The sequence below is a fragment of the Giraffa tippelskirchi genome, chromosome X (assembly GCF_054371585.1).
Source record: "Giraffa tippelskirchi isolate mGirTip1 chromosome X, T2T-mGirTip1v1.2.pri, whole genome shotgun sequence".
NCBI classification, from domain to species: Eukaryota; Metazoa; Chordata; class Mammalia; order Artiodactyla; family Giraffidae; genus Giraffa; species Giraffa tippelskirchi.
Genome location: NC_137289.1, coordinates 127049591 through 127121679, shown reverse-complemented (window position 1 = coordinate 127121679; position 72089 = coordinate 127049591). Strand labels below are relative to the sequence as shown.

Genomic DNA, 72089 nt, shown 5'->3' with positions numbered 1-72089 from the left:
CCTGTACCAGTTAACATCTCAAAAGTAATTTGAATTTGGGGAGCGCCAGCTCGAGCATTTCTGTTAGCGTGATCTCTGGCTATGTCATGAAACCACATTGTCCATTGAAGATATTCTCCTGGTTTAAGGAGAGCTTTTATTAAAGTACGCCAATCATGGGGAACAAAATTTTCCAGAGTGGATGTAATAGAATTTAGAAGTACTTTAGTAAAAGGTGAATGTGGGCCGTACATAGTTATAGCCTTTTTTATTTGTTGCATATGATTAAAGTTAATAGCCTCATATTGAGGTATTACGTGCCCTTGAGCATCAGGATTTCTTAAAACTGTAAAAGCGGAAAAACCTTCGGCTTCAGAGACCTGTGATTGTAAAGTCAGCAATTTAGAAAGCGTCTGTTGCGAAGGAGAGTGGGCAGGTAGCAAATTTTTACAATTAAGAGTATGTGGTAAAAACTCATCATTGTTATTTAGAAAGGTGTTAATTTTAATGTCAAAAGGTGTACTAGATGAGTCGTTGCTAGAATCATTAGGTTTTAAGAGGAGCTGCTTTTAAATTTGCGTCTGCTGACAGACGGGGAGAGCTTGGAACAACCGAGGGAGGGTTTGTAAATATATTATGTTGTTCCAATTGGGCCTTTTGTAAGGTTTTATCATTTAGTTTATGTAATAAGTGTTCTGCCTGTTGTTGAATATCAGGAGGGCCAGGATTACCTTTAAGTGGCAGAATTATAGTTTCAATAGGAGCCCATAAAGGCCAGAAATCTGTAGGAATGTTTTTTCCCTTTTTGGTGGCTCATTTAATATTCTTTTTTGACCTGGTGCCAAATTTCTAAATTAATATCGCTTTCCTCAGGGAACCAAGGGTTACATTCAACCACTGTTTGAAGGACAGTCTCTATTTTCTGGCGTAAAAATAAAAATCCCTGAGCTTTAAATAAGTGATAAAGTAAAGTAAAAAAGTGATTGGGATTTCCTGTCGTTATATTTACATCTTTAATATTTACCAGCCTCAATTGGCTCGCCGTTATACCCATGTCTTTAGTACTTACCAGCTTCAATAAGCTCTCCGGGGTCACTCTGCCTGACCTTCCGTATCCCAAGTCCCTGTTCTGGCGCGCCAATTGTTGTGGTCCTTTAATGGACCGGAACTTGGGGGTACAGAGTCGACCGATAAGAAAAGAAGGAAGAAAAGAGGCTGGTATTCCCTGGTTTACACAGTATGCCAATATAACTCTAGGACAAAGAGCTAGCACCGTCTACGTAGCCTCAGGGCGCCCTCTGGAAGAGGTCTTGAAAGCCCGGGCAAATAAGTAGACATGGTGGACACCTGTGCTCCGTGGAAGCAGCCTGAAACGGAGAGAGCGAGAGAGAGAGAGAGAGAGCGAGAGAGAGAGAGAGAGAGAGAGAGAGAGAGAAAATGAGGAAAGACACGGGAACCAGTGTTCGGTGGAACAAAGGCCTTTATTCAACATATTGTGGGCATATATATATATACTCTCTTACCAGATAGCCCTTTTTAGCAGAGATAGGAATCAAAAGTCTAACAAGTCATCTAGAAAGCAGGAGGTTAGAATTATTCTCTAGAGAGGGGATTGTAACAGTTACTTTACATATCAGAAAGGAGGAGACTTGTAAATGGCTGCTGTTCACCATATGGAATTTCCATATGAATGAGATACATGAATTTCTATTATCCCCGGCCGGCTTGCCAGCTCTCTGGCACCTGTATTCAGGTGCTATTAAGGAACTTAGAATTCATGCAAGACTGAAAACAGCACACATGAAGCCTCCTATTAAATGTGCCCTGACACTCCGGTAGCTCATACTTTAGAGAAGAGATGTGTTTCTGTTTACATGAGGTGAGTGACAAGAGCAGGTGTCTCTTCGGTTCAACATCCCCACCAGTGAGAACCTCACTGCGTGTGGGTGCTCAGCCATTCTGTCATGTCCAACTCTTTTGCGACCCCATGGAGTTTAGCCCAAAAGGATCCTCTGTCCATGAAATTTCCCAGCAAGAATACTGGAGTGGGTTCCTGTTTCCTTCTTCAAGGGATCTTCCCGACCCAGGAATCCAACCCGTGTCTCCTGCATTGCAGGCAGATCCTTTACCACTGTGTCACCTGGCTACTTACCTTAGAGGAAAACTTATCTCACTAAAGAAGTGCTAACCTTTTTGCCCTCTGAAGACAAGACAAGTGTCTTAAAAGGAAAGCATTTTCTTCCCGTTACTATGACTCTGTTCCTAACAGAAAAATAATAGTGATAAAATAGTACTTACTAGCATTTGATCCTTCTGGAACTTGATTTATATAATAGGATCCACATCTCCTGTCTCCTGCTGTCTCACGTTAGTTGTGAATGGCTCCATCACACTTATCCTGAATGGGTGGGTCAGCCTCAAATGAATTATTTCAGATTCCACCTCTCTAGATTGATTGAGCCTGGTGGTCTGCACTCCATGGGGTTGCAAAGATTTGGGCACGACTGAGCGACTAAGTCAGCACAGCACAGGTTGGTTGAGAAAGGAGTGTGGAGGGAGATGGGAGGGGTGCAGGCTGAGAGGTCGTTCAGTTCATTGTGCATGTGAGGAAGTGAGACATAGTTGTGATTTTCTAACATCGGATAGATTTCTAAATGACCTTTGCCCAGAATATCTATAAATTCCTAACAGTAGAGTCTCTGTCTCTCATGTTCTGCACTGTTATCCCTGGCACCCAGAACAATACGTGGTATGTAGGAAATGATAAAGACTGGTTAAATGAATCAGTAAATTAATGAGTAAAAATGATTATAATTCTGTTGGATTAACAGTATAGAAATATAGCCAAATGTATAGGTATAATGAGTTGTGTTGTGTTGTGATCATGTGAATTCCTCCTCAAAGGCTCAATGACTCAGTGGAGGTAACTTAGAGAAAATTTTAAACTATACCCATTAATACCTATAGTCCTTTTTATGTCAAAGAATTTCTTCTTCTTAGGAAACAGAAAATAAAGTGCTACCAACATAATAGCCATATATTTTTTTCTTTTACAGTTTTCACATTTTATGTTACCATATTTTTGTTAATTTCTTCATCGTGTGCACTTATTTTAATAGCATTTATCAATTATGTAAACATCATGATATAAAATAAATACAAATTTCCACAATGAATGTTTTCATTTCTGTACTAGAACAGAGACCAAAACAGCATTACAGAATATGTTTTATCAAGAACATCCTAGAAAGGATCCATCCTTCTGTTTTTTTTTGTTTAAAGCAGGTACTATATCCAAATTAAATAACTGTAGATTGTTTCCATTTGTGTAAAAATAGATTTTAGATATGTGAAAACTATTCATACTTAACTACAAATGGATAAATTATTAAGAATTTCTTTATGTTCATAATTTTCAAGTTTATTTATCCATTAATCCCCTTGTTGAAATAAAATCTTATAAGAGAACCCAATATATAAGACTAGTAGAAGGCATGTCACTCTGGTTGAAATAGGGGTGCAGCCCTGACAACTGCTCGTTACCTCTACCACTGAGGCAGTTGAGCTTGGAGGTGAATTCCAAATTCCCTAGGACTTCACTCAAAGCAGTTAAACCACATTTCTCATGGTTTCTTTTTCTGTACTCTTCCAGGGGGCTGACAAAGCAGTCAAATTGTTGAAAAGTAACTGCACTACTTCGTGACTGATCATTCAGTAGCAAGTCATTTCTTGAGGAAACAATCTATAGAATTTAATCTTAGCAACAGAATCTAAGTCATATGATTTCTAAACACTAGTATCATTTCAACCCTTTTTATGAGGATAATTCTTACTGTTTAACAAACGTATTCATCTATCCTATACTATTGTGATAATGAGATTTCTTGAAAAGGAAAAAAAAATTCTAAGTGCCTTAAGCCTGCAAAGAATACATGTTATTCAGGTTCAGGAATTTATTCTGTCTGCCACAGACCCTCACTGTCTCTTGCCATATAGTTAGACTAAATTATCAACTTTTATCCCTGCCTTCAAACTCTTTCTTCTACCAAACCATCCTATACTCATTACTTGAACACTCTTGAAAAACCCTTCTAATTGTATCATTTTCCTGCTGTAAACACCTGTAATGGCTAATTTTTTCCCACCAGAGTTTTAAAATTCTCAGAAATAAGTGGAAAATTAAGTTACCAACAAATGCTGATACATGACCAAACACGTCACACAAGAATGTCAAAGATGCCTGATCTCTATGTCTCTGAATCTGTTTCTATTTTGTAAATAAGCTCATTTGTATCACTTTTTTAGATTCCACATGAGTTATATCATATGATATTTGTCTTTCTCTGTCTGACTTATTCCACTTAGTATTAATATGATAATCTCTATGTTCATCCATGTTGTTGCAAATGGCATTATTTTGTTCTTTTATTAAGACTGCATAATATTCCATTGTGTATATGTACCACATTTTCTTTATCTATTCATCTGTTGATGGGCATTTAGGTTGTTTCCATGTCTTGGCTATTATAAATAGTGCTGCAGTGAATATTGGGGTGCTTGTATCTTTTTGAATTAGCGTTTTCTCCAGGTATATATGCTCACGAGTGGGATTGCTGGATCATATGGTAGTTCTATGGGCTTCTCTGGTGGCTTAGCTGTAAAGAATCTACCTACAATGCAGAAGACACAGTTTTGATCTGGATTAGGAAGATTCCCTGGAGAAGGAAATGGCAACCCTCTCCAGTATTCTTGCCTGGGAAATCCCATGCACAGAGGAACCTGGTGGGCTACAGCCCACAGGGTCACAAAAGAATTGAAGGTGACTTAGTGACTAAACAACAATGGTAGTTCCATTTTTATTTTTTAAGGAACCTTCATACAAAGCTGCACTTTGCTGGAGTAGCTATGAAGAGATACTCCACATCCAAGGTAAGAGAAAACCAAGTAAGATGGTAGGCACTGAGAGAGGGCATCAGAGGGCAGACAGACTGAAACCACAATCACAGACAACTAGCCAATCTGATTACATGGACCACAGCCTTGTCTAACTCAATGAAACTAAGCCATGCCGTGTGGGGCCACCCAAGACGGAAGGGTCATGGTGGAGAGGTCTGACAGAATGTGGTCCACTGGAGAAGGGAATGGCAAACCACTTCAGTATTCTTGCCTTGAGAACCCCATGAACAGTATGAAAAGGCAAAAAGATAGGACATTGAAAGATGAACTCCCCATGTAGGTGGGTGCCCAATATGCTACTGGAGATCAGTGGAGAAATAACTCCAGAAAGAATGAAGGGATGGAGCCAAAACAAAAACAACAACCAGTTGTGGATGGGACTGGTGATAGAAGCAAGGTACGATGCTGTAAAGAGCAATATTGCGTAGGAACCTGGAATGTTAGGTCCGTGAATCAGGGCAAATTGGAAGTGGTCCAACAGGAGATGACAAGAGTGAACATCGACATTCTAGGAATCAGTGAGCTAAGATGGACTGGAATGGGTGAATTTAACTCAGATGACCACTATATCTACTACTGTGGGCAGGAATCCCTTAGAAGAAATGGAGTAGCCATCATGGTCAACAAAAGAGTCCAAAATGCAGTACTTGGATGCGATCTCAAAAATGACAGAATGATCTCTGTTCGTTTCCAAGGCAAACCATTCAATATCATGATAATCCAAGTCTATGCCCTGACCAGTAATGCTGAAGAAGCTGAAGTTGAACAGTTCTGTGAAGACCTACAAGACCTTTTAGAACTAACACCCCTAGTAGTGGGTAAGTACTAGTAAGAGGTACTAGTACTAGGGGTACTAGTGCAGTAGCAGAGAGGAAGACAGTATGGAAGACAGACTGTGTTCATGGAATGAAAGGCTCAATTATATTAAGGATGTTAATTCTCTCTAAACTGTTCAATATTTTAAAAACAATACTAATAAAAATTCCAGCGGTATTTTTGGTAAATATAGGCAAACTGATTCTAAAGTTTCTATGGGAGTGAAAATAAACTAGAATAGATAAAATATTTTGAAGAGGAAGAATAAAATGGGAGGAAGCATTTTAATAGATAGTACAAGTTACTGTATAACCAGGATAATCAGAAAAGGAGAGATACACACATAGAACAATAGAATATAGAGTCCAGAAAAAGACAAATGTAGCTATTTAGTTTTTATAAAGGTGTAAAAGAATCCAGTGGAGAAAGGATAGTCTTCTCAGCAAATGTTTTTAGAATAACTGATCATTCAAATGCAAAAACAGACCAACACAACTTTTAACCTACCTCACACTCTATACAAGGCATACTTCAAAAATGGATCATAGATTTAAATATATACATAAAATTATAAAACTTTTAAAAGGAAACATAGGAGAACATCTTCATGACATGAATTTAGGTGAATAGTTCTTAGATTGATACCAAAGATACAATCTATTACAAAAAATTGATAAATCAAAGTTTATCAAAATTAAAATTTTATGCTCTGTGAAAGATACTTTTAAGAGGGAAAGAAAGTTACCGACTGTGAGAACACATTTTCGAATCATGTATCTAGGATATATGTATACAAGGATATGTATCTAGAACACATAAAGAACTTGCATAACTCAGCAATAAGAAAATGGAACATTTTATTAAAAGTGGGAGAGAACTCGAGCAGACAATTCACCAAAGAGGATGTAAGGATGGCTAATAAGTATATAATAGGTTATAAGTATATAGTAAGATGTTCAATGTCATTAGGGAAGTATAAGTTACAACCACCATGAGATACCACTCATGGTATCTCACCACAACCCTTAGAGTGGCCAACATAAAGAATAGTGACGTCATCAAGTGCTGATGAGGATGCAAAGTAATGAGAATTCTCACATAATTCTGATGGGAATACAAAAAGGTATAGCTGCTCTGAAAAGGTGACTTGATACTTTTTTAAAAAGTTTGTTGTTGTTCAGTTCCTCGTGTCTGACTCTTTGCGACCCCATGGACTGCAGCACGCCAGGCTTCCCTGTCCATCACCATTTCTCAGAGCTTCCTCAAACTCGTGCCCATTGAGTCGGTGATGCCACCCAACCATCTCATCCTCTGTCATCCCCTTCTCCTCCTGCCTTCAATCTTTCCCAGCATCAGGGTCTTTTCCAATGAGTCAGCTCTTTGCATCAGGGTGCCAAAGTATTGGAGCTTCAGCTTCAGCATCAGTCCTTCTAATGAATATTCAGGACTGATTTCCTTTAGTGTGGACTGGTTTGATCTCCTTGCTGTCCATTATGTTTTTTAAAAATGAGTACAAATATGTTCCAATGAAATCTAACCAAAACAGGTGGTAGAACAGATGTGATATGAATGTTCTATGTAGTTTGCTGACCCCTACCCTAAAGAAATGAAAACTTACGTTCACACAAAAACCTGTACACTACTGTTTAATGCAGCTTTATTCATAATTGCCAAACATTCAAAGAACTTAAATGTCTTTCAGTATGTGAATGGGTAAGCAAACTGTATTGTAGTCGTTCAGTGGCTTACTCCTCAGTGATAAAATAACTATCAATAAACGCAAGTTGGATGGATCTCAAGGGAATTACGCTGAATATAAAAAGTCAGTTTCAAGGTTACATACTTCATGATTCCATTTATATGACATTCCAAAACACAAAACTATAGTGATGGAGAACAGGTCAGTTATTGACAAGGGGTTTTGGGGGCCAATGGAACTATAAAGGCATAGCACAGGGAGTTTATTAAGGTGTTCTCTATACTGCTTGCAATGCTGTTAACACAAATTTATGTGTATATTTAAGTTCAGAGAACTATTCTCATGTTAAAATTTTTAGAAAAAAAGTCAATTTTACTTTGTGGTAATTTTAAAAATTGCAGAGAAAATTAATAGTGTACCCTTCCTCTCTTAATGGGATCCTAGTTCCCCAACCAGGGATTAAGCTCATGCCCCCTGCATTGGAAGGACAGAGTCTTAACCACTGGACCACCAAGGAAGTCCCCATTCTCTCTTAAGTCATCCCATCTTGGACGATAAATTATTTGGTCAACCTACTTATCGACTCTTTCACAACAGTAATATCTACCCCTAATTTTATTCCTCATTTACAGATGAGAAAACTGAGGCCCATAGTTATTTAGTTATTGGTGGTTGTGCTAAGCGCTGAACCTATGAGTTCTGAATGCAAAGCTTGAGCTTTATGTATAAGGTTACACAGCCTTCATCAGATGGCTGCTCACCAGGTGAACTGCCTCTATGCAGTCGGTCTGATTATATCAGGTCATCCTTTTTGCTGAAAGTTATCAACAAGTTCCAAGATAGGGTGGGCAGAGAGGACCTTTCTGGGGAGTTAATATTTCAGGCCTGAATGAAAGGAGGAAGTGAACCATGTAAATTTCAATGGTAATGTCCATTACAAGTATAGGAAACATCAAGTGCAACCTTTGAAACAAGATCAGATCCATGTGTTCAACTAGTAGTAAGAAGGTCATTGTGACTTGGGTAGAGAGAGTGAAAGGGGGACTAGTAGGATAAACACTCAGAGAAGTAGACATTGCCCAAATCATGTAGAGTTTTGCAAGTCATAGTGGAGACTGGATTTTAATGTAGGTATTGGGTTGGCCAAAAAGGTCAGTCGAGTTTCTCTGTAACAGAGGTCAGTAAAACCTGAACAAACCTTTTGGCCAACCCAATATACTGGAAAACCAATGAAGAGTTCTAAATAAGGAAGTGATTCATCTGATTTATGTTTTTGAAATATTACTCTGCACTCTAGGGGAGCAAGCATGAAAGTGGAATAGAGGAGGATCAGTCAGGAGATTGTAGCTGTATTCCAGGGTAGAAATGAGGATGACTTCAGCTAGAGTGGTAACAGAGAGTTCATGGCAAGCAGTGAGATTCAGGATATACTGCCAGATAGGTGTCTAAGAGAGAGAGATGTTATTCAGGTTCTGGGGTAAGCACTGTAGAAGTTTTATCTCAATGCAGTGGAATCAATGAGAAGTGGTCAGATGGAGGATGTGTTTTTGAGGAAAGACACACAGGGCGTGATAATTGACTGGAGGAAGGGTCGAAGGAAAAGGGAAGAATGCAAGTTGACTCCTAAGTTTTAAAACTGAGAAAATGGCTAGAATGAGTTACTTATATAATAAGATAGGAAATACCAAGGAAGCAATAGCTTTGGGAGGGAACTGAAAATCATGCTTCTTAATCCAAGTGAAAATGGCAAGCAATGGCAAAAGGTTCCATGTATGAATCTGGTGTTTGGGAACGAAATCAGAGCAGGAGATGTAAATTTTGGAGTTATCACCGCCTGGGTATTATGTAAAAGTCACAGGACTGGATGAGATCATGTAGGGATAGATTGTACACACAAAAAAAAAGAGGGACAAAGACTGTACCCTAGGTCACTGTATTATTTAGACATTGAGAAAGGAAGGGCGCATTAGCAGATGAAATTGAGAAGGAGCAAGCTGACGAGGGAGGAGGAAAATCTGGAAACCCAAGTGAAGGAAAGATTTCAAGGAGGAGAGTATCATCAACTTGTGTAAAGTGTTGCTGAGAGGTCAAGGAAGGTGGGGACAGAAAACTGACCATGGGGCTTGGTGTTAAGTAGGTTGGTTATTGGTGACCTTGATAAGAACCTTTTCAGAGTAGAGGGAATAAAAGTCTGAGAGTGGGAGGGTAAGAATGTGGAGACTATCTCTTGCATGCTAGTTCTCTCTTTTAAGGAGTGGAGTAAGAGGGGCATGACTTCAAGTGGATGATTTTTAAGTGGGTCCAAATGTAATCTAGTTCACGGTTGATAAGAGTGTCTGGGTAATTACCATGTTTCAAGGACACATTGTTAGGGAGCTCTGTTGTAATTAGAGTTTTTTAAAATCAATAAAAGTTATTTTCTATCTTAAAATATAAGTGTCATATATTTAATGATGGAGCAGAACCAAGTTAATATTTAATTCAATGTGAGGATAATCTTTGAGGTCAATTCCATACATTTAAATGAAGCAAAGACTTACTCTGAAGATAGCTTAATAACTTTACATCTTTGAGAGGCATCTCTAAAATCACCATAGCTGATAAAGCTATCTTCGGAGCTAGTCATTTAATACATGGCATTGACCTACTTTGCTCTTTAATTATTTAAGAGTTAGCTGTTCAGTCGAATCTTGTCCTTGCAATGTGAAGAAAAGGACTATAATTTGTTGTACATTTTTTAGTCAAAATTACAGAGTTCATATAACAAAAGGCTCTGTTGCAAGTAAATGTAAAATAAATTATAGGAGGCTTTTCAGTATAAGGAATTTATATTAGCATTCGATTACCATTTATTCCCATTTCTTTTTGACGTTAGACAAATTGACTCCCAAATTATTTACTTGAGTAGTAATTTACATCTTGTAAATGCGTAGGCAGTTTTGAAGATAGAGATGTTTCTTTTTTCACTTTCCCTCAGTAAATAAAAAGTGGTTTTATGGGGGTGAACAGCAAGGCTGTGTTACCTGTCCAAATATGGTAAATCTCCTGTATGATTTTAGGTGTTATGATTTCCATTTTTAAAAGCCTGATTACTTTCCTCTTCTACTCAGGATTATACACCTCTTAATTCACTGGCGGGTTATGACAAAAGCATTGTCCACACTGCAAAATTGGGTCTAGAGCAAGAGTCCCACTAGAACCACAAGCCTCCTCTTTCTCTCTGCCCAACACTGACTCTGACTCATAAATTAGCATTAATGAGTGATGGATGTTATTCGCAGTGAGAAACAGTTTTGCTAGAACCCAGGAATAAAGGAACTGATTCAAACTTTTGCAAACCATCAGGAACACTGATGACAGAAACCACATAACAAACTTTAAAAAGTTGTTTACAGTTTGGCTCTGAAGACAAAGCTAAGTAGAGATGTGTTGTTTTTTTTAAAAAAAGAGCCATTAAAAAGCAAACAAACTCACACTTCTCTGGAGATCTAGTGGTTAAGACTTTTAAAATGGTCCACATCAAAAAAAAATGAATCTTTAAAACTCAACCCAGGACAGGTGAACAATTGTTAATTTATGATCACCATGTCACAGACTCACAGATGTTGTGAATATTCATATTTTAAACCACTCTTGTACATTTTCCTAGGTGGTTCCTTTTCTAAAACAAACACCCACAGTCTCACCCCTGCAGGGCATAATTTCTTGGTAAAACTCAAGGTCTTTATAAGCATACATTTATATGAAAGTTTTATAATATCAAAGTTTCTTAGTAACATAGCAAGTATAATATTGAAATGAATAAATTAAAATCTAACAAATTGTGTTTAATATTATCCTCTTTTTATTCTCATGTTCATCTCTAGGTTTTTTATTTTTATTTTTATTGGGGTATGATTACAATGTTGTGTTAGTTTCTGCTGTACAGCAAAGTGAATCAGCCAAATGCGTACGTATATCCACTCTTTTTTAAATTTCCTTCCCATTTTGGACACCACAGAGCATCAAGTAGAGTTCCCTGTGCTATCCTTGAGTGTCATAGGATCCATAAGAGATCAACAATTGATATGAAATATATAGAATTTGGAAATAATTTAGAGAAAGGCAAAAATAATGATAAGATGTGGTCTTGGGAAGTCAACAGTCTGAACAGAGAGTGAATGTGTTTTTCAAAAAAAGAAGACAAGGTTTTAATTAATTTTTGTTCTGCTTGCTTGTAGAAAAGAAACAAGATTATAGTACCAACAGTTAGTGTTTAAAATAAGCAAGAAAATCAGCAAAGAGGGTATAAGAATAGAAAAAATAAGATAAAGAGATTAAAAGTAAAGTGAGCACACAGGACACAGCCCAAGACGCTCTATATTGTATGTGCTTGCAAGAGATGGACCACCTATTTGATTCCATGCTTCCCCTGAAGCAAATGTAAAAATGTTAACAGAGTAAATTACATCATCCGGAGAAAATTTTTAGAATAACCACACCTTTTCCTAGTACTAAGACCAGACAAAAAAGCTATTATGTTACACAGTTATCAGCACCCTCAACAACTGTCTTTCAATGATAAAGCAGTGTATTTCATAGGACTGCTTTTTGAAGATTTCCTTAATGAATGACTAGCGTAATATCAAAGAACATTCAAAAGAAGCATTTCTAGGAGATAGTAAGACAGTATGCCCAGGGGTGTCACATCGTCAGTCTGACATCATGTAGAATAAGACTTTAATGCTGAGCTGTTGAATACAGTGGCCACTAGCTACATGAGGCTACTTAGATTTCAATTTAAATTAACTAACATTAAATACAGTTAATAACTTCATTCCTCAGTCACATTAACCCCCTTTCACGTCCTCAGTGGCCATTTGTGGCTGGTCCCACGGTGTTGGACAATGCAGATAAAAAATATTTCCATTTTTGTAGAAAGTTCTATTGGACAGTGCTGGTTTAGGCCTATAAAAAAGAATGTACCCAATATTTTTCAGACAAGCTACTCGTTTTTCTTTTTAATAATTTTTCACTGAAGTGTAACCTTTTTTACAGTGTTGTGTTAGTTTCTACTGTACAGCAAAGTGAATTAGTTATATGTATACATATATCCCCTCTTTTTTGAATTTCCTTCCCATTTAGGTCACCACAGAGCACTGAGTAGAGGTCCCTGAGCTATACAGTAGGTTCTCCTCAGTTATCTATTTTAGACATCATATCAGTAGTGCATCTATGTCAGTCCCAATCTCCCAATTCATCTTCCCTTCTTGGCCTCCATACGTTTGTTCTCTATGTCCATGTCTCTATTTCTGCTTTGCAAATAAGATCATCTGTAACATTTTTCTAGATTCCACATATATGTGTTAATATGTGATATTTGTTTTTACAGACAAGCTACTTGTGATAGTCTCTGAGCAATTGTGAGTTCACGGTTGTAGTATCACAGCCACCAGTACGACACCAATATCACATTGTTAAACCCAGAACAATAGCTTTAATAGGCAATGCAGAGGTCTTACTAATTTCTTCCCAGAACAGAAGGAGTGGTAGTAGGCTTAATGCTTAATTGAACCAGGCTGGAGAAAGGCAGTGTATAGTAATAAAAAGATGAAGGTGGGACAGTAGGAAACACTTTAAAGAGTTGGGGAGGATGCTTTATAGTTATTCAGAGATATGAGAATGCAATGAACAATTATTTTTCAGGTATGAATAAGTGGCCTCCTGCCCCTTGAAATGCTATGAGCTTGAAGATTTGACTATATACCTAATAATAGTTTTGAACAGTGATCATTATCTTCACTTATGAAAGTTTTATTATCACCCTCAGCAAAATATCTTGGGAATATAGAAAATGATGATCTTTGGCAACTGATTTTGTTAACAAGCTCAGAATTCATAAACCTAGATAATATTTGAAATTATCCACTTCTTCCCACACACTGCCTGCAAAACACTGTTGCAATCCTTTTGGTATTAGCTTCATAGGCATTTTACAAAATACGTAAGGAAAAAGGGCATGGTCTCACTGCTTCTACCTTTGTTCCCCTATAAATATTCTTAACATAGGTGGTCCTCTGTAAATGTAAGAACACAGCACTCCTCCATTCACAGTTTCACAATGGCTGCCATCTCACTTGGAATAAGTACTGAAGTACTGAAGTAGTACCCTGTTACCTCTCTCACCTCCTCTCCTACCACTTGCTAGGCTCAGCAGCACCAGCCATACTGGCGTCTCTGCTCTTTGTCAAACAAAACGTGTATGATCCTTCCTCGGGGCCTCTGCTTTAGCTGGGCTGTGTGTCTAACCCGTTCTCACACAAGACAATGTTTAGTTGACTCCTTCATCTTCTCCTTTAGGTTTTTGTATAATCCTCACCTTTTAAATGAGATGGTCTCCAACTACTCTATTTAATACTGCCACCTGCCCACCCCTTCCCAGCCCCCTAACCACTGCATGCCCCATATTCCATACCTCACTCTACTTGTATTTTTCTCATTGCACTTATCCTATAGTATATTGTAGTGCTGTATAATTGATTGATTTCTTACCTTCATTGTCCGTTATCTGTCTCATCTGTCTAGAATTCAAGTGCCACAAAGACAGAGCTCCTTGTTTTGTTAATTGTATCTCTAACGTTAAGGAGAATGCCTGGCACACAGGAATTACTCGAAAAATATTTGTTGAATGAATAAATGACTTCATGAGCATATCTCTTTCTAAATACATAAAACGATAGCTCTCCAGTTTCAACACTGATTTCTGGCTGTTTCCAAATATCAAGTTACTAAATTGGGTAATTTTATAGTTGGAAAGGCCATTGACAGTAATGTAGCACAATCATGCCTGTATGTATATAAGTAAACCATGAGCCAGAGAGATTAAGTGAAAGTACAAGGTCAAGCAACTAATTTACAGCAGAGCTAGAGGACTAGGAAGTCTCAATCCAACTATGAAACATGATTTTTCAACACTCTTAATCTCTCAGTCATGTCCGACTCTTTGCAACCCTATGGAGTATAGCCCACCAGGCTTCTCTGTCCATGGGATTCTCCAGGCAAGACTACTGGAGTGAGTAGCCATTCCCTTCTTCAAGGAATCTTCCTGATCCAGGGATCAAACCCAGGTCTCTTGCATTGCAGACGAACGCTTTACCATCTGAGCCACCAGGGAAGCCCTACACCACTGTCTCTCAGAGTTATACCAGAAAAGAGATGCTCACGTATTTTCAGCTACAGCCTCATCATTGAAATAAGGGTATATCCTAATGAACAGCATGAACTTGAATGAGTACATTAGAAGGATTGCAGATAACCCCCCTCACCAAACTACAGTTTTTAAATATAGTGCTTTACTTGGAGTAACAATTAAGTGTTTCTAGAAAAAGAATTAGGATCTCATCATAAATACATAAATTAAACCTTGATCATTTTCCACTTCCTTTATATTTTCTGTCGCCTGGGCACTACTTTATTCCCTTGCTGACAGCTGCAGTCTTAATGTGCATCTTTGAGAAAATAGGTGCTTTTTGGTCCAAACCACTTTTATCTTTGGCTTATTAGAAGCATCCATATATCATAGCCTGAGGAAAGAAGATAAAATAGGGCATCTTTCTTGCATATAAATCATGGCTTGTGGATCATCGCTGTTAATTAAAAATCCTTGCAAGGCTAAATTCAACATGATGGAAGCTTAGGACATCCTTGCTAAAGGACAAACCTGGAAGGAAAAGTATCTTCAAATTTCTATGAGAAAGAAAATATGATCGGGTCTGTGTCAGCCCCTCTTTGGGATTTAGGGTTAAAATTTCTTACACATATTATACGGTATCATAATTTGTTGCTGATTGGATGTGAACACACTATTCTTTGATGTAATTTGATTACTTTTTTGTCTCGGTGACGTTTGCTTGTTTCACTAGTATCTGGCAACAGAATAATCTTGGTATTAACTGGAGATAGGAAATACACTGCCTTGATCATGTAATGTGTAAATTTCACAAGGTCAGAACAAAATAAGCAGAATTTTCACCATCCCATTTTAGTGACATATTCAAAAAAGAGGCCCATTAACCTTGAGTCTGGTTTGCATGGTTATTTGATACCCTTAATGCCTAAAGGAGAACGGTTAGTGTAGGTGCCTTTTCAGGGTATGAACGGATGTTTATTTTAGGGTTGTGCCTGGTCGGTGCCAGTCAGGTCAATAGCATTATATTCCAGAAATTGATTTTTCCCCCAATGAGTAAATAATGAAGTAATTTAACCTCATCTGCTTCCTAATCTAAAACCTTTCACTTGTACCGTGAGGAAAGGCGGCTGTTTTCGCTCGCAATATGCTCGTGCACAAGGCCAGTAAACACCTTTGGGTTTTATATGAAGGTCATGCTGCACTGATCATTCGGGAAGTGTGTACAGTTGAAGTGCAGCTTCTGCTCCTTGCTGCCATCAATCCTGGCTTTCCGAGATGTCTTCACCTATGTTAAAGGGTGAACCCAAGACCGCATTAATCATGCCCAGGGGATTTCTCTCATTTATTTTAATTTAAGTGTTTATTCGGATATGAGCCAGGAAAGAAAACAGCACTTAGCTGGAAGTAAAAATAAAAAGACAAGTAGAAAGTAGTGATTGTTGAGATTATGAATTATCTGGGCTTGCTGTATACAGTGCCTGTTATTTTATTACTGTACAGTCCGTGGCTTCTTGAAGGAGCCTAACACACCCAGAAATTACAGTTAGATGAAAGATTTGACCCTAGTGTTATAGATGGAATCACCTAGTGGTCAAAGGAGTCCCATTATGTCTTTCTTCACGATTCATGAAGCTAATGATAATGATGGTATCTAACATTAGCATACACTCACTGCATGCCGGTAATAAATGTACACGAATACTGTACTTGTGTTCTTTCATTTCATCCTTTTAGGATCAGAAATCTAGCTAGCAGTGGGTCAGGGTCAGAGTCAGGCCATTTGATCCCAAAATCTAGGTGTTTGGGCACTGATTTCACAGCTTCCAGTGCCTGTTGTTGTTGAGTCAGTAAGTCACATCTGACTCTGCAAACCCATGGACTGTAGCCTGCCAAGCTCCTCTGTCCATGGGATTTTCTAGGCAAGAATACTGGAATGGGTTGCTATTTCCTCCTCTAGCGGATCTTTCCAACCCAGGGATCAAACCCACGGCTCCTACATTGGCAGGAGGATTCTTTACCACTGTGCCACCTGGGAAGCCCCTCCTGTGTCCATAGTTATTGGTAAGCTACAAAAATCATTATCGTCCGAGTCATTTGTTAGCTGGTCATGCCTCCTATGTAGATATAGGATTATACTAGAGAGGACCTTTGGGGAGCTTCCCATTCATTTGAGGAAATAAAAGATAAAAGGGCTGAAAAACAGTATGAAAAGTGATAATTGAAAATTATTTTCATTTCCTTTCCTTCCCTGATGCTTTAGAAATTCACACTGTCTTTCCTATTTGATAAACCTTAGAACTTTGATGCAATTTTGATCGCTCCTTTATTTTTCACTGTGATTGTTAATGAAAAAGATGTTCATGATATCAAAAATCAAAAAAATAGATAAATTGTGCCTTTTCTTGCAGACAGCATTTCAATATATGGCACTGAGGTCAAGTAACTAACATGGGGAAACTATATAATCTGAGAGGAGAAATATATAGGTAATCTTAGGAAATATTTTTTCTCTCATCTGTTCACCACACATGTGCTGGGCACCCACTGTATATCAGGTAATGTGCTAAGCACCAAGACCTGCCAGTTCTAGGTTAATTGCCCCTCTTATCTACTCCCCCAAAACATCAGACTTTCCTCAAAGTGTTAGTTGCTCAGTTATGTCTGACTCTTTGAGACCCCATGGATTGTAGCCCTCCAGGCTCCTCTGTCTGTAGGATTTCCCAGGCAAGAATACTGGAGTGGGTTGCCATTCCCTTCTCCAGGGTATCTTCCCGACCCAGGGATCCAACCCAGGTCTCCTGCATTGCAGTCAGATTCTTCTACCATCTGAGCCACCAGGGAAGGTATTTTAATTTTCTGATAGTTTGTCTTATTTCCTACCAGACACAGTGACTGCAGGAAGAACATCTACTCTGTGTGATATACAATCACAAGTACCTAATGAGTTGGTGATGGACAGGGAAGCCTGGCGTGCTGCAGTCCATGGGGTTGCAAAGAGTCGGACACAGGTGAGCTTCTGAACTGAACTGAATAGAATATTCGGTATACACTGGCTGACGGAGAGAGAGGTAAAGCTCACCGTGTCTGCATTCTTCCTGGACACACAGCTAGACTCGTTTTTCCAACCTCCCTTGAATACGTGTCTGAGTAATGGCCAATGGAGTGTAAGCAGACAGGATAAGTAACTCTTCCAGGACTGGCCCATGGAAACCTTCCACTGTCTCCTCCCCAGTCCGTAAGTTGAATCCAGAGGACTCCAGTGACCTCAAGGAAAGCAGGCCTATAAGATGGGAAGAGTTTTAGTCCCTGAATGGAACATAGCCACCTGTCCTTCTGGTCAACCCTCATTGGCATGCAAAATGGGAGACAAATCATGTTTCATTGTGTTAAGCAGAATTTTCTGGTTCATAGGTTGCAGAAGCTAGGTTTATTTATCTTAACTAGTATAGAGAAACAAATAAAAGAATGAAGGAGCACTCTTGTCATCAAGGGGTTCTCGGTCTGTATCTTTGTCTTTCCTATTTGAAGAGCCTTTTAGAAAATCATTGGGTAGTTGGAAAACACAAAAGATTTTTCTGACAGTTGCGTAAAGTGCACTCAGAGGAGGCACTTGGGAGAGACAGCGTGGAACTCTGAAAATCATTTGCCTCCACGTATGTCAGTTAGGCCAGCTCCCAAAGGATAAAAAGAGAAAAGGCAAAATTCCTGCCCTCAGGGAGCTTGCATTCTGGTGGCGAGAAGAGGAGAGTAGGTAGAAACTTATACCTCATGCCTCGTGCTCATGCGATCCTTTCTCTTTCCTCTTGCTTGTACCCCCTCCCGACCATCTTCCGGTGGCGTCATCATCTGTATGCTGACAGCTTTCAGTGTACCTCCCTCCCCCACAAACACTTCCTCTGAGATTCAGCTGCTTACCTGCCATCTCAGTTGGATGCCTCACAAACATCTTGAAGTCAGTACATAAAAACTGGAACTCATAACGGACCCTCCCCAAACCTGGTTCTCAACACAAAAAAATGGCACCACCATTCCCCCTACACAGTTGTGCAGGAAAGGGAGCAAGTTTGCAAATCATTCTTGACACCTTCCTTTTCCTCAGTTTTTTATCTCCTCTCAACCACAGAGTCCTGTCAATGTTGCCTTCTATTTCCCTAATCCTTCTACTCTTCTCCATCTTTGCCTTCATTCTTGTCTAAGCCCGGGTGGTAACAGATGCCACTAAACTAGCTGCCCCATGTATATTTGCAATATATCTTTTATCTGTTACCTAAATTACATTCAGAATGACATTTAAAAAGCAGAAATACGACTGTGTATCCTCTTAATTGAATACCTTTCAATGACATCCCATTTTAAATTGGTGAAAATAAAATCCTTAACAATTCCAGAACCCTTGAATTTTCTGGCCCCTGTCTACCTCACCACTCCCATGTCACACTAGTCTCTCTCCATGGCTTCATCACGCTGGCCTGTTTCTTGAATGTGTTCCATGCTCCTTGCAATATCAGGGCCGTTCACGCCCTGGAAATGGCTCTCCCAGTTTTGTCTCAGCAGAAACATCATACCCAAAGGAAGCCTCCCCTGCCCTCCTCTATATTATCAGGTTCCTTTCCCTCTTCTCACACAGTCACTTATAATTGCAATTAAATATATAAATTATAATTAGCTATTTAACTATGACCTCCCCTGTTTGGCCTTACATTCTGTAAGAACAGGGAGAAAGTCTATTGAGTTCACTGCTATATTCCTCCTGCCTGATACAGGGTCTGACATAAGATACTCAATAATTCAACACATGATGCAATACAGACGTATCAGAGAGATCACTAACCACATTAGGGGCACTGGGATGCCTTCTCTGAGAACATACCTGAGCTTCTTTAGCAAGGATTGGTAAAAATTGGCCAATAAAAGGTGGTGATTGAGATCTCCCTGGAAGGGACTTCCTTGTTGGTCTAGTGGTTAAGACTCTGTGCTTCCAATTCAAGGGGCACAAGTTTGATCCCTGATCAGTGAACTAAGACTCCCACATGCTGCATAGGGCAGCCCCCAATTTTTTTTTTTAAATCTTCTTGGAAAATATACCTGAAGCACTTGCTGTAAGTCAGGCGTAGTGGTAAGCACTTCCTGTTCCCTACCTCATATGACATTTGAAGAAGCTGGAACACAGGGAAACTGAAGAATTCGCCAACATGACAGTCAGGATTTGTATCCAGATGTTTTGACTGGAGAGGCCCCAAGACATTATAACTGTAGACCTTTCTCTGTGAAAGAACCTCAGAATTAAAAAAAAAACAAAACAGTAGTAGCCTATTAAAAATCTCCAGGGACTTCCCTGGACTCCAGGCTTCCGCTGCAGGGGGCAGGGGTTTGATCCCTGGCCAGGGAACTAAGATCCCACATCCTGTGTGGCATGGCCAAAAAAAATTTTTTAATGTTTTTAAAAAATCAGCAGAACTGTGTCTCTGGTTTTGGACCATGTTATACAAGACCCCAGGAGCAGATTTATAATCAGTGGAACTACAGAGAGACTGAGGGTTGTCGGTATTTGTCTTTGCATTTGATGGTGATCTGGGCTAATTGACAGGGCTGGGACCGGATAGATCTGGTTGTCTGAAATGAACCGCTGTATGACTGGCTGACTGGCAAGAGGGACTCCACTCATGAGGCAAGCAGCTGGGTGAGTGAGTGACTGCTCTTGACTCCTGGATTGAGTGCAATTGTCGATGACAGTCTGCCTCAGCTTGTAAGTTCTTGTCAAGGAAATGATCTTAAGCAAAATCACACTGGAAAACATTTACCAATTGGGCAGTCTGTCTGAAAGGGACAGTGTTCTGTACTAGAAAAGGAGACAGTGTGAGGCAGAGTAAGCATCCTTGGGGGTAAGAAAGCAATATAAGAAGCTACAATGCTTGCAGCTCTGCTTCATGTTTAGTTTTTCCATGTAGTTTATTTTCTTGGCAAAAATTTTTGGAATATTACATTATCCAGAGAGAGGGGGATATGGTGTGTCCAGTATTCACCTGGATATTGCATAAGCAGTAGCTGCACTCTCTCTGATTTCCTGGGTCCTGTTTACCAAGTTCAGGAGCCAAGAACTCTCTCCCTTTGTACTTCCTGTAGATTTCTCCAACAGGTCTAATCCTGCCATTCTTTCTGATATACTGGACAGTGATCCTTTCAGTCAATTCTCTTCCGTCTACTTCCACAATTTAAATAACACCTGTCAGCCAGTATGGATTTTGGAGATGTCAGGGGAGGAGTTCTGACTTTAACTGACCATGAGATTGTATCAGCCCTCTTTGAGACACTAGCCTGGCAATGTGTGGGTAATGACCCAGTTACAGTATTACTGGATATGGTTTTAACACTAAGTATTTGAAAGACATTTGGCAAAGACCAACTCTTTCTGTAGATAGAGCTCAACTGGAAATAAAGCAGCAGTCACTTCTCCCACGGCCTTGTTCACTCCCGGATCATTAAACATTTTGATACTTTAAAGGATATCTTTTGTTGTGGCTGATGTGGTTCTATTCCTATAGGCAGCATCCCAAAAAAGTAGAAAAGAAGAAAAGCACTTTCCTCTATAACTTAAGAGTCTGATGCTGGAATCCATGGAAAAGGGGAAGATTTCATGAAACAAGTTGGTATGTTGCAGTGAGATGGTTCTCAAACTGATTCCACTCCAGGAGTGACCTATAGACCTCATCACGTTAGGGTTATTTGGGACTTGAAAACTGGAGTTTAAAAACATCTCTTATTTCTCCTTGCTAGCCAGACATTGTCTGAGAATGCTAGTAGGTCTGTGTGTCTATTTAATGGCAACGATGTTAAAGTAGATTGTAGTTTTCAAAAAGTCCCTTCCAAGTAACGGTGGTAATTCGACTCCGAGTAATCATGTCAAAGAAGTGGTTCTAACTCAATTCCTTTACGGAAGTTGGAACAAAGAGAGTTTGTAAGTTTTGAGCTTCCCTGGAAAACTCTGGAACAGAATTCATACTCTGATGTATAGAAAGCAGGTGGTTACCTTGATGTTCCTAGACTGGTTTTCTCCGGACTTAATGATTTGCTTACGTCTCCATGTTACCTCTTCTGTAGAGCAGAGCCAAGTTCACTATGCTTGCACATGTGAATCTGATACCAATTACGTGGCAGGGAGAGGGAAGATGTAGAGGAGATGGAACATGGGTCAGGCAGTAGCTGCTTTACTCCAGGGCTGGTGTGTGTGGCCATACCCACACCATTCATACATTCAGTGCTGCCCAAGGGCACCAAGCCCAGAAATCAAGCCTGTGCTTCTCTTGCCACATCATGCACATGTTCTTTACACCAGACCACCAATTCCGCTAATAGGGTTATAGTGCCCTCACAACCCTGGGTTATACAGGATGCAAGGGAACGCCTTAGATCAGATTCTTTAGAGGCAGAGCCTGAAAGAGAGCTTCTTGTTTAAGTGTAGAGTGACTGAGCATTGTTGGTTGTCCAGGACTGAGGGATTGCCCAGGATATGGAGCTTTCAGTCCCCAGACTGGGAAACTTGGGCAAATCACAGTGATTTGACTGCACTCTCAAGTGACACATTGCTGGAATTTTCAGGACAGAGATAGTGAGGGAAACAGGATGGGGTAAGGGAAGTAAGCTAAGCAAGGAAGTAAGCTCAGCTGGAGAATTGTTTTAGCCCAGTCCATGGGGAACTCTGAGGCACGGATTGGTTCTTCCCATCTTGAGATAAGGGCGTCAGTTTCTGTAACCTTATGTCAATCAGTCATTGACCACTGGGGCATGGAGGATGTGGAACTTCCTGGATGTGACAGCACTCTTTAGACAAAGAGCAATGCAGGCAGTTCTCTTGAAAAGGGGGCAGTGGTGGGCTCACCCTCAGAGAATCTGGGTGCAGCTACCCAGTGAAAGAAATACGAGAGGAGCCCAGGTGTTCACACCTATACTCTGTGCATAACAGTGACTCCAGGGAGAGTGGTAGAGGATAATACAAGATTTGTATCACTTAGTACCAAAGAGAAAGCATGCTTTGGAAGAGTGGGTAGTTCTTGGTGGCCAGATCAGGAGTAAGAACACGGGGGTTTTGCTCTTAGAGCAGCAAACCCGCCATATTCTTTTGTGGAGAAAGAATGGTGATGTCATCTCCTCAAGCAGCATAACTCTCCATCCTACCCTCGGTGTGTCTCTGTCCTCACTGAGTAAGAGTGAGAGCAAAAGAGTTCATTATGTTCTCTCAGTGTCTTGGAAAATCCTGGAAGCAGCATTTTTGCCAGTGTCCCAGGTTGGGTGGCCAACTTGTTCTGGTTTGCTTGGGAGTCTCCTGGTTTTAGCAACAGCAACAAACAAAGGTCCCACATCCTGGAAGACCCCAGTCCTGGGCAAACTAGTACCACTGGGAAACTCTAGTTCCTAGAGTTTAAACCACTAAATGGTTCCCCAGGGGTGGGGATTTTCATGCCCCAGATGGTCTCCAAAGTAAAAGAGGCAATGGATTGCATTCAAATCTGGAATCCTTTTAGACATTATAGTACTAATACATGTTGACTGCCAATAAAACTTTACTATAGCTGCTGGAGGGTAGAGTGAAAATGAAAAACTACAGATAAATAAGAAACACAAGGCAACGAATTCCAAACTGGACATTTGGATTGTTGGACTAGATAAGTAGGAGATCATTGGAAGGCTGAGTGGTGGCTGACATGATTGGAGATGCACTTGAGGAAGATTGATCTGGAGGGAGGTGTGTAAAATCTAGAACAGAGAAGTCCCAAAGTAAATCAGTGTAAATTATTTTCTCTTTGGGGAACTTTCGTCTAGTGCGCTGGCAGCAGTATCAGTCACACCCTGTTTTTCTTAGCCTCACTCTGATTTGATCTTTGAAATTTCACTTACACTCTAGAAGCTGGATGTATTTGCATACTATACCACTGGAAGGAAATATGAGGAAGTGGGCCCCCCAAAAAAATTCTTTTGGGGAGAACTTCATGGCTAGAGAACAAAGTGCTGGGGAGATAGTTAATCATATGCCCTTTGGAACTTTTGAATTTTGAACAATGTGAATGTATCACCAATGCAAAAATAATAATATCATTTCATTTTAATAAGCAATAAAAACAAAAAAGAAGCTAGAAAGGAGGAAAGAACCCTGCTGAAACAGGCTGAACTGCATTTTTGAATTCTGCATCTAATTTTCCAGGCCAAATTGACTAATTCTGAGTCTCATTTAATTCCATCTGTATATAGCAATCAGCAAATAATTGATAAGTTCAATTTTATTTTGTCAGTGTTGTAAATATGAAATTACTTGAAGTTATCTTCTATATTTCCATGTAAAACAGCAACAACAAAAATAAATATAAAACACATATGTACATGGGGAAGTTAAAGTTCAGTTTAAGCAGCATGATATGGTGGAAAGTGCATGGGTTTTGGAATGAATCAACTGAGTTCAGATCCTAGTTGTATCACCTAATAGCTATTGGCTTGGGGGGCAGGTTAGTTATCCTAATTGAGCCCATTTTCTTGTCTGTAAGTGATAATGCAAATAAGTTCAATAAGTGATAATAAAAAAGGTTCATTTGGGTTTTTCAGCAAGGTGTTACGGAAAACTCCAAATGATCTTTTGGCCAACCCAATAATAGCTACCTCAAAGGGCCACTGTAGAGATTAAATGAGAATCTGAACTATACATCAAAACTCACAAAAAGAGGAATGTTCTCCTCCTGCTGCCAAAGCATCTAGAACCATGCTCTGCACACAGATGGTGATACATAAATATGAATTCAGTAATTAAAGAAGTGATTGGTAGATGATAAGTAATTTGGCATCAGTATCACAGTCTATTATTTTAAAGGTGAATCCAGGCTTTAGGATATCTGGGTTCCAGCCTCACTACTCTTTGACCTTAAAAGAGTTCCTTAATCTCTTTAATATTGAGTTCTTTCTCCCTGGGATGCTTTTTTCCTCAAGCTGCATGGCTCACTTATCCTTCAAAGCTTTGTTGAAGACTTTTCAATGAGGACATTCCAGAACACCTGTTTAAATCTGCAAATCTTTTCTTCTCTGGTTCTCTAGATTACTTATCACCGCCTGCCATACTTATCACCGCCTGCCATGCTATTTATCTTACTTGTTTGTTTAGTATATATTTTCTCCCCTCTTTAATAAACCCCATGAGAGCAGGGGTTGTGTTTATTGTGTTCCCTCCTCTCTTGAGGATCTAGAGCAGTGCCCCGTACATGGGAGGCATTAAAAATTTTGTCAAATGAATGTATGTGTAAGTGTGTAAGTTGAGAGGCTGGAGTAAGAGAACTTTAATTGTCCTTATCAGTTCTACCATTCCATAGCAAATGCTTCCAATTTCTATTTTGTTCCAATATTAACCTATCTTTAAAAAGATTTTAGGTCTGTGCTACTAGAAGAGCTAACTTCACCAATAATGACATCCTACATGATTTTAAAAATGAGACCAGTAAATACAAATATGTCCTTTAATAGTTTCATATTTAATTAGCAAAAGAGTTTTATTCTTTGAAAATTGGAAAAACTCTGAAGACTGTGAGGGGAAAAAAAGCAACCTAAATAACCCAATGTGACTATTAAATTATAAGAGGAAGATGGGAAATTTTTCATGTACTCCTCAGAAATGTGATAAACATAACAATTCAGGGTTTTTTAAGGAATTATTTACTTTGGCTTCTTTTATTTTGTTGTCATTGTTCAATGGCTAAGTCGTGTCTGACTCTGTTACTCCATGAACTGCAGCACTTCAGGCTTCCCTGTCCTTCACTATCTCCTGGAGTTTGCTCAAACTCATGTCCATTAAGTCAGTGATGCCATCTTTTATTTAAATTTCATTTACTACATAATGGATAGAAGCTTAAATTATGACAGTAAAATTGCCAGGTATACTTATGGATTTTTCCAGGACAAGATTTAAACACTCTCTTTTTGATTATTTGATCCTAAAGTTTAGTTTGTTTCTGTGGAGTCCTTGCTTCAGGAATTACAGTCAATTTTAGCATTGGTGGTATAGTCGTACAGGAGTGACTTAAATTTAGGTTTTCTCAGAAATACACTGGAAAGCAGCATCTCTCTTCCCAACTTGCACAGATGTTTATTGACCTTTGTCCACTTAGGTCAGTGAAAAGTCAGTTATTGGGCTAGGAGACTAGAAGGCTGGTACTCTAGTTCAATGGAATTTTGTCCTATAGTGCCTCTGACTTCTGATTCTTTAACTGTAATAAATACAGAATGAATATTTTAGAAAATGACCTTCATTAGATTGTCATCACCTTGCTGTCAGTGAAAGAGGCCATTGCTTGATCTTTCTTGACTTTCTCTCTAGAGACCTTATAGGCCTCTGACATGCTGCTTTTAACTCAGAAGAAGGAAAACATGGCTGACTATAATTTGGGATTCTGCAACCAATTGACCACAGTAGAAACATAGACAATAAGTCATTATTTCAGCTCTGTAATATTTGCCAACTGTGGCAGAAACAATCCTATGTGTTTATCAGGCTACTTCATTTTTTCCTGGGCACACAGAAAGACTGTATTTTCTTATCACGTTTGTATGTAGATGAAGACATATGACCAGTTCTGTACAATGGGTTGTAAGCAAGGTTATGTATCCTCCTTGGAGACAAGGGCCCTTAAATCTTCAATGAGATCTTCTAAACTCTCTTCTCTTGCCTCCTACGTGGATAGAGAGCATTCAGTGGAGGATTCCAAAGATGGTCTATGAAAGAAGATGCCTTGGTCCTAAAGTCACTACTTAGAGAAAAGTTGCCCAGAGTAACTGCATAGTCAGAAATAGCTACTCTGAAGCTTGTATCGACAAGAACTGAACTTGCTGTCTTTAAGGTTTACAGTTGATTCTTACAGCACTTGGAGGGCTTCCCTTATAGCTCAGTTGGGAAAGAATCTGCCTGCAATTCAGGAGACCTGGGTTTGATTCCTGGGTTGGGAAGATCCCCTGGAGAAGGAAATGGCAACCCACTCCAGTATTCTTGCCTGGAGAATCTCATGGACAGAGGAGCCTGGCAGGCTACAGTCCATGGGGTCGCAAGAGTCAGACATGACTTAGTGACTAAACCACCATAGCACTTGGACCTATGCTAAATAATATATTCCCCTTCATTCTGCAGTTAACCAGCCAGTAATTATTCTACATGGTTTGGTTTCCTTCTAAATTAAGTAACTAAACAATAATTCATGTTAACAACTGATGTGACCATACAGTCAGATTTTGAAATGGTTAGATTTGGGGCATGTATTAACATGGACTGAAACTTAGCTCCGGGATTCATGTCCCTATACTGCTAATACATTTATAGGTGAGCAGAGAAAGAAAAGATTAAAGAACCACTACATATTATTAAAGATAATGTCTTACCTTTCATCCAGAGGCACATAGGAAAGTATTTAAAATATAGATTCACTAGGGCAGCTTACCAATTCACATATTAGTTTAAAAATTAGTGTTGTCCTGATAATGTGAACCCTTCTAAACTGTGTTATTACCTTTGGTTCAAGGTCAAGTGGATGTAGCTAAGCCTCAAAGAAGAAATTTCCATAAAATTATGGGAAACTGAAAATAGTGTTTTATACTAGAACCCTGGAGAAACTTAAATTATGGCTTTTAACCTCTTCTGGAAAGGGGGGAAATATTTCTTAATTGTTAGAAGAAAATGTGTTTTATTCCTAAAAAAATTGATGTATGAGTTTATATACTTAAATGGGCTTATTATTTATTTTCTTGTTACAAAATGAGAATGTTTATTTTTAGGAGTGTGTTGTTGAATCTCTAAATATTGGGGGTTTTCTATGTTTCTGTTATTGATTGTTAGTTTAATTCCATTGTGATGTAAAAGCATACTTTGTATGATTTCTATTTTTTAAATTTGTCAAGTTGTGTTTTATGACCCAGAATGTGGTCTGCCTTGATGAATGTTCCATGTGAGCTTGAGAAGGATGTGTATTCTGCTGTCTTTGGGTCAGGTATTCTATAAATGTCAATTAAATCCAGTTGATTGACAGTGCTGTTAAGTTCAATTATATCCTTACAGATTTTCTAGCTGATTCATCTGTCAGTTACTGATGGAGGAGTATTGACATCTCCAACTATAATTATGGGTTTGTGGATTTCTCTTAATCACTCAGTCAGTTTTTGCCTCATGTATTTTGATGCTCTGTTGTTAGGTACATACATATTAATGATTGTTATGTCTTTTTGGAGAATTGACCCCTTTACAGTTAAGTAATGCCCCTCTTTTGGGGCTTCCCAGGTGCTGCAGTGGTAAAGAATCTGCTTGCCAATGCAGAAAATCCAAAAGATACAGGTTCAATCCCTGGGTTAGCCCTGGAAAAGGAAATGGCAATCCACTCCAGTATTTTTGCCTGGGAAATTCCATGGACAGAGAAGCCTGACAGGCTACAGTCCAGGAGTTTGCAAAGAGTTGGACATGACTAAGCACCCGTGCACACACACACACACACACACATACACACACAGTCCCTCTTTATCGTTGATAAATTTCCTTGCTCTGAGGTCTGCTTTGTGTGACACTAATGTAGCTACAATGGGAACAGTGACAGATTTTATTTTCTTGGGCTCCAAAATCACTGCAGATGATGACTGCAGCCATGAAATTAAAAGACACTTGCTCCTTGGATGAAAAGCCATGACCAACCAAGACAGCATATTAAAAAGCAAAGACATTACTTTGCCTTCAAAGGTCCATCTAGTCAAAGCTATGGTTTTTCCAGTAGTCATGTATGGATGTGAGAGTTGGACTATAAAGAAAGCTAAATGCCAAAGAATTGATGCTTTTAAACTGTGGTGTTGGAGAAGACTCTTGAGAGTCCCTTGGGCTGCAAGGAGATCCAACCAGTCGATCCTAAAGAAAATCAGTCCTGAATATTCATTGGAAGGACTGATGCTGAAGCTGAAACTCCAATACTTTGGCCACCTGATGTGAAGAAGTGACTCATTGGAAAAGACCCTGATGCTGGGAAAGATTGAAGGCAGGAGAAGGGGGCGACAGAGGATGAGATGGTTGGATGGCATCACCGACTCTATGGACATGAGTTTGAGCAAGGTCGGGAGTTGGTGATGGACAGGGAGGCCTGGCATGCTGCAGTCCATGGGGTCGCAAAGAGTCGGACACGAATGAGCGACTGAACTGAACTAAATTGAATGTAGCTACTCCAGCTTTCTTTTGATTAGTGTTCCAATTGTGTATCTTCTCTTCCCTTCACTTTTAATCTATGTCTTTATACTTAAAGTGGGTTTCATATAGACAAAATCTAGTTGGGCCTTATGTTTTCTTGCTCCATTCTAACATTCTCGTTGAGTTGATGTATTTAGTTCACTGGCATTTAAAGTGATTATCGATATAGATTAATAATGATCATATTTTAACTATTTTAATTGTCTGTTTCTTTGCGTGAGTATGTGTTCCACTTTTATTTCCTGCACTCTTGGGTTTTAATTGAGCATTTATATGATTCCATTTATCTCTTGTCATGGTGTGTCAATTGTACTTCCTTAAAAAATTTCTTTTTAGTGGTTGCTGTAGAGTTTGCTGTATACATTTATAACTAATAGAGTACACTTTCAAATAACACTATATTACTTCATGGGTAGTGCAGATACCTTACAACACAGTATGCTCAGTTTCTCCACCCTGTCCCTTTCTATACTGCTGTTGTTCGTTTCACTTATCCGTAAGCTATAGTCACCAAATACATTGTTGCTATTAGTATTTTGAACACACTATTGTATGTTAGATTAATTAAGATTAAGAGAACTAAAAGGTTTTAGTTTGCCTTCATATATTCCTTTCTTTTGGGGCTTCCTTGGTGGCTCAGTGATAAAGAATCCACCTGCCAATGCAGGAAACGTGAATTCAGTCCCTGGGGTGGGAAGATCCCCTGGAGGAGGAAATGGCAACTCACTCCAGTATTCTTCCTGGGATAATCCCATGGACAGAGGAGCCTGGCAGGCGCCACTCCATGTGGTCACAGTCAGACACGACTTAGTGACTAAATAACAACAAATTACTTTCTTTGTTCCTGGCCTCTATAATTTTCTTTTCTGTGAATAATTTCTTGTAACAGTTCTTGCAAGATATGTCTACTGGTGACAAATTCCCTCAATTTTTACTTGATTGAGAAAATCATAATTTTGCAAAGTGCAGATTTTTAGTTTGGCTGATTGTTTTTTTTTTTTCAAAACTCTAAATATTTCATCTCCCTTTCTCACTTGTATGGTTTTAAAGGAAAGTTTGATAAAATTCTTATACTTGATTCTCTTTGTATAAGTTGGTCCTTGTCCCATCTGGCTTCCTTCAAATTTTTCTTTGTCTTTGCTTTTTTGCAGTTTGGATATAATACATTATTATGAATTGAATTATGTCATTCCTCCCACCCCTCAGTAAAGATATATTGAAGTCCTGATTCCCAGCACCTCAGAATGTGATCTTGTTTGGAAATAAGATCATTGCAGATATAATTAGTTATTACATTAGTTAAGTTATGATGAGATCATATTGGAGCGGGGTGAGGCCCTAATCCAATATAACTGGTGTTCATATAAGAAGCTAATTATGTGAAGACACAGAGATGCACAGGTACCATGCCATGTGATAATAAAGGTGAATGTTGGAGTTATCCAGTTGTAGGCCACAGAATGCCAAAGATTGCCCAGAAACGAGGAAGAGGTAAGGGAAGTTTTCCCTATAGGTTTCAGAGAGAGCATAGCCCTGCTGACACCTTCATTTCAGACTTTTAGCCCCTAGAACTGTGAGACAATAAATTTCTGTTGTCTTAAGCCACTCAATTTATGGTGGTTTTGTCATGGCTGTACTGTGCTGTGCTTAGTTGCTCAGTCATGTCCGACTCTCTATGACCCCATGGACTGTAGCTCACCAGGCTCCTCTGCCCATGGGGTTTCTCCAGGCGAGAACACTGGAGTGGGTTGCCATGCCTTCCTCCAGGGGATCTTCCCAATCCAGGGATCGAACCCAGGTCTCCGTATTGCAGGAGGATTCTTTACCATCTGAGCCACCGGGGAAGCCCTTTGCTAATGCAGCCCTTGGAAACTTAACACATATGTGTAGGTGTAGAGTTTTTTATATTTTTCCTCCTTCATGGTCATGGAGCTTCCTGGATCTATGGCTTAGTTCAGTTCAGTTCAGTTCAGTCGCTCAGTCGTGTCCGACTCTTTGCAACCCCATGAATTGCAGCACGCCAGGCCTCTCTGTCCATCACCAGCTCCTGGAGTCTACCCAAACCCATGTCCATCGAGTCAGTGCCCGTCATTAATTTTGGAAAATTCTCAGGCATTATTACTTCCTGGAGAATCCCATGGACAGAGGAGCCTGACAGGCTACCATCCATAGGGTCACAAAGAGTTGAACACAACTGAGTGACTGAGCGCACACAGAGTTTCTAGCAATTATATAGTTATCCTTTCAGTAGGAACACTTTAAGCTTACGATACACTTGTAGCAGCTTCTGTTCCTGGTAAACTGTGATTATGTGTATCCTGTGTGTGTCTAGTTTCTGGGGGCAGCAGTTTACCAATTCTCTGATGGATCTAAGAAGAGTTGTAGTGTTTTAGTTTGTTTATGAGCATTTTTCGTGTTGTAAAGATGGAAGTGATGTCTTCCAAGCTCTTTATACGTTGGACTAGAAACCAGAAGTCAGAAGTGTTTATTTTTGAAAATTAAAGAAACAATGAGAAGAGTAAAATCACCCATAATCTCATCACTGTGAGATTAAAAAGTTAGAATAATGTTAAATATCTTTCCAAATATTTTTCTACCTATATAATTGTTTTATAAACATTCAGAGAAGACACAGAATACTATAATTACCTGTATACCCATGTTAATTATTTGTTCTATTGTTTTCTGGTTGATGGCTCTTTTGACCCTTCTCAGTTCTTTACCCTCACTCCATAAAGATAATCACCATCCAATTTTTATCTTTATTTTTGCTGATAGTCTTTTTGTTTCTTCTTTATAAGGTAGGTATATTATTAAACATTACCTGAGCAGAATCATATTATACTTAATCTTCAACAAGTTGCTATTCTCAGTCTACCTTTTTCTTTAACGGATTATTCATATGGAAACATATACATCTGGTTCATTTATTTTAACTGTTTCTGCTCCTTGTACTATGTGACCTTACCTAACTTGCTGATCCCTTTCTCTATTAATGCACATCTAGATTGCTTCCAGTTTTTTGGGCAATGCTGCTGCCATGACCATTCTTTTTTTTTTTTTAGATAATCATATTATATTTGTGAACTGCAAATAACAAAACAAAACAGGGGTCCAAGGAGGCTAAAGTCCAAGCTGTAATTTACACACAAAGTGTATGGTGAAAGCAGTTACAATGTACAAAAATATGACAAGTAATCCAGATGTTTAAAAAAAACAGAGCCTGTCCAAAGAACATCCTGCAGGTTTCTGAGGAGCCTGTTCCATAAAGTGAATTCCCCTCTTGCTGTTAAGCAGCTTGCCAACACCCATATATTTCTTACCGGGCGAGTCTACTTGGCAATACAGATAACCCGAGAGCTCCCTATTATATTCACTGGTCTGAAAACAACTCATAACCCAACTGTTCTTCCAAGTCCTTTACCAGTTTTTCAAGCTTTCTATCAAAGGAAAGTTGGAATGTATTGCTTCTTGTTGTCAACAGGCATTTCAAAAAGAGGTAATTAACCAAAATCAAGAGTTCTTTGGTAGAGTTAGTAACAGGCCTCCCCTATGTTCTAAATCCCTTCATAATCCATTTTTTTTCCAATTTTTCCAGTGTGGCCTGGATTTTACAAACCGCCTCTTTCCTGGCCTGCCGGACGGAGTCCTGGCCCCCAGTTTCAACTGAATCCAGTTCCAGAAGTTCCTTGGTTAGCATCTCTTCCAGAAGCCAGTATGCTTTGTCTTTTTTCCTACAAACTCTTCTACTTCTTGCTCAAGATACTGGACCTTCTCCAGCACATGTATGATTTTTTTAATGCTTGGGGGAGTCCCTTCATCTGAAGATAAACACTCTTCAGCAAGATGATTACCCTGGTCTTGAGTGCTGGGATGTTCGTGAGTGGCATTACTGTACAGATGAGGCTCAGCACTATACTGGACCTGGGAATCCAAAAGCTCTGAACTGTCATCGTTCATTGATCCCGAGGACTCACACTGATGGACACTGCAAGGAAAGTTGTGCTGGTTCATGCCTTGATCTGGTTGGCTGTAGGCATAGGAGGAGTCCTTAGGCTGTGGGGATGGTGGTGAAGGAGATGGCTGAGGAGAGCCATTGCTAGGCCACGATGAAGTGCTTTCGTTCATGTAGAGACTCCCTGGTGGAGCTGAGGGCGCAGCTGAAGGCCAGGGGTACCGGGTTCCCATTCCATAAGCACCTGGAGGAGCCCATGAGTCCTCCTGGGGTCATACGGTTGGTCCTGGTTGTGGAACACTACGATTACCATCCCCATAAGGGTAATGGGGTATGCTCATTCCAGGGTTCTGTGAAGCAGGATATCCTGGAACCTGCCCCCTAAGAGGGGGTGCTTCAGTCTGGCAGTCCTGCTGGGGGTACATCCAACAGGAGACTGGGGTTGGGCTGTTGCCAGGTGAAGGGTAAGTGCTTGGAACCTCTGTGGAGTAATTGGTCTGAGCATACCCAGGTGTGTGATAGGCCCCAGGGTATGAGGCAGTATTTTTCCCGGGGCCAGTGGGGTATGGTGGGCCATATCCCTGCATTTGTATAAGAATTCAAACTCTGGCTTTGCATTTCCGGTCTTACAGGGTATGTACTTGGGTAAGGAGCCCTAGGTCGGGGAGCAGAATTCCAATAGTTAGAATTGTAACTAGGATATGGTGGCTGTTCCTGGTGGCGTCCACCAGTACGACCCGGCTCTGACCAGGCGCCTCCAGACGCGTAGTAGCCATCGCCTCCTCCTCCTTCCCCCGGCCAGGTGGTCTCCGCCGGGCCACCCCCGCACCCCCACCAGGAAATGCGAGGCTGGGGAGGCTCGGGGCGCGGGGGGTGGGGTGGGGTGGGGGTGGGGCGTAGATGGGCGGAGGCGGGTGCAGCCGTAAGACAGGCCCTCACTGGGTAGCCCGAGCGCCTCAAGGCCGACTTGGGCTCTGCCGCCCCCAGGCGCTTCCGGCCCACCCCAACCCCCCACGGCCATTCTCACATGGATTTATATGTGCATATGTGAGTTTCACATGAGAGGCTGTATGTATTGGAAGAAAGAGCGCAGGCTTCAAAGGCAGTGCCGCTTCCGTTTAAATTTCCACGTTAACGCTTACCAGTAGTGTAACCGTAGGCAACTTAGATGTTGAATCCATATTGTTCACGGCCCAGAATATCAAGGTGAGGATGTAATAGTTAATTGAATAGGTATTGCGGAGCCACTGGAGACTTTGAGGAGGACAGGATAAGATCAGATTGACATTAGAATTTATTCAGAAATAGTGTAAACCATGAATTGACCTAGGAAGCTGAGAGAGTGGAAAGTCAGCCCATTCTGTTAATACCAGCATTTCTGGATGTGTTTTCAAACCTAACTTTTCAAACCATGAGTTATTTCAAATCAGATGGAATTTTGGAGGAAACATTCTAAGTAAAATAAGAATCTTTGTTTACCATTTATTTTCAACCTGGTAGTGATCCTTTTTTTCCCCTTCCTCAGTTTTCTTTTCTGGCCTCCCAATTTCTGGATCCCATGATGCACATTCATTCTCACTTAAGATTCTCTTTTATTTCTTCTCTCTCCAAAGTAAAAGCTGAAATCACTCACAGCAAGAGGATTATACTTGATCATCTCCCCAAATAAATCTTACTTTTGAAACCGTTCTTTTATAGCTAAGTAATATTGGGTTGGCCAAAAAGTTCACTGGGAAACAGCTTATGGAAACCTGAGTGAACTTTTTGGCCAACCCAATACATACAGATGGTAGTGAACAATTAAGCAGTACAGAAAAATTTACAATGAAAAGCAACCATCTCTAGGCCTTGCTTGTCACACCTTCAGGGGCATTTTCCAGGTGTAACCTCTTTAACCTTTTTTAGTTCTTTGGGTGTTTATCTTATAAATAATATGCTTATGCGTCTATTCTTGCTTTATCAACTTTAAATTGTGTCTATTTACAACTTTCTATGAAAAATGTAGATTTTATTCAATGCTGTTAACCCTAATTCCCCATCTCTTACTTCTGTTTTTTATTAATTATGCAAACTGTATGATTTCCTATTGATTGCTATTATAACTTTGAATAATATACATAAAACTCCACTTTATCCATATAGTCCCCATGTTATTATTATTGTTTTTATTGTTTGCTTTTGCAGCTTTAAATAATGCACCTTAAACTCTGTGTCATGCCCTATCAAGTTTTAACTGTTATCTTTCTACTTTCTACATTGTGAGATGAATATATGCCCCCTTTTTTCTGTTTTCTTCCTTCCACTTCTCACCTATCATCATCTTTTCCTTTATTTTACATTGTCAAGGCTGCTAAAGCTTTCATTCCAATTTGTAGTCCTATTTAAGTATTTCGTGCTTCATGTAAAGATTGTAAAAGGTAGATAGCAAAAACTTAATCATGGTGATGAAAATGTTATTAACTCTTCCATCAACTAGTATTTACTTTTCCATGGACTGAATGCTATCAGTCTTGGATCCTTTAAAGAGAAATGTTCCTAGGAGCAAGGTAAACTCTAGTCTCATTTCTTACAGTTCATCAGTTGCTTCAAAACATATAATAATTTTTTTCAGTTTCCTATTAGCTTGACTAAAATTGAAAAACCTAGTGGAGGAACCTAGAGCCTATTACACAGAGTGAAGTAAGTCAGAAAGAGACAAACAAATATCATATATTAATGCATATATATGGAATCTAGAAAGATGGTACTGATGAAGCTATTTGCCAGGCAGGAATAGACATAGAGACAGGCATAACAGACTTGTGGACACAGTGAGGGAGAGTTCAGTTCAGTACAGTCACTCAGTCATGTCCCACTCTTTGTGACCCCATGGACTGCAGCACACCAGGCCTCACTGTCCATCGCCAACTCCCGGAGTTTACTCAAACTCATGTCCATTGAGTCGGTGATGCCATCCAACCATCTCATCCTCTGTTGTCCCCTTCTCCTCCCTCCTTCAATCTTTCCCAACATCAGGGTCTTTTCAGATGAGTCAGTTCTTCGCATCAGGTGGCCACAGTATTGGAGTTTCAGCTTCAGCATCAGTCCTTCCAATGAATATTCAGGGCTGATTTCCTCTAGGATGGACTGGTTGGATCTCCTTGCAGTCCAAGGGACTCTCAAGAGTCTTCTCCAACACCACAGTTCAAAAGCATCAATTCTTCAGCACTCAGCTTTCTTTATGGTCCAACTCTCACATCCATACATACTACAGGAAAAACCATAGTTTGACTAGATGGACCTTTGTTGGCAAAGTAATGTCTCTGCTTTTTAATATGCTGTCTCGGTTGATCATAACTTTTTTTCCAAGGAGCAAGTTTCTTTTAATTTCATGGCTGCAGTCATCATCTGCAGTGATTTTGGAGCCCCCCAAAATAAAGTCTCTCACTGTTTCCCCATCTATTTCCCATGAAGTGATGGGACCAGGTGCCATGATCTTAGTTTTCTGAACGTTGAGCTTTAAGCCAACTTTTTCACTCTCCTCTTTGACTTTCATCAAGAGGCTCTTTAGTTCTTCTACATTTTTTGCCTTAAGGATGGTGTCATCTGCATATCTGAGGTTATTGATATTTCTGCCAGCAATCGTGATTCCAGCTTGTGCTTCATTCCTCACGGCATTTGTGTGATGTACTCTGCATATAAGTTAAATAAGCAGGGTGACAGTATACAGCCTTGATGAACTCCTTTCCTGTTTTGGAACCAGTCTGTTGTTCCATGTCCAGTTCTAACTGTCACTTCTTGACCTGCATACAGATTTCTCAAGAGGCAGGTGAGGTGGTCTGGTATTCCCATCTCTTGAAGAATTTTCCACAGTTTGTTGTGATCCACACAGTCAAAGGCTTTGGCGTAGTCAATAAAGCAGAAGTAGATGCTTTTCTGGAACTCTCTTGCTTTTTCTAGGATCCAACAGATGTTGGCAATTTGATCTCTGGTTCCTCTGCCTTTTCTAGATCCAGCTTATACACCTGGAATTTCTTGGTTCACGTACTGTTGAAGCCTGCCTTGGAGAATTTTGAGCATTGCTTTGCTGCTGCTGCTGCTAAGTCGCTTCAGTGGTGGCCGACTCTGTGCGACCCCATAGACGGGAGCCCACTAGGCTCCCCCATCCCTGGGATTCTCCAGGCAAGAACACTGGAGTGGGTTGCCATTTCCCAATGCGTAAAAGTGAAACGTGAAAATGAAGTCGCTCAGTCGTGTCCGACTCTTAGCGACCCCATGGACTGCAGCCCACCAGGCTCCTCCATCCATGGGATTTTCCAGGCAAGAGTACTGCAGTGGGGTGCCGGTGCCTTCTCCATTGCTTTGCTAGCATGTGAGATGAGTGCAATTGTGCGGTAGTTTGAACATTCTTTGGTATTGCCCTTTTGGGAGGATTGGAATGAAAACTGACCTTTTCCAGTCCTGTGGCCACTGCTGAGTTTTCCCAATTTGCTGGCGTATTGAGTGCAGCACTTTCACAGCATCATCTTTTAGGATTTGAAATAGCTCAGCTGGAATTCCATCACTTCCACTTGCTTTCTTTGTAGTGATACTTCCTAAGGCCCACTTGACTTCACACTCCAGGATGTCTGGCTCTAGGTGAGTGATCACACCTTCATGATTATCTGGGTCATGAAGATCTTTTTTGTATAGTTGTTCTGTGTATTCTTGCCACCTGTTCTGAATATCTTCTGCTTCTGTTTGGTCCATACCATTTCTGTCCTTTATTAAGCCTATCTTTGCATGAAATGTTCCCTGGTATCTCTAAATTTTCTTGAAGAGATCTCTAGACTTTCCCATTCTATTGTTTTCCTCTATTTTCTTTGCTGAGGAAGGCTTTCTTATCTCTCCTTGCTATTCTTTGGAACTCTGCATTCAAACGGGTCTGTCTTTCCTTTTCTCCTTTGCCTTTCACTTCTCTCCTATTCACAACTATTTGGAAGGAGAGGGAGGGATGAATTGAGACAGTAGTATGGAAACATGCATTACCGTATGAGAAATAGATAGCCAGTGGGAAGTTGCTGTATAATACAGGGAGCTCAACCTCGTGCTCTGTGACAACCTAGAGGGGTGAGGAGGTATGGAAGGAGCTTCAAGAAGGAGGGGACATACATATACCTATGGGTGATTCATGTTGATGTGTGGCAGAAACTAGCACAATATTGTAAAGCAGTTACATTCCATTTAATTTAAATTAAAAAATAACCTGACAATGTCAAGAATGTGGAGCAACTAGAATTCTCAGATACTGCTGGTCAGAGTGTTTATTGGTATAGGTACTTGGGAAAATAGTTTAACATTGTCTCTTAAAACTTAACATATGTGCACTCTATGATCCAACTCCTCCACTCTCACATATGTGCTCCAGAGAAGCGTGAGTATAAGAATATCCATCACAGCACTATTTATAATAACCAGATCTGGAAGTGGCTGAGCTTCCCTGGTAGCTCAGACAGTAAAGAATCTGCCTGCAATGTAGGAGACTGGGGTTTGATCCCTGAGTCAGGAAGACCTCCTGAGGAGGAAATGGCAACCCACTCCAGTATTCTTGCCTGGAGAATCCCACTGACAGAGGAACCTGGCAGGCTACAGTCCATGGGGTTGCAAAAAGCCAGACAAGACCGAGTGACTAAGCATGCAGGCTGGGGTAGGGCAGGTGTTGTCATTTATAATACCCAAATCTGGAAGTAATCCAAATACCTATCAACAATGGAATGAATTAATACATTGTGATATACTCATAAAATAAAATATTATATAACAATGAGAATGTGTTGCCGTTTACAACACATAAATAATATTGAATAAAAGAAGACAGATGTAAAAGAGTAATAATATTCTCTAAGACTCATTTATAAGACAGGAAGAAATATTCTATAGAGTGTTAGAAGTCAGCATTGTGGTCACCCTCAGGGATTCAGGTAGTAACTAGGATTGTTGTTGTTTAGTCACTCAGTTGTGTCCAATTATTTGCAACCCTGTGGACTGTAGCCCACCAGGCTCCTCTGCCCATGGGATTTTCCAGGCAAGAATACTGGAGTGAGTTGCAATTTCCTACTCCTTAAAATGGTTCTTTTAGTGGTCAAATATATGTGGCTTATTTTCTATTGGGTTCAAAAATAATTTTTAAAGATATCTTTTTATTTATTTGTCTACACTGAATCTTAGTTGTGGCATGTGGAATCTAGCTCCCTGACCAGGAATTGAACCAGGACCCCCTGCATTGGGAGCATGGAGCCTTAGCCACTGGAGCACCAAGGAAGTTTTCCCAAATAGTTTTTAATTAAATTACATCTTTTATTCTCTTCTTTGTAACTTTCTTTGTAAAGTTTGTACCCACTTCCTACTTTGCCTCTCTTTTGTGGTCTCTTTAGTTTTTCATAACCCATTGGACTATGAGTCAGCATCAAGCTAGCAGTTTGTCAAAGTAACAGCTGTAAGCATTTAAACTTTTCCATCCCATGACACATTTGATCATTTTCTTTCTTTTTCATGGCAGTTGATAAGGCCAGTCAACAGAGTATATCTCTTTTTGTAATTTGTTTTTTACTTAGAATCCTAATTAGCATAAAGGCAGTTAAAAAGTCGTTTCTATGTGGAATACTTACTACCAAGGTTGAGAGACACTATGTTTAACATTTAATTGGTTTATAGTGCTGTGAGGCTAGTCTTCAAGGTCATAAAAATCTTATGAACATACACATAAAAATGCTAACAGCTGTTTTAAAAACATCAAAGTTGCATTTTCTTCTTGAGCAATGAGGAGTTGTTACTTGCATGAAATACCAAGTCTAATATATCTTTAAATGTTCTTTTGATTAGCAGAAGCAAACTTGACCCTGTCCCCAAGAACAAATGAGTTGCCTGCAAATGTGACTTCTTTTTATTCCCCTAACATCACCCCATGCACGAACCAATTTGACAGTCGTTCAGGTTATACTGACAAGACATTAAGACCGGCTTGTGAATCTGCTACAGCCTCACAGCCTCCTCTCATACAACAACTTGTTGGCACAGTGCTCCATTGCCAATAAAGTACCTAACCCTGTATTGTCTCCTAACTTTCTCCCTTTCCCTAACCTCTTATGCACCACAACTCATTTTTTTTTTTTTTTTACAGAAGCCAGAGTGACCATCTAAACATGTAAAATGTAATGTTCTACTCTCTGTTTAAATTCTATAAAAAGCTTTCTACTGCCTTTAGAATAAAATTCAAACACTATATAATCCACTCTCTAGCTCATAATCGTCTTATTCCTAGCTTCAGTTCAGTTCAGTTCAGTCGCTCAGTCATGTCCGACTCTTTGCGACCCCACGAATTGCAGCACGCCAGGCCTCTCTGTCCATCACCAACTCCCAGAGTCTACCCAAACCCATGTCCATTGAGTCGGTGATGTCATCCAACCATCTCATCCTCTGTCGTCCCCTTCTCCTCCTGCCTCCAATCCTACCCAGCATTAGGGTCTTTTCGAATGAGTCAACTCTTCGCATGAGGTGGCCAAAGTATTGGAGTTTCAGCTTCAACATCAGTCTTTCCAATGAACACCCAGGATTGATCTCTTTTAGGATGGATTGATTGGATCTCCTTGCAGTCCAAGGGACACTCAAGAGTCTTCTCCAATACCACAGTTCAAAAGCATCAATTCTGCGGCGCTCAGCTTTCTTCACTTTCTAACTCTCACATCCGTACATGACCACTGGAAAAACCATAGCCTTGACTAGACGGACTTTTGTTGGCAAAGTAATGTCTCTGCTTTTAAATATGCTATCTAGGTTGGTCATAACCTTCCTTCCAAGGAGTAAGTGTCTTTTAATTTCATGGCTGCAATCACCATCAGCAGTGATTTTGGAGCCCAAAAAAATAAAGTCTGACACTGTTTCCACTGTTTCCCCATCTATTTCCCATGAAGTGATGGGACCAGATGCCATGATTTTAGTTTTCTGAACGTTGAGCTTTAAGCGAACTTTTTCACTCTCCTCTTTCACTTTCATCAAGAGGCTCTTTAGTTCTTCACTTTCTGCCATAAGGGTGGTGTCATCTGCATATCTGAGGTTATTGATATTTCTCCCGGCAATCTTGATTCCAGCTTGTGTTTCTTCCAGCCCAGCGTTTCTCATGATGTACTCTGCATATAAGTTAAATAAGCAGGGTGACAATACACAGCCTTGACGTACTCCTTTTCCTATTTGGAACCAGTCTGTTGTTCCATGTCCAGTTCTAACTGTTGCTTCCTGACCTGCATACAGGTTTCTCAAGAGACAGGTCAGATGGTCTGGTATTCCCATCTCTTTCAGAATTTTCCACAGTTTATTGTGATCCACACAGTCAAAGGCTTTGGCATAGTCAATAAAGCAGAAATAGATATTTTTCTGGAACTCTCTTGCTTTTTCAATGGTCTAGTGGATGTTGGCAATTTGATCTCTGGTTCCTCTGCCTTTTCTAAAACCAGCTTGAATGTCTGCAAGTTCATGGTTCACGTATTGCTGAAGCCTGGCTTGGAGAATTTTGAGCATTACTTTACTAGCATGTGAGATGAGTGCAATTGTGCAGTAGTTTGAGCATTCTTTGGCATTGCCTTTCTTTGGGATTGGAACGAAGACTGACCTCTTCCAGTCCTGTGGCCACTGCTGAGTTTTCCAGATTTGCTGGCATATCGAGTGCAGCACTTTGACAGCATCATCTTTCAGGATTTGAAATAGCTCAACTGGAATTCCATCACCTCCACTAGCTTTGTTGGTAGTGATGCTTTCTAAGGCCCCCTTGACTTCACATTCCAGGATGTCTGGCTCTAGGTGAGTGATCACACCATCGTGATTATCTGGGTCGTGAAGATCTTTTTTGTATAGTTGTTCTGTGTATTCTTGCCACCTGTTCTTAATATCTTCTGCTTCTGTTAGGTCCATACCATTTCTGTCCTTTATCGAGCCTATCTTTGCATGAAATGTTCCTTTGGTATCTCTAATTTTCTTGAAGAGATCTCTAGTCTTTCCCAATCTGTTGTTTTCCTCTATTTCTTTGCATTGATCACTGAGGAAGGCTTTCTTATCTCTCCTTGCTACTCTTTGGAACTCTGCATTCAGATGGGAATATGTTTCCTTTTCTCCTTTGCTTTTCGCTTCTCTTCTCTTCCCAGCTATCGTAAGGCCTCCTCAGACAGCCATTTTGCTTTTTTGCATTTCTTTTCCATGGGGATTGTCTTGATCCCTGTCTGCTGTACAATGTCATGAACCTCTGTCCATAGTTCATCAGGCACTCTGTCTATCAGATCTAGTCCCTTAAATCTATTTGTCACTTCTACTGTATACTCATAAGGGATTTGATCCAGGTCATACCTGAATGGACTAGTGGTTTTCCCTACTTTCTTCAATTTAAGTCTGAATTTGGCAATAAGCAGTTCATGATCTGAGCCACAGTCTGCTCCCGGTCTTATTTTTGCTGACTGTATAGAGCTTCTCCATCTTTGGCTGATTAGCACTGGCCATTCTTTCTGTCTACAGTGCTCGGCCCACAGAATTTCCCATGGCCAAATCAGTGTGCGTTCTCATCAGTGTGGATTCAACTCAGTGGTTACAGATTGCAAGAGGCTTTCAAAAGAGATGCTTTACTCCCGTGGCCAGGGTGTCTGTAGATTGTAACTCAATTTTATTTTGCCTGAAATTATTAATCGTGTGTTTCTGGGCTTGATGTTTGTCCTCATTACTCTCACCCAATGCTAGATTATAAACTCTATTAAAGCAGGTATTTTTTTCATCTTGAATTCTCCCTGTCGCTGAGTTGCTTCTAAATAAAATAGTTCTGGTATGAATGAATAAATACAACTAATTTGATAAATGCTATTCCGCTTGCAATGTGGGAGACCTGGGTTCGATCCCTGGGTTGGGAAGATCTCCTGGAGAAGGGAATGGCTACCCACTCCAGTATTCTGGCCTGTAGAATTCCATGGACTGTTTAGTCCATGGGGTCGCAAAGAGTTGGACACAACTGAGTGACTTTCACTTCACTTCTCTTCTTCACTCTGGATATAGGTCCTCACTCAAAATAATCACTAATTTGTTATCAATGCTTCACATTTCCTTAAAAAAGGAGTCATATATGCAATCATACCTTTTACTATATGTGCATTGTATTTATTATTTATGGATTAGTAACAGAGTGCCCTCAAAACTTATGGTTTAAAATAGCATGTTAATAGTTATCTCGGTTTCTGTGGATCAGAAAACTAGGCATGACTTAGCTAGGTCCTCTGGCTCAGGGTCTCTCAGGCTACAACCAACCAAGGTATTGGCCAGGGCAGCCATCTTCTCAAGGCTCCTCCAAAATGTAAGTGTGTGCTTCCAGGCTTCCTCTGGCTATTGGAAGGATTCACCTTCTCATAGGCAGTCAGACTGAAAGCCGTATCAGACTGCCTATTTATTAGTGTTTATTTATTTATTGGAGTATAGTTGCTTTATAATGTTGTGTTAGTTTCTGCTGTGCAACAAAGTGAATCATAGGTGGGTGTGTATAGATATATATATCCCATATGTTTACGCTATATATATACATATGTCCCTTCCCTCTTGAGCCTCCTTCCCTCCCCCATCCCACCCCTCTAGGTCATCACAGAGCACTGAGCTGAGCTCCCTGTGCTCTGCCGCAGCTTCCCACTAGCTGTCTAGTTTATTCACTGTAGTGTGTATATATCAATGCTACTCTCTCAATTCATCCCACTCTCTCCTTCCCCGTCAACTGTGTCCATAAATCCACTTTCTACATCTGTGTCTCGACTTCCAGCCCTGCAGATAGGTTCCTCAGCACCATTTGTCTCGATTCCAGGTGGACTGCCGATTGGTGGAGGCTTAGTTCCTTGTCATCTGGGCCTTTCCATGCAACAGCTCATCACGTGGCATTTTGCTTCAGCAGAGTGAGAAGATGAGAGAGAAGACAGGTTGAGCAACATAGACAGTAGAGCATCTGGTAGCCAAATCTTGGAAATGACACGCCGTCACTTTTGCTCTATTCTATTCGTTAAAAGTGAGTCACGGGCAATGGGATGGCCCGGAGGGATGGGATGGGGGTGGGGTGGGTGGGGGGTCCAGGAGGGGGAACACATGTGGACCCATGGCTGATTCGTGTCGATGTATGGCAGAAACTATTACAATATTGTAAAGTAGTTAGCCCCCAACTAAAATAAAAAAAAAAAAAAGTGAGTCACTAGGTCCAGCCCAAATTGAGGGGAAGGAGATTTCTCTTGAATCCGAGGAGGCAAGGATCACCGGAAACCATTTTAGCAGCTGCCTACCACAGCTCCATACTTCCATGTTTGTATACATTTTTGTCCCATTCCTTTTACTCTTTCTTGTTTTCCTGGAATTTTCTCCTCTTGGGGGCCAAAGCACTGGTCATCGTGTTCACTTTGTGTCACTTGTCTCTTGAGTTTATTCTTTCCAACTTAGAAATTTTGAGGGAAAAGTGTTAAAGATATATAGAAAGTTGGGAAAAATACCCCAGTCACAAAACTTCAATAAAATATGGATATCAGAACAATGTGTACCAAGAGCTGGTTGTCATTAAAAGGCAAATATTATTTTCTTCTTTCAAGAAATATTTTTTGAGTGACTGTGTGCTAGACACTGTTCTAGATGTTAAGACACATCAGTGTAGGAAGCAAACAAACAAACAGAAAAGCTTTCTTTCAAGAACCTTTATAAACTGATGTATTAAGTTGGCCAACAAGTTCATTTGGGGTTTTCTGTACCAGCTTCCGGTAAAAAGCCGAATGAACTTTTTGGCCAACCCAAATAGAATGAAGATAGTAACAAGACATGGTAAGTGTTAGGGTGAAAGAAAGGGGATCTAATGTGCTAGGTTGGGAGGATGGTGACATTTTAGCTACCCTGGACCACCCTTCTTCCAATACAGCAAATTATATCCCTTCCTTTTTTCTCCTGAGCACATATCACTCTATTCTCATTGAGAAGATGCCCTTTGAACAAAGACCTGAAGGATGACCTGCAAATATCCCAGGAAGATTACCCAGGCATGTGAAAGAGCAGGTACAAAGGAGAGACCAGGACTGGTGTGTTAAAGGACATAAAAAAGTTTAGTGTATCTGAAATGAGTGAAAAGGGGAAAGTGGAGAAAGAGATAAGGTTGGAAAGAAGGGCCAGATCCTTCAAGGCCTTGCAGAACATTGTCAGAACTTCTATCTGTTTTTCCCTCTGAGTGATGTGGGGAGCCCTTTGGAGGATATTGGACACAAAAGTGGATATGATCTATCATAATATTTTAACAGGGTTGTGTTGACTGCCATGTTGAGAATAGACTAACAGGGACTTGAAAGAAGAAGACAGACCATTTAAGCCAGGTAAGAGATGCTGGGGACTCAGACTGGAGCAGTAACAGTGGGAGTGAAGAAGTGCTGAAATCTTGGGTTTATTTTGAAAGCAAAGTTAACATTCGTTAGAAAATTGGAATTAGATGGTATACGTTGGAGAAAGGGAAGTCAAGTATGACTCCAAGAACCTGGCCTGAACCAACAAAGTTTCCATAAACTGAGATGGAGTTAGTCAGTCCATGGAAGGAACATGTTTAGGGGAAGATCATTTAGGGGCTCCATTTTAGACATGTTAACTCTGAAAAGCCTATTAGCCATCTGAATGGAAATGCTGAACAGCAGTAGTCTGAAATTCTGGACTTCTGGACTCCAGGACTTCTGGAATTCTGGACTCCAGAAGTCTGAACTTCTGGAAAAGAAGCTCGCTCTAGAAATATATATTTGCAAGGAGTTAGCATACAGAAGGAGAAGGCAATGGTACCCCACTCCAGTACTCTTGCCTGGAAAATCCCATGGACGGAGGAGCCTGGTTGCAGTCTATGGGGTTGCTAAGAGTTGGACACGACTGAGCGACTTCACTTTCACTTTCCACTTTCATGCATTGGAGAAGGAAATGGCAACCCACTCCAGTGTTCCTGCCTGGATAATCCCAGGGACGGGGGAGCCTGGTAGGCTGCTGTCTATGGGGTCGCACAGAGTCGGACACGACTGAAGCGACTTAGCAGCAGCAGCAGCAGCAGCAGCAGCATACAGAAGATAAAGCAATAACACTTGATGAAGGTACACAGAAAAGGCAAGAGGTGAAAATAAAAGCATCAGAGTGAAAAGCACAAGTCTTCAATCAGCTCTGTGCTCAAACTAGGTCCAGTGACTAGGAGCACGGGAGCCCTTTCCTGCCAAATTGATAGCTGGGCTGCTCCCAGGAGGAGGGTCCTGCTTGTTGAGATTTCTTTTCACCAGCATCAAGATGACTTAAATCAGAACTCCTTCGTGCCTTCAACCAGGGAAGCCTCAAGGTAAGCTCTGCTTCAGAATTGGATTTCAAGAAAGCCTACTCTTTCCTTTCCCCAGCATGGGCCATCTGCTTCCTCTGTATAGAAGGTTCTCAGGCCTTAGTGTACATAATAATCACCAGGAAAGCTTGGACTTGCTTACCTCCAGAGAGTTTCATTATGTAGGTGAAGCTAGAAATCTTCATTCTTAGCGAGTGGTGCAATTAATGAGCATGCTCCATGTTGAGAAAGCTAAGTCAGCATAAAAAATACTACACATTTTTTTACTCTAGAAAGCTTAAATATTCATAGAGGCTATTGACCTTAGCTTTCTGATGATTCCATGGTTACTTCCTAAAAGCTGTCATAGATCTTTAAATTTCAAACTGTGCAGAACCCGTTAAGAAGCTGCTTGAAAACAAATGCTCAGGGCTGGTGCACTGGGATGACCCAGAGGGATGGGATGGGGAGGGAGGTGGGTGGGGGGTCCAGGAAGGGGAACACATGTAAACCCATGGCTGATTCATGTCAATGTATGGCAAAAACTACTACAATATTGTAAAGTAATTAGCCCCCAACTAAAATAAATAAATTTATTAAAAAAAGAAAAAAGAAAATCCACATAGAAAACTTAAATATTCTGACTCTATTATTTTTTTAATCTTTTGAAAAAATATCCACTATTATTTTCAGACAGTTAAGTCTTGGAGCGTGCAGTTCCTATCTAAAGACTGTTGTGGTAGAGACATCTCTGTTCTTCCATATCTAAATTTCCTCTCCTTCAAATACAGGGGAACATTTCGCCTTGGGTTTTGGCCAATGAATTGTGAGCAGGCATATATTAGGTGTCACTTTCAGACCAAAGTATTTCACAGCCAGTGTTTGACTTTCTAGGATTTTCTTCCTCGCCACAGCAGTTGTAGAGAAGATCTCTTGTTGAATTGATGGAGGTGGAAGATCAAAAGAGCCTGCATCTCTGCTCATCTCATGGCATTGTTTACCATGGAGAGTCTCCGGATCCTCATCAGATTTTGTGAGTGAAAATAAATTTTGTGTTAAGCCGCTGAGATTTATCTTTATTTGTTTGTTATCATGGCCTAAGCTTATCCTATCCTGACTCATCACCTGCCAGGAATATCATAGAGTCTCTATAAAAGTATTGAACTGGAAGAGATTTGATTACTGCAAGTTTCTAACTCTGATTTTCAGACTTCTTACCCCATATTGAAGTGCCTTCCTTGCTATAGAAACAGATAACTCTCAGGTAACAACTCATCTTCTCTCTCAAGTCTGCAGTTTCAAATTATTCTCTAAATATAAAAGGAAACTTGGCTGCATGCATGTTCCAAATAATTGTACTTTATGTATATTAGGAAATAGAGTGCATCGCATTTTTCAGACACTACTTTCTTTAGGAGTTCTTTCCTGACATTTTCTCCTCCTCCACCCCTCAGTAAGCCCATTCACCTCCTCACCTTTCTTACTTTCCATTTTGTACTGACTGGACTGTAAAACATCTTCCTTTGCTGCCCCCATATCAGTTCAGTTCAGTCGCTCACTCATGTCCAACTGTTTGTGACCCCATGGACTGCACCATGCCAGGCGTCCTTGTCCTTCACCAACCCTTGGGGCTTACTCAAATTCATGTCCATCGAGTCAGTGAGGCCATCCAACCATCTCATCCTCTGTTGTCCCCTTCTCCTCCTGCCTTCAATCTTTCCCAGCATCAGGGACTTTTCCAGTGAGTCAGTTCTTCGCATCAGGTGGCCAAAGTATTGGAGTTTCAGCTTCAGCATCAGTCCTTCCAATGAATATTCAGGATTGATTTCCTTTAGGATGGACTGGTTTGATCTCCTTGCAGTCCAAGGGGCTCTCAAGAGTCTTCTCCAACACCACAGTTCAAAAGCATCAATTTTTCGGCTCAGCTTTCATTATAGTCCAACTCTCACATCCATACAAGACTACTGGAAAAACCATAGCTTTGCCTAGACAGACCTTTGTAAGCAAAGTCATGTCTCTGCTTTTTCTTTTTCTTTTTTTTTCTTTTTTATTTTTTTTCATGTCTCTGCTTTTTAATATGCTGTCTGGGCTGGTCATAACTTTTCTTCCAAGGAGCAAGCATTTTTTTAATTTCATGGTTGAAGTCACCCTCTGCAGTGATCTTGGAGCCCAAGAAAATAAACTCTGTCACTGTTTCCATTGTTTCCCCATCTATTTGCCATGAAGTGATGGGACTGGATGCCACGATCTTTGTTTTCTGAATGTTAAGTTTTAAGCCAACTTTTTCACTCTCCTCTTTCATTTTCATCAAGGGGCTCTTTAGTTCTTCTTCGCCTTCTGCCATAAGGATGGTGTCATCTGAATATCTGAAGTTATTGATATTTCTCCCGGCAATCTCGATTCCAGCTTGTGCTTCATCCAGCCTGGCATTTCACCTGATGTACTCTGCATGTAAGTTAAATAAGCAGGGTGACAATATACAGCCTTGACGTACTCCTTTCCTGATTTGGAACCAGTCTGTTATTCCATGTCCAGTTCTAACTGTCACTTCTTGACCTGCATACAGATTTCTCAAGAGGCAGGTGAGGTGGTCTGGTATTCCCATCTCTTGAAGAATTTTCCACAGTTTATTGTGATCCACACAGTCAAAGGCTTTGGCGTAGTCAATAAAGCAGAAGTAGATGCTTTTCTGGAACTCTCTTGCTTTTTCTAGGATCCAACAGATGTTGGCAATTTGATCTCTGGTTCCTCTGCCTTTTCTAAATCCAGCTTATACATCTGGAAGTTCTTGGTTCACATACTGTTGAAGCCTGCCTTGGAGAATTTTGAGCATTGCTTTGCTAGCATGTGAGATGAGTGCATCGTGCAGTAGTTTGAACATTCTTTGGCATTGCTCTTTTGGAGGGATTGGAATGAAAACTGACCTTTTCCAGTCCTGTGGCCACTGCTGAGTTTTCCCAATTTGCTGGCATATTGAGTGCAGCACTTTCACAGCATCATCTTTTAGGATTTGAAATAGCTCAGCTAGAATTCCATCACCTCCACTAGCTTTGTTCATAGTGATACTTCCTAAGGCCCACTTGACTTCATATTCCAGGATGTCTGGCTCAAGGTGAGTGATCACACCATTGAGGTTATGTGGGTCATTAAGATATTTTTGTATAGTTCTTTGCATTCTTGCCACCTGTTCGTAATATCTTCTGCTTCTGTTAGGTCCATACCATGTCTGTCCTTTATTGAGCCCATCTTTGCATGAAATGTTCCCTTGGTATCTCTAATTTTCTTGAAGAGATGTCTAGTCTTTCCTATTCTATTTCTTCCCTCTGTTTCTTTGCATTGATCATTGAGGAAGGCTTTCTTATCTCTCCTTGCTATTCTTTGGAACTCTGCATTCAGATTTGTATATCTTTCCTTTTCTCCTTTACACAGCCTCTGTGACTTAAGGTTCAAATCTAATATGTACACAGCAAATTTTAATACCCCATGGTGAGAGGTATGCATAACTCATTTCTCATTTGTGCCTGTTAGCTCGCACACTGAAGGCGCTCAATGAATATTGTTGAACTGAACCTAACTGCTTGAATCACATGTGAAAAGGATGTTTGCAGCTCCCCAAATGGCATCTGTTTCTAACTCATACCCTAGATTGCATGGTTAAATTTTTTTAATTGAGATATAGTTGTTTTACAATATTATGTTAGTTTCTGCTGCACATCGAAGTGATCAGCCGTAAGTATACATATATCCTTTCCCTCTTCTTATCCCACCCCTCTAGGTTATCACACAGCACTGACCTCAGCTCCCTGTTTTACACAGAAGATTCCCACTAACGATCTGTCTTACTCATGGTAAGGTATATATGTCAATCCCGATCTCCAACTCATACCCTTGAGAAAAGAGATACTTCTCTGGATTCTCAGGGGCAGCTCTCATTCCAAACCTCAGATAAAGTCCCAAGTTTCCCTGGTGATATTCATAAGATACCCTTGATCTTAAAAGGAATATCAGCAGTTGTTAAAGACAAGCAATCCTGGTTGACTGCTCCAGAGCGATGTGTCAAAAGATTCATAAAAGTATAGAGAATGCAGTCACATTTTAATGCAGTCACCATATGCAATAAATACTGTCTGATTGCTAATTCGGGAAATTTCTATTATCCATCTTCTGAAAATGAGTTGGAAATCAAGTTTTATAGGCATCCTAATTTTATTTGATTAGTATAAGAACCAAAAGCACGAGTTAATGGTGTATTACCATTCCCATGTATTAGAAAGATGTGTTAATGAAATATAATTGTCAAGTATTCCATACATTAATATGAACCATATGTGAAAATTTGATGTGCTTGTCTGCTCTATAAAACATCTTAAACAGGCCTTTATGGATATTTTACAGCTAATTCAGAGATCTCAACCACGGCCAAGAAGAGTAACTTGATTTTTGCATCACCATCTTCCTTTCTGCAAAGTATCATTGCAGTTTGAGAGCAGAGAACAATTTTTTCTAAACTGTGTTTTATAGGACACTACTGATCTTTGAGATGTTAATAGGACACTGTGAACAAAAATTTTGGAAATGCTAGGTAAATAGGTTTTCTCTTTGCAAGACTTCTGCGAGTCTTTACCATGTATTATGTACAGGGCTGATTTATGCACTGCTTCCCTAGTGGCTGAGACACTAAAAAATCTGCCTGCAATGCAGAAAACCAGGGTTCGATTCGTGGATCGGGAAGATCCCCTGGAGAAGGCAGTGGCAACCCACTCCAGTATTTTTGTCTGGAGAATCCCTGAACAGAGGAGCCTGGGCGGCTACAGTCCATGAGGTTGCAAAGAATTGGACGTGACTGAAGTTTTATCCACCAGGCACTATAGGCCCAGTGCCTAAGATCCACAATACTTTTAGGAGCACACAAAAATCTTTTTATGCCTTTTCAAATAAGAAGCAAAATGAAAACATAATAATGAATCCAGCCTGGATTACTTTACGATGAAGTGAAGTAAAGTGATGTGAAAGTCGCTCAGTTGTGTCCAACTCTTTGCAACCCCATGGACTATACAGTCCATGGAATTCTCCAGGCCAGAATACTGGAGTGGGTAGCCTTTCCCTTCTCCAGGGGATCTTCCCAAGCCAGGAATCGGACCCAGGTCTCCCGCATTGCAGGCGGATTCTTTACCAGCTGAGCCACAAGGGAAGCCCACAGTCATAAGCAATATTTTAGTAATTTTCTAGGGAGAATGTAGCCCACAAAGGCAAAAGTGTCTAGAGTCCACAAATATCATACTTTAGCCCTGGTTAAGATTCTCTAAAAGATGTGATGTACAGAATTTTCCAGCAGTTACTTGTGCATGAGTATCTGTTTGTAGAGTTTCTCAGAGGACAAGGGTTAAGAACACGTAGAAATATTTATGTACTGAAATGAACACTGGAACAAGAGTTATAAGAATTAATTTTAGTGATATCTGCTACTAAGTAACCGTGCTTCTTTGAGTAAGCCATGGAACATCTCTGGGTCCCAGACTGTTTTTTTTTAATATCTACCTATCTACCTACTTATCTACCTATCTATCTATCTGTCTGTCCTGTCTGTCTGGGTCTTAGTTGCAGCATGTGGGATCTAGTTCCTCGACCAGGGATCAAACTTGGGTCCCTTTCTTTGGTTTCATGGAATCTTAGCCACTGCCCATCAGGGACGTTCCTCCTAGACTGTTAAGAGACAAAGTGATGGCATTCAACTGGATGTGTCAGCTATGCCTTCCAGCTTAGAAAGAATATGATTTTATATTTTTTCTATCCACATGTGGTTTGCTGATTTTTTAAAAGCTTACACACATAGGTTAGAACACACAACTTCCAAAGAAAAGAGTACTATTCTGGATTGAAAGTCAGAAATAAAAGCTTTAGCCCTACTTTTGGCCTTAAATCACTTCTGCCAATAACAAAATCCTCCAAAGGTTTGTCTCTCAAACAAGAAAAACAATAAGAAATTTGAGAATGTTTCTATCTTTAGTATGTTCTCTCCTCAGGTACATGGCAATTAAATTGAGAATCTTCTCTTCTTGTGATGGGGCCTGTGGTGGGCAGGTTGGCCAAGAGAGAAAAGGCAAATTTGTCGTCTATGTTTCAAGTTTGTGTGACTCCTTGGTTGGTTGTACTACCAACTTATCATTTTTTCTCAATTTTATTTATTTTTGTCTGTGCTGGGTCTTTGCTGCTGCAAGGGTTTGTTTCTAGTTGTGTTGAGTAGGGGCTACTCTAGTTGCAGTGCACAGGCTTCTCATTGCAGAGCACGGGCTCTAGGCCTGCAGGCTTCAGTAGTTGTAGCCCATGGACTCTAGAGCAGTAGTTGCAGTGCATGGGCTTAGTTGCCCTGAGGCATGTGGGATCTTCCCGACCCAGGGATTGAACCCATGTCTCCTGCATTGGTAGGCGGATTCTTTACCACTGAGCCACCAGGAAAGCCCCCAGCTTATCATTTTGACAGGTCGAATTTTGGGGTTTTTTCAGATAACAAAAAAGAGATGCTGTACAGATGCTTCTATGTTTGCATGCTAAGTCACTTCAGTTGTGTCTGACTGTTTGCGACCCTATGGACTGTAGCCTTCCAGGCTGCCCTATCCATGGGATTCTCCAGGCAAGAAAACTGGAGTGGGTTGCCATGCCCTCCTCCAGGGAATCTTCCCAACCCAGGGATCGAACCCAGGTTTCCTGCATTACAGGTAGATTCTTTACTGTCTGAGTCACCAGAGAAGCCTGATGGTTCAACGCATGAATCTAAAATTCAGGAGAGAGGTCAGGTCTGGTGTCTTCTATTTGGGAATCTCTTGCCTAGTGGAAGTAGTTCAAACTAGGAGTAGAATAAGAAAAATCCTAGGGAATGAGAGAGAAAGGTAATGAATTTAGGATATAAGTGTAGGGAACGTCAACTTTAAGGGGTAGTTATAGGAAAATAAAGTCCTAAATGTGAGATTAAAAAAAAACACACACACAAAGCAGATAAATACAAGGAAAACTAGAAGAGGATATTATCAGGAAATAGAACAGAGGATATTTGTGTGGTCAGGCCCCTCAAGATGAGTGTTGTCTTGCTCTCTGTCCACCACCGCCCCCTGCCCGAATAGTGCCTGCTTCACCTGTCTAAACTGCAAAGTTCTGACCTTCTTACATATTTGCCCCAGGCCCCAGCTGGAGATTGTTCTCATCAAAGGGGCGGTGAGGGGCGTGCCCTCTACTGGTTTCCCTGGTAACTAATGAGCCCATCTGAGGTCAATTCCCTTATAACTGGTAATCTCCTCTCCCCCACCCCTCGGAGCAAACACTGCCACCATGTTCTGCCTGGCTGTCCTGTCTCCTGCGCTCGCTGGGGTGTCACTCCAGGACCTTGCTTCAGACAGGTAAGCTCCCCCATCCATTAAGCCAGTGATGTCTCTGTCGCTGACTTCGGGCCCTTTCTTTGCTCTGGAAGCTGGGCAAGCACAGCTTCAAAGAAGATTATAAACAAAGAACATAATGGAAATAGAGCAGAAAGTTTGAAAACAAGCCCTTATACTCACTGCAAGTGAGACATGAGTCACTCCAACTTTGCTGGGAGTCAACTCAGCATTGTGCAGCCAAGCCTAGAGAATATTTATATGCTTGCAGACAGTAATTCTTTTTCAATAATTCTAATGAGATAATCCAAAAGAAATGGTCAAAGACTTATGTACTAGGAGGTATATAGCAATTTTAGTTACAATAGAAAAGATTTAAAACATGGGTGAAATATCTAGTAGTAGAGAAATGGCTAATATATGGCAATTCATCCACTTTATAGAATATTAAGCAGCAGTTTATAATCATTTTCAAAAATATTTAAGGATATGGGTTATATAGAAAGCAAGTAAAAGCTCCTATACAGAATTGTGCCTGTATATATCTATATCTATGTATTTATATCTGTATCTTTGTATATTTATATACTTCAAAATATTAACAGTGGTTATCACCAATTAGTGCCATTACAGATGATGTTATTTTTCTTCTTTGTACTTTCCTAGATTTTCCACATTTTGTAAACAAAGTTACAGATTTTCTGTAATTGCTACGGTATGAATGATGTGTCCCTCTAAAATTCGTATGTTGAAATTCTAACCCCCAAAGTGATGGTGTTAGAAGTTGGGGCCATTTGGGAGGTGGTCAAGTCCCAAGGGTGGAGCCCTTGAGAATGGGATCAATGCTTTATATAATAAAAGAAGTTTCAGAGCTCTCCCTGCCACTTCCACCAGGGGAGGATCCAGTGACAAGTCTGCAGCCTGGAAGAGGGTCTTCACCTGACCACTGGGCACCTTGATCTCAGACTTTCAGCCTCCAGCACAGTGAGTAACGAATTTCTGTTGTTCCGAGTTGACCCAGAATGTGGTATTTTGTTATAGCCCTGAGTAGAATAAAACAGTAATGAACAAGCACTGCTTTTATTTATCAGGGAAAAAAACACACAAAATTACACTTTGAAAGGAGAAAGCAATTAGCAGAGTCAAAGACAGAGTGAAGTCTGGTTACATAAAACTGGAAGATGTGTGTTAGATTTGGCAATTAGGTCATTATGCATCTTAGGGAAAAGTTTCAGTAGAGGAATGTGGAAGGTGGAGTTCAGAGCTCAAGGGGTAAAACTGAGGTGAAAAGCTTTTTTAAAAAAAGCCAGTTTTTCTGTGATTTCAAAAGAGCTGAAAATGGAGGAACAGAAGTTTGATGAGAGTTGACTAGGACGCAGGTGTGAGGGCCTTTTAAAATGAAAAGGTCTTCAGGTGTTTATAGGCTGAGGGGAGGATCTGGTAAAGAGGCCGAGGAAGAGATGACTGACAGGGCAAGGACGGGGCGGATACAGAGGGAGATTGAGGTGGGCCACTGGCATGGGTTGGCCTTGAACCAGTAAGGGACGTCACCGACTTCCAGAGTGAAGGAAAGAAAGTAAAAAGCAATGAATATAGATATGTTTACAGAGAAATTGAGTGAGACCTCCCTGATGACCTCAATTTTTCCACTGATGTAAAGGCAAGGTCACCTGCTGGGAATGAAATCAGCAGTTGTTTGGAGGAAGGACTTAGGGTAAGTTTGGGGACGTTTGCTGATGGGAATCGAAAAGAGAGCTGACCAAGACTGAGTAAAGTGACTGGAAGGTACCCTGGGAAGCCACCCCCTTTGCAGACAGTAAAAGTGTATGGAGCCATCATGTGTGAAAATTTAAAAATTGAACAGAGGGAAGCTACCAGATGGGAATAAGTTGATGAGGAAGATAGAAATCAGGAAGTTGTGTTCAAGTGGAGCAGTTACTAAGCCCTGACAAGATTGAGGGTGTGGGTTTTTGAATAAGGAGCTAAAGGCATTGCAAGGCCTTTAAGTTGGATGATCTATGTCCACGAATGTTAAAATCTCCTAGAATTTTGTGAGGAGAGGAAGACTGTGAGTTGGACCTTTGGTGAGCAAATGGATAACCAGTTGGCAAGTGGATTGGCCACAAATTAGAATGGCTCGAGGATGGAATACGAATCGTAGTGAATCTCTAAAGAGAATGCAGTTTTCAGGGAGCTCAGCTCAGTGCTCTCTCATGACCTAGATGGGTAGGATTGCAGTGGATGGGGGGAGTGTGGACAGAGGTCCAAGAAGGAGGGATATGTGTATAGCTGCACAGCAGAAACTAACACAACATTGTGAAGCATTATACTCCAGTAAAGTTTAAAAAAACCAACAACATAGAATGCGATTTTACAATGGGAAAATCGTGTTCAGAAGCAACATTGACAATCTGTTGAAATGCCAGCTCACCTCTTGGATTCACCGCTCATGGGGTGAGAGACCTGGCAGCCTCTAGTAAAATGAACTAAACGGGAGAAAGTAAGGTGCTTGGGAAGGGGCGAGATATAGTTAAGGCAAAAAGAGAGAGAGCTTGTTTCCCCCAAATTTAAGATGGATAGGAGTTTGATAACAATAGAATGAAGTTTTCAAAAGGACCCACGGTTGAATGGGGTCAGTAGTTACAGGAATCAGGAAAAGAAAACAGGCAATGGCAAGAAGGTAAAGATATAAGAGAAAACAAAAGAGGCTTATTGTTCAGAAGTTAACCAAGGAGTATATAGGGGCAAATAACTGGCCTTAGATGCTCTGAATTTGTACCAAGTTGTTTGGGGGCCAGAACTAGGTGACTCCCAGGTGATATCTGCCTCAGTGAGATGGCGAGTAAAACCACATATGCGTATATTAAAAAACTATGATAAACATGGGGGGAAGAAAGTGTTTCTCTTCATTTTAAAAAAGGCTCCATGTGTGTGTTCATGCTCAGTTGCATCTGACTCTTTGCAACCCCATGGACTGTAGCCCACCAGGCTCCTCTGTCCATGGAATTTTCCAGGCAAGAAAACAGGAGTGGGTTACCATTTCTTCCTCCAGGGGATCTTCAACCCAGGAATCACACCCGTGTCTTCTGCATGGCAGGTGGCTTCTTTACCACTGAGCCACCTGGGAAACCCAAAAAGAATTCTGGTATAGTCTAATACTAGATTTCTGCTTACTACAAGCTACAGAATCATTTTATATTTATTTTAGAAACCGCAAATGTATGTTCAGGACTAATACTGAGGTCATATTTGTTAAATATGTAGTCAAGGAAAATACTCATGATTTTTGAAGAGCTGAATTTATGTGGTGGTTTTATTTCCTAATGGAGTAAAATAAATACCTGTTTGTTTTTCCCAAGATATTTAACTTAGGAAGAAATAGTCCATCTTATAAACAGGTTTTTATGCCCAATAGCTGTACCCTTCTGTTTGGAAAGTGCCTGCCTCACTTTTCCAGGCTCCCTTGCAGCTGTGACCTGGACATGTGACCTGGGCCTGGTCTATGAGCTGTGTACACACCAGACTTCAAATCACTAGCTAGAGAAGCTGAGACTAAGGTTATTTCTCTCTGGCAGTAATAGGGGAATGCAGCATTATGAGTCTGTTGGCAAGAGTTCAGTGTTGACTGTGCAAACTATAGGGTCTGGTATACAGCATGACTCAAACAGTGTTCTCCTGGTACTAGTTCCATAGTGTGATGTTGGCTTCATTTCAACTCATGTGGCCCTCCATTCTCCTTGCCTTTTCCTGAGCCTATTACTCAAATCCTCCCAGTGATTTTCAGTTCAGTTCAGTCGCTCAGTCGTGTCCAACTCTTTGCGACCCCATGAATCGCAGCATGCCAGGCCTCCCTGTCCGTCACCAACTCCCGGAGTCTACCCAAACCCATGCCCATTGAGTCGGTGATGCCATCCAGCCATCTCATCCTCTGTCGTCCCCTTCTCCTCCTGCCCCCAATCCTTCCCAGCATTAGGGTCTTTTCCAATGAGTCAACTCTTCGCATGAGGTGGCCAAAGTATTGAAGTTTCAGCTTCAACATCAGTCCTTCCAATGAACACCCAGGACTGATCTCCTTTAGGATGGACTGGTTGGATCTCCTTGCAGTCCAAGGGACTCTCAAGAGTCTTCTCCAACACCAAAGTTCAAAAGCATTAATTCTTTGGCGCTCAGCTTTCTTCACCGTCCAACTCTCACATCCATACATGACTAGTGGAAAAACCATAGCCTTGACTAGACGGACCTTTGTTGTCAAAGTAATGTCTCTGCTTTTAAATATGCTATCTAGGTTGGTCTTAACTTTCCTTCCAAGGAGTAAGCATCTTTTAATTTCATGGCTGCAATCACCATCTGCAGTGATTTTGGAACCCAAAAAAATAAAGTCTGACACTGTTTCCACTGTTTCCCCATCTATTTCCCATGAAGTGATAGGACCAGATGCCATGATCTTCGTTTTCTGAATGTTGAGCTTTAAGCCGACTTTTTCACTCTCCTCTTTCACTTTCATCAAGAGGCTCTTTAGTTCCTCTTCACTTTCTGCCATAAGGGTGGTGTCATCTGCATATCTGAGGTTATTGATATTTCTCCCGGCAATCTTGATTCCAGCTTGTGCTTCTTTCAGCCCAGCGTTTCTCGTGATGTACTCTGCATATAAGTTAAATAAGCAGGGTGACAATATACAGCCTTGACGTACTCCTTTTCCTATTTGGAACCAGTCTGTTGTTCCATGTCCAGTTCTAACTGTTGCTTTATGGCCTACTAAATGGTCTTTCAATAAATTCCTTCCTTCTTAAATCTGCTAGTATTGGCTTCTGGTACTTTGAACTGTAAACCCTGGTTGAAGCTTAAATTCCTACCACCAATTCTGAGTATTCTGAATGCAAGCTTACCCTGTCACCCAGCAATTCCACTCCTAGGTATAAGTTAAACAGAAATGCATGCATACATTTATTGTACTGGAATGTTTATAGTGTCATTATAATAAAAGATAAAAACTGAAAGCAATGCAAAAACATCAACATTTAAATTTTTGTATTTTATACATGGGTATAGTTGATTTACAGTCTTGTGTTTCAAGTGTATAGCAAAGTGATTCTGTTATACATAATCTCTTTTTTTTAAGATTCTTTTCCCATATAGATTATTACAGAGTATTTAGTAGACTTCCCTATGCTACACAGTAGGTCCTTGTTGATTATTTTATGTATAGTAGTGTGTATATGTTAATTCCAGACTCCTGATTTATCCCTCCCCCCGACCCTTTCCCTTTGATAACCACAAATTTGTTTTCAAAGTCTGTGAGTCTGTTTCTGTTTGGTAAATGAGTTCATTTGTATCATCTTTTTAGATTCCACATATAAGTGATATCACATGGTATTTGTCTTTCTCTGGCTGAGTTACATCACTCAGCATTATAATGTGTAGGTCCATCCACGTTGCTGCAAATGTATTTCTTTCTTTTTAATGTTTTTCAGTCGCTAAGTCATATCCAACTCTTTGTGAATCCATGAAATGGAGCATGCCAGGCTCCTCTGTCCTCCACTATCTCCTTGAATTTGCTCAAATTCATGTCCATCGAGTCGGTGATGCTATCTAACCATCTCATCCTCTGCTGCCGCCACCTCCTTTTGCCTTCAATCTTTGTCAGCATCAGGGTCTTTTCCAGTGAGTCAGTTCTTCTCATCAGCTGCCCAAAGTATTAAAACTTCAGCATCAGTCCTTCCAGTGAATATTCAGGACTGATTTCCTTTAGGATTGACTGGTTTGATCTCCTTGCAGTCCAAGGGACTCTCAAGAGTCTTCTCCAGCACACAGTTCAAAAGCAACAATTCTTTGGCGCTCAGCCTTCTTCCTGATCCAGCTCTCTCGTCTGCACATGACTTCTGGAAAAACCACAGCTTTGATTATACAGATCTTTGTTGGCAAAGAGATCTCTACTTTTGAATATGATGTCTAGGTTTGTCATAGCTTTTCTTTCAAGGAGCAAGTGTCTTTTAATGTCATGGCTGCAGTCACTGTCTACAGTGATTGTGAAGCCCAAGAAAAGAAAATCTGTCACTGCTTCCACTTTTCCCCTTCTGTTTGTCATGAAATGACAGGACCCGATGCCATGATCTTAGTTTTTTGAATGTTGAGTTTCAAGCCAGCTTTTTCACTCTCCTCTTTCACCCTCATCAAGAGGCTCTTTAGTACCTCCACTTTCTGACGTTAGAGTGATATCATCTGCATATCTGAGATTGTTGATATTTCTCCCAGCAGTCTTGATTCCAGCTTGTGCTTCATCCAGCCTGGCATTTCACATGATGTGTTCTGCATAGAAGTTAAATAAACATGGTGACAGTATACAGCCTTGTCATACTCCTTTCTCAATTTTGAACCAGTCAGTTGTTCTGTGTCCAGTTCTAACTGTTGCTTCTTGACCTGCGTACAGGTTTCTCAGGAGACAGGTAAGATGGTCTGGTCCTCCCATCTCTTCAAGAATTTTCCACAATTTGTTGTGATCCACACAGTTAAAAGCTTTAGCATAGTCAATGAAGCAGAAGTAGATGTTTTTCTTGAATTCCCTTGCTTTCTCCATTATCTCCACATATGTTGGCAGTTTGATCTCTGATCCCTCTGCCTCTTCAAAACCCAGCTTATACATCTGGAAATTCTCAGTTCGTGTACTGCTGAGCCTAGCTTGAAGAATTTTGAGCATAAACTTGCTAGCATGTGAAATGAGTGCAATTGCAGAGTAGTTTGAATATTCTTTGGCATTGCCTTTTTGGGGGATTGGAATGAAAACTGACCTTTCCCAATCCTATGGCCACTGCAGGATTTTCCGAATTTGCTGGCATATTGAGTGCAGCACTTTCACAGCATCATCTTTTGGAATTTTAAATATCTCAGTTGGAATTCTATCACCTCCACTAGCTTTGTTCATAGTAATGCTTCCCTAAGGCCCATTTGACTTCACACTCCAGTATGTCTGACTCTAAGTGAGTGACCACACCATCATGGTTATCCAGGTCATTAAGACCTTTTTTGTATAGTTCTTCAGTGTATTCTTGCTACCTCTTCTTAATTTCTTCTGCTTCTGTTAGGTCCTTACCGTTTTTGTTCTATATCATGCCCATCCTTTCTTGGGTAACTCAATGAAGATATGAGCCATGCTGTTCAAGGCCACCCAAGACAGATGAAGAACTATGGATGGAAGTTCGAAACATTGTGTAGGAGGCAGTGACCAAAACCATCCCAAAGAAAAAGAAATACAAGAAGGCAAAGTGGTTGTCTGAGGAGGCTTTACAAATAGCTGAGGAAAGAAGAGAAGTAAAAGGCAAGGGAGAATGGGAAAGATATACCCAACTAAATGCAGGGTTCCAGAGACTATCAGAGAGATGAGAAGGCCTTCTTAAATGAACAATACAAAGAAATAGAGGAAAACAATAGAATGGGAAAGACTAGTGATCTTCTTTATGCCTGAGTAATATTACATTATATATATGTACCACATATTCTTTATTATTCCTCTGTTGATGTACATTTAGGTTGCTTCCATATCTTGACTATCGTAAATAGTTCTGCTATGAACATCGGGTTGCACGTATCTTTTCAAAGTATGCTTTTTTCCAGATATATGCCTAGGAGTGGGATTGCTAGATCATATGGTAACTCTGTTTTTAGTTTTTCAGGATCCTCCATAGTATTGTCCATAGTGACTATACCAATTAACATTCTCACCAATAGTGTAAGAGGCTTCTCTTTCCTCTATACCCTCTCCAGCATTTATTGGTTGTAGATTTTTTGATGATGGCCATTCTGACTGGTGTAAGGTGATAACCTCATTGTAGTTTTTATTTCCATTTCTTTAATGATTAGCGATGTTGAGAATCTTTTCATGTCCTTTTTGGCCACATGTATGTCTTATTTGGAGAAATGTCTATTTAGATCTTCCCATGTTTTGATAGGATTGTTTGTGTTTTTGATATTGAACTTCATGAGCTGTTTGTATATTTTGGAAATTAATCTCTTGTCTGTCATTTTGTTTGCAAATATTCTCCCCCATCCTGTGGGTTGTCTTTTCGTTGGTTTCCTTTGCTGTGTAAAAGCTTTTAATTTGAACTAGATCCCATTTGTTTATTTTTGTTTTATTTTCATTACTCTAGGAAGTGGATCAAAAAAGATTGCTGCAACTTATGTCAAAGAGTATTCTGCCGATGTTTTCCTCTAGGAGTTTTAGAATATCAGGTCCTCTATTTAGATCTTTAATCCATTTTCTAGTTTATTTTTCTGTACGGTGTTGGAGAATGTTCTAGTTTCGTTCTTTTACATGGAGCTATCCAGTTTTCCCAGCAACACTTATTGAAGAGACTGTCTTTTCTCCAGTGTATCTTCTTGCCTCCTTTGTCATCAATTAATTGACCATAGGTGTGTGGGCTTTCTGTCCTTTTCCATTTATCTGTAAGTCTGTGTTTGTAAATCAATATTTGTTCATTATGTAAAATGAATAATTCCTGGCAAATTCTTACAACTCTACAACAATGACATTGAAGAACTACAACTGTTTCAACCATATGGATGAGTATCAAGCCAAGTGTTGATCAAAAGACAGCAAAAATTACATACCTATTCTATTTATGTAAAATTAAAAAACATGTAAGATTATATTAGAAATCAGGATGCTGTTACCTTTGGAGAGGGAATAGTAATAGCACAAAGATTGGGCTTCTAGGTTTCTGGTCATGTATTGTTTGACCTATGTCAGGATCATGTGAATTTGTTTCTTTTTTGATAATTTGGACAGTACTCTTAAGATCGGTGAACTTTTCTGTTTGTGGTTGTCTATGGAAGTGCACATGGAACAAATAAAACTGAGGCTGCAAGAGAACACATAACTGCCCAAGATAATCTAAATGTTCAGTTAACCAGGCCACCTGACTCCAGTTTCAAGCTCTTAGAATTCCCACAACTATCCTGTGAGGAAGGCATTACCAACATCGTTCAGTGAAGAATCTGAGGTTCAGAGAATTAGGTGCCTTGCCCAATCTCAAAGCTAGTTGGTAAGTGATGGAGCCATGATCTGTATAAACCCAGTTTCTATGTGCTTTTATTTGGCCATGTGGCATGTGGGATCCTAGTTCCCCAATCAGAGATGGAACCCACGCCCCCTGCATTGGAAGTGCCAAGTCTTAACCACTGGACTGCCAGGGGTGTCCCTCTATGTGATTTTAGTTCACCACATAATTCTCCTGAAAATGGGAAAAATAGATGATACTGGTGTCATACAAATAGCACATATAGAAACTATACTGCTGATCTGGAATGATGTCCATGTTATACTTAAATGAAATCAAACCAACAGGGTACAGAGTCTTGTGTATGGTATGCTGCAATTTGTGCCAAAATTGAAAATCTTTGTATGTGCATTTGTGTATTTGCTCTCCTAAATATCTCTGGAAGGATCCCCAAGAAAGTGGTAACACTAAATTGCCTCTGGGAAGGTGAGCAAGGTGGCTGAGAGACAGAAACAGAAGAGAGAATTTTACTGTCGACCCTTTAAATCATTTCAATTTTGAAACATGGGAATATACTATGTATTAAAACATCATTTAAAAATCTCAATTCTGCCTGCAACCAAAGTTAAAGCTCCCCAGGGTAATGAATGAACAGTGCTTAGAGATCAGAACTCAGGATTTTCCGGTACTCGGTTTACATCTTCATTTTGGGTGAACACTTATTTTCCTTGTATCTCAGGTTCTTAATCTTATAATGAAGTGAGATTGTGTGTTAGCTCCTTCTTGGCACTTTTGAAAGGTCAATGGCATAAAAGCTACAGTTTTTTTATGGTTAAAAGCGCTTCTCCCACATGACATCTCACCAGAACATGATCCTCTGCTTTCTCTCTCTTCCCTAAGTGAACACACCCACCGATGGCCCTGTCTAATCCCTCCTCATTCCAGATCTCCCAAACACATTATCCACAACGTGAAGAGCTCCTGCCACTTTCAAAGTGTGTTGCTCTGGGCCTAAAATTTTGAGTGTGTGATAAAATTTTAAAACATTCAGAGACTGGCCAGTAGGGCCTTAATATGTTTATAATGAAAGAGAGTAAGTTACGTGAAGTAACTTATGCCTTTTGTAGGAGAAATGTCTTAACAGAATTCTAAATATAATGAATGAATAGATGGAGTAAAATAAAACACTCTGCCCATAAACAGTCAGTATTTGGAAGGACTCTTGGCTTTATTTTGCTGTGACATTTGGTCTTCAGTGCTATCAGAGTCAGAGGGATAGTGTCTCTCTCTCTCTCTTTTTTTTTTTCCTGTTTTATTTATTTTTATTTTTTTAAATTAGTTTATTTATCTATTTTTTAACTTTACAATATTGTATTTGTTTTGCCATACCTAGAACAGTATTATGGATAGTGTCTCTTTTTGTAATATTTATTTATATTTAGTTGGTTGTGGCATGCGGGATCTAGTTCCCCAGTCAGGGATGGAGCCTGGGCCCCCTACATTGGGATCATGAAGTCTTAGCCACTGTACGTACAGGGAAGTCCCTGGAGGGTTAATGGCTTGATAATCTATTTTGTTATGGAACTCAAGGAACAGCCTGTACTTTGGAAAGGTCAGTATGCATTATTTTTATTTTTCAGACATCAGTTAATATAACCATATGTATGGAGGCATATAATTAGCACCATTTACAAATTAATCATCCTTATTGAGCATTTGGGCATTAATTGGTTTTTCAGAGAACTCTATGTCCTAATTGCATCAGGACTCCGAAGAACAAAGAGAAATTTTCCACCTTGTAGGTCTGTTCATAGCTCTCTTTTTCCATTCAACAATGCTGCAAGTAATCACCCAGGTTTTACATAATTGAATACAGCATACATACATAAACATGTTTGGAGAGAAACCAGTACACTCATCAATAAAACGTGCATGAAGATATTTTTTAAATGATGTTGAATGGGAACTGAAATGCTTCAAGGACATCAGAAACAGTTGGCAAGCCTGTTTGAATTGATGAAGCTTTTTGTGGGAAAGTACGTGTGAAGATGGAATAGTCATACTGGCAGAGGTTTAAAAACTACCTTATCATTTTGAGTATTGATTTGACAGTTTTTAGTACGGCTCAAAGATAGCACTGGAAATTTCAATTCTTTGTTAATATTTTGTACATTGTCAGCAATTAACTTCTTTTTCTTTAAGTGGTCTTAAAGTTTTGCTCATTCTTTTAAAAATTTTTACTGAGGTATAAAATATTACAGTAAAGCACACAAATCTCAAATTTTCAGCTCCATGAACTTTTGCTCTGACACACTACACATACACACATACACTAGGATAACCACCACTCAGATCAAGATAGAGAACATTTCCAATACCTCGAAAGGTTCCCTCATGACCTTGTCATTCATAGCATATTCCCACAGGGAACCACTCCTCTCACTTTATCACTGTACATTTTGTTTGCCCGTTATTGAAACTTAGACAAATGGAATCTACTCTTTTGTGTCTGACTTTTTGTTTTCATCATTATGTCTGTGACACAAATGCATGTTGTTTTAAGTATAGCAGTAGTTCATTCTTTTGTTGCAGAGTAGTATTCCACTGAATGAATATACCATAGTTTGTTTATTCATTTTACTGTCGATGGGTATTTGAGTTTGTGGTTTGTGAACAAAGCTGCTAAGAACAGTTGCATACCTGACTTTCACCTTCAGTTTCTTGGGAATAAATCTAAATGTACAATTGCTAAGTCATAGGGTCAACATTATGTCTAGCTATAGTAGATATTGACAAATATTTTTCCAAAGTGGTTGTACCAATTTGCATTCCTGGAAGCAGTGTTTGAGAGTTCCAGTTGTTCCATAATTTGGTCAATACTGGGTGTTGTCAGTTTCTTTAATTTTCAATAGGTGTTTAGTTGGATCTCACTGAGGCTTTAATTTGCATTTCCCAGAGGAGTAAAAATGTTGCGAATTTTTACATACGCTTATTGTCCATTTGGGTATCCCCCTTTCTGAACAAATAATTCACATCTGTTACCTGTTTTCTGACTTGCTGCATTTTTAATGTTTTTTAAATTGCATTTATAATCCAGTGGACTTCCCTCAAAAGTATAGCGGTCAATTGGAAAACAAATTTGACATACATTTTCTTTATGACATATTTACTGTACTACATCAGGTTTTTTAAATAAAATATTTGTGTGTATATATGTGAGGTAACATGAAAGAGTATGTGTATCACTACAAAGTAATTGATCAAAGAACTTGCATTATCAGTTACAATCATTTGTTCTTTTAAACTAAAAGCCTGCTCTACCATTATAAAAATGAGCCGTATGCGGTGACAAAATTAAGTGCTGGTGAGGATGTGAAACATTAGGAACTCTCATAAATTCCTGGTGGGATGACAAAATGGTATGGCTACTTTGGAAGACAGTTTGGGAGATTCTTACAAAACTAAATATACTCTTACCATCACAATACAGCAGCCATGCTCCTTGGTATTTATCCAGAGGAGCTGAAAACTTACCTCCACACCAAAACCTGCACACGGATATTTATAGCAGCTTTATTCATAATTGCCAAAACTTGGAAGCAACCAAGATCTTCCTTAGTAGGTGAATGGATAAATAAACTGTGGTCCATCCAGACCACAGTCCATTAAGTCTTACTCAGCACTAAAAAGAAATGAGCTATCAAACCATGAGAAAACAAGGGAACATCTTAAATCCATATTATTAAGTGAAAGAAACAAATAAAAAAGGGGCTTCATACTATATGATTCCAACTATGTGACATTCTGGGGAAAAAAAAAAAAAAACTACGGAGACAATAAACAGATTAGCAGTTGCCAGGAGTAAGGAGATGGTATGGGAGAGATGAATAGAGAACAGTGGCTTTTTAGCACGGTCAAAATTTTCTGTATGATATATAATGATGGACATACATATCATTGTACTTTTATCCAAAGTCATAGGCTATATAGCACCGAGAACGAATCCTAAGATAAACTATGGACTATGTGTGATTATGATGTGTCATTGTTGGTTCAACCTTGTTTTAAAATAGTGTACCATTCCAGCTAGCAGTCAGTGATGTTGATAGTAGGGGAGCCTGTGCACGTGTGGGAACAGCAGCTATTTATGAACTATCTATACTTTCCTTCCAGTTTCATTGTAAACATAAAACTGGTCTAAAAATAGTCTGAAAAGATGAACCAAATTCTTCCAGAACTTCCTGCCTTGCATTTTGCTTCTCGAGCCTGATATCAAGACATAGAACCTTAATTTGATAATCATTATTCACATCAGAACAACTAACAGAAGCTCTGCTAATATGACTTTGTTAATTGCATTCTTGCTTCATCAGATTTATAGGTGTTGTTGTTCAGTCGCTCAGTCATGTCTGACACTTTGCGACCCCATGGACTGCAGCACGCCAGGCTTCCCTGTCCTTCACCGTCTCCCGGAGCTTGCTCAAATTCATGTCCATTGAGTCAGTGATGCCACCCAACCATCTCATCCTCTGTCGTCCCCTTCTCCTGCCTTCAATCTTTCCCATCATCGGGGTCTTTTCTAATGAGTCTGCACTTTGCGTCAGGTGGCCAAAGTATTGGAACTTGAGCACTAGTCCTTCCAATGAATATTCAAGATAGAAGGTATAATGATACACAATTTATAAAGTAAACTTTGCAAAAATGACTTACATTTTGAAGTAACAATGGTAGTAACAGCATGAAAAAAAAAACAAAAAACACTTGATTCTTCAAACCCCATTTACGTGCATTATTTTCACCAAGACTGGTGACAACCTGTGAGAAGGGTGAGGTGGGTATATTCTGTACCATCTAAAATTGAACATTGAGGAAGAGAAAGCTTAAGTGTGTGTATAAAGACATGTTTCTCAATTTCAAAAGTACTGATATGTATCAATAATGAGCTATTGGTCGGCCACCTCAATTTACTTCGCTATGGAAATGATAAAGAATGTTCTTTCTTGTACTCACCCCCTAGCATTGACAGAGCCCAATCAATGGACAATTGATCCAAGTATTTTCTTGAGTTAAATCCATCGCAAAATGAGCACAAGATTGACTATTCTTTGGTGGCTTGTGACATCAGCTGAGCAACATGAGTGAATTACAGCTGCATGTCTCCTCTAGGGCTATCTATTATCCAATATGTCTTATTTAATTTTCGGTTTCAGGCAGGCAAATTGACCATGTATACTTGCTTGTGTCAGTAGCTAATTTTAGATCACTAATCTAATTGGAAATGGCATGCCCCTTTAGCTTGTCATGTAAAAATTCACATTTTCTGATTAATGTGATTCATTTATATTAGATTTGACTTGACAGAATGGCAGTGTATAATATAGAAGGCAAGTATGACAGGCTTTTTCTCTCTCCCACTCAGTCACACTCTATAAATGATCCAGTCAAGGCATCAGCCTAGTGTCTTCCTTTTAATGAGAGAAATTGTGAAGTTGCACCTATTCTAATGGGACTTTTTTGGTGTTTTCTCACAAGCCGGCCAACTTTTCTCAGAAGGACAGCCATTTTATTCAGAGTCCTATGTTTACATTCATTTATGGCAAATGGACAAACCGCTATGAGACAAAAGCAGCTATTGCGTGACTTGGGGGGGGGGTGTCTAAATTACTTGGAGGTTGGAGAAGGCTGGGCATTCATATTTTAAACGCAATTTAAAGGAAATGATAGGAATTATGAACTGTATCAGTGAGAAGTGATGTTGCAGTCAATCTGAGAAAGTAAGAACTGGTAAAAATAAAAGGAAATGTTTTTTAAAAACCTGAAAAAGGAAACAAAACAGGTTAGGATCTCTTGTTAAAGAAGACAGTTTTACTGTAAATGACTTATGTGAGTTTTATATGCTCTATGCACTTCCATTTTACAACTTTTTCTTACTATAATAATTAGCAATTCTCAGAGGAATTGAAGGCTTCGTTTTACCTATTTTTCTTTCAGTTAGATTGGAAAGAGATGGTCTGCCTGGGTAGCATCGCTCAGATTTAATCTTTAAAATATCTGTAGGCCTCATATATGTCTTGTATTTATAAATAAATTTCTTTTTTAGAAATCTCAGAAACCTTTACTGAAATATAATTTACCAACAATTATATATATTCAAGGTATACAACTAGATGATTCAATATGTGTATATATTATTACTGCAGTCAAGCTAATTAACACATGGATCACCCCACATAATTACCATCGAACACTTTAAGATCTGCCTTCTGTAACTAAGAGTTATTTTTGCAAAGTTTACTTTGTAAGTTGTGTATAATTACACCTTCTATACATCTGATGAGGCAATGATGCACAATTAACAAAATCATATTTGCAGAGTTTCTGTTAGCAAATTTCAAGTATACAATACACTATTACTAACTATAGTCACCATGCTCTATATTAGATCTTTACAACTTACACATCTTATAACTTAGAGTTGATACCCACTAACCAGTATCTTCCCATTTCTACCACCCAGCCCTCAGCTACCACTATTCTACTCTCTGCTTCTGTGAGTTTGACTTTTTAGATTCCACAAATTAGTGAGATCATACAGTATTGGTTTTTCTGCATTTATTTCACTGAGCAAAATGTCCTCCAGGTTCATCCATGTTGTCACAAATGGCAAGATTTCCTTTTTTTCTCAGGGCTGAAAACTACTCCATCTCATGTATATACCACAGTTTCCTTATCCATCTGCTTAAGTTGTTTCCATGCCTTGGCTACCATGAGTAATGCTGCAGTAAGCAGGGGACTGCAGGTGTATTCAAGGTATTGGTAATACTGATTGCTTTGGTCCTACAATTCTACCCAGAAGTAAAATCACTCATTCAGCAGTTAAATTTTTAATTTTTTGGGGAAACTCCATACTGTTTTCCAAGACGGCTGCACCAGTTTACATTCCCACCAACAGTATACAGGGGTTGCCTTTTCTCAACATCTTTGGCAACACTTGTGTCTTTTTATTTTTGTTTCATTGTCTCTTTTTTGATGATAGTCATCCTGACAGTGGTGAGGTGATTCCTCCTTGTGGTTTCAATTTGCATTTCCTTGATGAAAAAGATGGGAATACCAGACCACCTGACCTGTCTCTTGAGAAACCTGTATGCAGGTCAGGAAGCAACAGTTAGAACTGGACATGGAACAACAGACTGGTTCCAAATAGGAAAAGGAGTACGTCAAGGCCGTATATTGTCACCCTGCTTATTTAACTTATATGCAGAGTACATCATGAGAAACGCTGGGCTGGAAGAAGCACAAGCTGGAATCAAGATTGCCAGGAGAAATATCAATAACCTCAGATATGCAGATGACACCACCCTTATGGCAGAAAGTGAAGAGGATCTAAAAAGCCTCTTGATGAAAGTGAAAGAGGAGAGTGAAAAAGTTGGCTTAAAGCTCAACATTCAGAAAATTAAGATCATGGCATCTGGTCCCATCACTTCATGGGAAATAGATGGGGAAACAGTGGAAACAGTGTCAGACTTTATTTTTTGGGGCTCCCAAATCACTGCAGATGGTGATTGCAGCCATAAAATTAAAAGACGCTTACTCCTTGGAAGGAAAGTTACCACCAACCTAGATAGCATATTAAAAAGCAGAGACATTACTTTGCCAACAAAGGTCCATCTAGTCAAGGCTATGGTTTTTCCAGTAGTCATGTATGGATGTGAGAGTTGGACTATAAAGAAAGCTGAGTGCCAAAGAATTGATGCTTTTGAACTTTGGTGTTGGAGAAGACTCTTGAGAGTCCCTTGGACTGCAAGGAGATCCAACCAGTCCATCCTAAAGGAGATCAATCCTGGGTGTTCATTGGAGGGTCTGATGTTGAAGCTGAAACTCCAATACTTCGGCCACCTCATGCGAAGAGCTGACTCATTGGAAAAGACCCTGATGCTGGGAAAGATTGAGGGCAGGAAGAGAAGGGGACGACAGAGGATGAGATGGTTGCATGGCATCACCGACTTGATGGACATGGGTTTGGGTGGACTCTGGGAGTTGGTGATGGACAGGGAGGCCTGGCATGCTGCGTTTCATGGGATCGCAAAGAGTCAGACACGACTGAACTGAACTGAACTGATGATGAGTGGTGTTAAGAACCTTTTCATTTACTTTTTGGCTATTTGTATGTCTTCAGAGAAATGTCTGTTCAGAGAACCTTTTCATTTATTTTTTGGCTATTTGTATGTCTTCAGAGAAATGTCTGTTCAGAGATGCTATAGGCAGCTTTGTCTAAAAAGAACTATGGGTCACTGGTGGCCTTCTGCCAAACAAAATTTCTTAACAGACATTTCTATTCCTCCATGAGGTTATTTTGTTCATACATCTGCCCCATTCATCCCTGAAGGCTACTTTGTCATGAAATTGGGGTAAATACCAAGATACTTAGAATAAGAAAAATGAGGACTAGTTCCATGGTTATGAGTGGTCTTTATGCAGAAGACCTAGAACTCTTAAATATATTTGCTTTGTGGGAAGCACAAAACTCTCAACTAGAGTCACAGGGCCAGTAAGTAGTGGAGCTAGGTGTTTTGATTCCAAATCTGATGGTGTTTAAAAGAGTCAAACCCCCCAAATGTACCATAAGTATCCATTGCACTTTTCCACTCTTGACCAAAGTTGGGAGTGCTAAATGGGAATTAGAACGTAAATATTCTCTAATGTAGTTAGTTGTTCTTGTACATCTAAAAGGATTTCATTACTCAGTATAAAATCAGGTTTGCTCTAAATATTCTTTACAACTGTATATTTTCATGAAGGTAGGTGGTCACTGCATTCTGTACTTCACTGGACAGTAAGTGATGTTCTGGTTGATCATAGATGATTAGTGAAATGATTTCAGCAGTTTGTCAACAAAATAAAGGAAAATTATTCACAGCTAACTCTAATGTGTATTATATCACACCAGTTAATATTTTCTGTCTGAGAATTTTATCTTTCATATTAACTACTGGACTTTGGATCTGTCAGTACTATTAACACACTGTGAGTATGTGTGTGTTGATATAAACTAAGTGCTTACTGCTGACCCTGAGATTAGAAAATATATCCTCCCTGTACTCTGTGCAAGTTAGTGCCTGTCATTATATCTTGTATATGCAAGCTCAATAAGGTGCATTTATTTAATTGGAATTATTACTGTCTACAATTTAAGACTAGAATAAGATCATCAACTTATAGCCCCAGAGAGAGTGTCTATCCATCTACTTTTAAATACAGTTTGTTTTTTTTTTTTAAATACAGTTTTTATACACGGTCGATTTCATATGCTATTGAAATATCTATGATGAGGAAAGCCAAAATGATGGCCAACACTCCAGAATTTAGAGGCCGACCCTTCTTCATTATTCCTTAGCTATTGCCATAATCCAGAATTTGATATCTCAGCCTGGGACTTCTACATTAGTTTTACAGCACGCTTTCCTAAGTCTGGTCTCCAGCCAGCCAGTTTGTTTTGTCACTAACAGGAATAATGTTTCTTACGGACCACTGTCATTTTGCTCCTTTCCTGCTCAACAAATGTCTTACCACACGGAGGCTCAATCCTTCTGGGCTGA

General features: G+C 39.9%; 1 pseudogene; it reads right to left on the bottom strand.

Annotated features, from left to right (window-relative positions):
• Nucleotides 1-32404: 32404 nt before the first annotated feature.
• On the bottom strand, nt 32405-66074 carry LOC145535758 (BAG family molecular chaperone regulator 4 pseudogene; annotated as a pseudogene).
• Nucleotides 66075-72089: the final 6015 nt, after the last annotated feature.